Below are 69,781 nucleotides of genomic sequence, written 5' to 3' on the forward strand. Positions count from 1 at the left end.
GCATAGTGAAGTTTGCTGACGACACGAGTCTGGTGGGTCTCATCACGAAGGGCGACGAGACTCGGTACAGGTCGGAAGTTGACCTTCTGACCACGTTGTGCAGGGACAACAACCTCCTGCTGAACGTCAACAAGACCAAGGAAATCGTTGTTGACTTCCGGAAGGGTCACACAAATCACCTGCCGCTGATCATCGATGGTGCTGTGGTGGAGAGGGTGAGCTGCACCAAGTTCCTGGGGGTGCACATCAGTGAGGACTTCTCCTGGTCCGCAAACACCTCGTCACTGGCAAAGAAAGCTCAGCGCCGCCTGTACTTCCTGCGGAAGCTCAGGCGTGCATGTGCTCCTCAGGCAGTCCTGTCTACATTCTACCGTGGCACCGTTGAGAGCGTCCTCACCAGTTGCATCGCTGTCTGGGGTGGTAACTGCACTGAACAGAACTTGAAGGCCCTACAGCGCATAGTGAATACGGCTGGTAAGATTATTGGTGCTTCGCTCCCCTCCCTGAAGGACATTTACACTTCCCATCTCGCCCGCAAGGCAACCTCGATTGCGAGAGATGTGAGTCACCCGGCTCACTCTTTGTTTGACCTTCTGCCCTCTGGGAAGAGGTACAGTAGCCTGCGCTCCCACATCACCAGACTCGCCAACAGCTTCTTTCTCCAGGCTGTTAGGACCCTGAACTCGCTACCCCCTTCTGCGTAGCGTGCGGCACTGTTGCGCTATTTTCTGGAATGTCTGCTGTACGCGCACTTGCTCCTTTTTTGCTCCTCTTATTTATTTATTTATTTATTTATTTATTTATTTATTTATTGTGTTATTTATTCATTATTTATTCAGCACGCTGTTGTTATACTTGTTTACTTGTTTGTCTGTTGTGGGCCATGTCTTGTCACCGTGAGATAGGGGGGAACGAAATTTCGGTTTCTTTGTGTGTCTTTGGCATGTGGAGAAATTGACAATAAAGCTGACTTTGACTTTTTGACTTTGACTTTGAGACACGACTCAGGTTGTACCAAAAATTGAGCAATTGCGCTCATGCATAGGCTCCTGCGTCATGGCCACAATGGACGTTTACTGGATGTTCAATATTGGTAAAATCAATCAATTTGTGGATGTCACATGCCACAATTTTCCAAAAATAATCTGTGATGTCCCTTTGTCGGATAGATCAATCTTTGCAAAAGAATTTGGTTTGCAAATTCCCATGATTAGATTTTTCTAGCTATTTCAGCTGGTCTTCAACGCCTGGCTTGTATAACAATGGAATTTGTCATTTATATTTGATGTGTAAATAAGCTTTGTTCTGATTGGGTTACTATTTCTCTCCTTCATTTGATATGCCAAGCAGCTTTCCTCTGACTGGTAGTTACTGATATGTGGATATCTTGCGGCCGCCATGTCTCTTCATTGTGTTCGGCTCCATTGAAAATCAGTGAGTGGGCACCACATTTGTGGCCGGCCATACAGAGGACTGAGTTGGCCACAGGAATTGGTTCCCCCTGGAAAGTTGTTCTGCTTTTTTTTTTCCCCCTAAAGTCCACCTGGTTTGGTGATGCCTGGCAACATACAGCACTCTGAGGCCAACTAACATTTTCAAGAAATCAAGGAATTGTATGATAAAAGCACACACATATTGCATAAATTAAGATACCTGAGGTCCCAGATACACAAGTAAGCCACAAGGCTTACAATACAATAAAATAAACAATATTTAAACAAAAAACAATGCTTGAGAAAGGGAAATGCTTATTCACTGTTTAAGGTACAAACATGCAATGCAGCAGAAATAAAAATGCAAAATTTGAGTCGCACATTATATTGCTTGGTCTATGTACTTAGATAAAATGGTCAACATGCGTGTTTTTGCGGCCACTTGAGTTTAACAGTCTAACAACTGCCAGAAAGAAGCTTGTCATGTCCGGATGCCCCGTAACCTGTCCGCCTGTGAGGAGAGGATGGAAATGTGTGTGTGTGTGTGTGGGGGGGGGTCCTTGATGATGTAGCTTCAGAAAACTGGTGAGCTGTGATTGGTTGTGACCTGAGACCTGGCAACTGTGATGTCATTTTCAGTCGACAGCAAGTGGAAAAAAACAAAACAACTCATGTTTTACTGCTGTCCATGACACACCAGTGTTAAGAGATATATATTGAACTCCCAGTGTGAGTGGAGGGAGAGGCCCCATTTTCATTTTTTAGCTGGAGAAAATCTTTGAACAGATTTCAATTGCACATCTGGCACAAATTCAAATGCCAAATCTGAAATGCAATTTATTTATTTTTATTTTTTTTAAGTATGACTAAAAGGGACATTCGGGTAGATTGTGGAACACAAATGGAAAAGAACACAAAGTGCATAGAGAACAGGTCACTTTAATGTCAAAAGGACAGGGCAATGTTACATAATCATGCATCATCAAGACAACTCCCAAACAATGACTCAGTTATTTAAAAAAGAGATAAAAAGGATTTGGATTTTTAAAATTAAGATAAAGTGCAAGGGAAAGTAAAAAAAAAAAAAAAAAAAGTTTGAAGTTCAAGGGGCATTGAGAGCAGCTGCCATGTTGCTGATTAGTGACGACTTCAGCTGCGGAATGAGGCTGATCTTCATCAACTTGCTGCTTGAATACTTGTTCCTGACAGCCTGTAAAGAGAGAAGCACTTTGTAAACTGTGCTTCTTCTGTTGATGTCATTGTGCTCACCAGCCACTCACTCACCTGGAACTTAGTTTTGCCGCCATTTACCTTCACAACATTTTTGGCCATGTGCTGCATGATGGGCTTCAGGTGGGCCTCGTCATACGTTGAGTAGTGTTCTTGTGTGGGTGACTGGCAAGAAGACAAAAATACTTTTGACAAACAATTCCATTCAAATCAAATGAGCCTATATACCTACACGACTCAGGCCCTCTACACTTATGAGCAATATTGCAGAGTATCATGAGGCTCACCCAAGGCAGTTCATTCAGCAGCAGCTGAGAGAGGCACAGAGCCGCAGCAGCAACCTCAGATGGGCGATAATGCACCATTTCGTAATCAATGAGGGTCAGCTCCATCAGATACTTGGCCAGCATGTGCCTTTCCGTGTCACACTGGGTGGTAACGAGTGCCCAAGGACGCATCAAAGCATGTGGACACTTAGTTAGCTGTTCTTACTGCAGTTTGGACAAGACTATTAAACAAAGCAGTAAATTCAAATCTCACATTAGCCACTTTTGAAGCTCTCCTGAGGAAGTGTAACGGAAGAGGACGACCGAGCTGAAAGTTGAGGGTCTTCAGAACCAGCTGCTCCATCTCCAAAATCTGAGCATTGGTGAACGCGCTGTCCGTGATGTAGGCAAAGTCTCCCACGAGCGGAGGATACGACTCCTCATACTTTGAGGCAACCAGCATTGCAGTCACACCCACAAGTTGCAGCTTTCGACGAGAAACTGGCTGGATCTGTAGGTGAACCATTTTTTTTTTTTTCATAAACATAAAACTAATAAATTGATGGTTCTTACCTGGAGAAACCGGTCGAGGATGGCAACAGAGAGATACAAGGTCTCCTGCAGCAACTGGAACCTGGAATGAACCTTGACCATCCAGTCGATGAGAAGCGCTCGCATGCAGTCAGTGATTTCGTAACCTAGCATGTAGTTAGAATGTATAGGCTGCTCTGCCTATGCAACGAAGAAACAAGAGAGTATATCATGAGTTTCATCTAGCAACAAGCTAGGTAGGCTGAGTGAGAAAAAGAGTACCTCCAGGTGGTGCAGATATTTGTAGATGTCCTTCACGTATTCAGAGCACAGCTGGGGCATGTCAGCATCGTTCTCGTCTACATCATCCACAGGGAGCAGCACGTTGGAGAAAGCCTGGCACAGTTGCACCTCCTCTTCATCTTTCATGGACACATCTTCTGATGCTTCTGAAAGCGGAAGAAGGGCATCTGTTGCTGTTGCTTTAACTTGAACCAACTCCACCGCTTTAGCTTGGTGAGCTCCACGTGCTTTGTGTTGTCCCCTTTTCTGTAGACAAAGGTTTGAAATAAACCAGTAGTGAGATGCGAGTTAGTAATTACAAGAATAACTCACATAAAAGGGAAAAAATACCCTGCATCGGACAGTCAATTGACTCAATTTCATAGGGACATCTGTAGTACTACTATTACTGTATTAAATGCTGTTGATAAGTACGACCTATGGGCCATTTGTTGAGACAAATCAAGGCTGTCTTATCTTTATATTTCTTCATGACACTGTACGTGGTATATTTGTGTTTCTAATCTAAATGTGCATTTTATCTTTGTCGGTTTTCAACTATAAAACTAGAGTTCAACTACCGTAGACAAATTCATTGTGCTTTACATCGTACTTGGCTAAAATGATTGATCTGATATCTTACCCTCTAGTGGTCTGTGGCGGTATAGCAAATGGTCCGCGAAATTGTGACTTGTGACGTTTCTAAAAAATTAATTTCTTTTTTGCACTTGATTTATTTCCCAGCTAATTTTGTCATTCATTTAACCATCCAAATTCTGTCAAATGTAGTTAAGATTCCCAAATTAGACATACAGATGCAAATAAACAGCCTGTATATCGGCACTTCCCCGATGGCTCACCCATCTCCTCTTTCTGGACTACCAACCCCTCGTCACCCCCACCTCCCGTACTGCTAACCTCAACAACCTCCGCTCCCGCCCCTCCTGCTTCTCCATCCATCTCCTTCGCACTGCTGACCGATGTCCTGTTATTACCTACCTATTGTTTTTCCCCCACCCCCCGTACGTCCCCACTCTTTTTATTCCCTGTAAAGCGTCTATGGGTTATTGAAAAGCGCTATATAAATTAAATGAATTATTATAAATCTATCCTTGTTCGGTGCAAAATAAAATAATATTCTGCCAAAGCAGTGGTCCCCCACTAGCTTCTCGGTTATAATGGTGGGCCCTTGGACAAAACCAGTAGAAAGCCCCTGGACTGGACTTAAAAGTGCAGTGGCCATTTATTTTGTTTTTTATGTGCGATCTTACCTTTGTGTTGACTCCTGACTCGGACGCGTTGGTCACCTCGGTAAGAGCAACTCGTCTCGTAACAACTGCTGATGGTTTACTCATCTTTAAGGGGTTATTAGTCTCTGGAAGCTGCTGAAATAAATTTAAGGACTGTTCAATTTAAACTACTACTAAAGTGCGTGCACGACAATCAAAGCATTCGCTCATCTTTTTAAATATTTTTGCTTTTCTTACCAGACTTTGTGCTTCCATTGACGACATGGCTACAGACAACATTGCAACGCAAACTCCCAATTTAACCCGGCAAGTTTAAAAAATAAAATAATATAACCCAAACAGGCTACTCTCGTCGAAAGCTAATGTTACCAGAGGTGCAGCAGGTTTTAAATGTAGCTCCATCACATTTGATTGGATAGACGACATGAGTGCAACTCTTCTTATTGGTCAATGATATGGAGTCAAAAGTTAACTGACTACGAAAAGAAATAAGGGACTTTTGACACGAAACGCGCTGTAGCAATACTTGTAATTCCATTTTGTACCTGGTTCTAAAAACATTAAAGCTGAAAGTATGTTACCATTTCAATGTTTTCAACGTTTCTTAATTTTTATTTCGGATCCCTGGCAGTTTTTAAAAAATATTATTTATTATTATTTATTTATTTTATTCATTTATGTTTATCTTGTTTTTATTCTTTTCCGTTTCTGTAAATGTATTGTTGTAAATGTTATTCGTTTAAAAAAGTTTTTTTTAAATTAAAAAACCGCTGTAAGAAAAAAAAAACAAGTCTTGCGTTGACAAATATATTATTGGTAAAAGATCTGTTTACCTCAAATGGGCAACTCATCACCTATGATACTTTTCTTAGCGAGAAGAAATTCTCTGGTAAAGCACAGGAATTTAATTTTGTTCGAGTAAACACTGTGGTAAAAGTTCAAATGTGTTTCTAAATACACCTAAAGATATTATATAACGTAACATCATTTTTTCTAAGTCCACTGCATGTTTGAAACTCTTTTTGATTTGATATTGTTATATACTGTTATATATTTTTTACTTAATCTATCAGCAATATGTCTATACTATATTTACCTGAATGTTGTGTTAATTTGTATTTTTTTTGTTTATGATGCAATTAAACTGGAATGCATGATGTTTTGTTTAGATGATTTTGTTTTGATGGCCTGAAAATACAGGCCATCCATCCATATATCCATCTACCTACCTATCTAACTACCTGTCTCCATCCATCCATCCATCCATCCATCCATCCATCCATCCATCCATCCATCCATCCATCCATCCATCCATCCATCCATCCATGTATCCATCCATGTATCCATCCATCCATGTATCCTTGTATCGATGTATCCATCCATGTATCCTTGTATCTATGTATCCATCCATGTATCGTCCATGCATCCATCCATGTATCATCCATGCATCCATCCATGTATCATCCATGCATCCATCCATGTATCATCTATGCATACATTCATGTATCATCCATGTATCCATGTATCATCCATGTGTCCATGTATCATCCATGTGTCCATGTATCATCCATGCGTCCGTCCATCCATCCATCCAATAGAGTTAGTGCTTTTCGAAAAACAAACTGTGACTATTGTTTTGCAATACTTATGCTCAAGCGAGGATCAAGAAATGAGTCACAAAGCAATTTTATATAGTTTTCAAGTATTCAAAACTGTTAAATAAGTACAAGGCGTGTTCACGTGATTTACATAATAGATGCACTGCCCAGTTTTAATTCTCTTTACAGGTTTCCCACTAACCACGCAACACGCTAAATGTTCGCAAACTATTTACATTTTTTGTTTCCTCTTTGAATCAATAGGAAAAGTTGACAGCTGTCTATTGGACAAAGAGCACACAAATGGTACATCTGGAACAGTGTAGTAGGATGCAGACAATCTGACAAAGGGGACGGACAAACCCCATTGGAAAACGATGATTAGCTGCTGGTGATATGAACAGTACATAACACAAAAAGTAGGTAAACATTTTTTTTTATAGTTGATCCCTCAAGCTATTGGGCTATTTAACTTCCAGTGAGGAGAAAAATAATAGACAGAAAGACTGACTAGTAAATGCAACAATTTCAAGAGGGAAGCAGAGCATTTTGAATGATTTCGTCTTTAAATTTGGTCAAATTGCTTAAGGCACCTGTTGATACTGGACTGAATATACTTTCAGAAATTGTGAGAATGACACAAATATTTGAAGTGAATTGAAGTCTGACCTTATGCTGCCATGTGCAACACTATGAGACAGGTAAGAAATCACAAGCAAGGAAAGCATAGCACTCCAGGTAAAATGACAAGTTTGTTTGAGATAATGTGCTTTCTCAAACTGTGCTGATGAACAGCATTTCAAAATGACTCCAAGAAAAATAAAATTAAGGGTCTGCTCTTAAAAATATTAACTGTGATTATCCAACATAAGCCAGTCTTTCTGTAAATTACTTTTTTTTAATGAGAGGTTTTAAAGTCAAGGTCACCTTTATGCATATACAAAACAACTTCCTTTGATTTGCCATGTTTTTATTACAGAGTGTCTCTAAAACGAAAGAAACATTGGCTCATTTAAATAGTCATGAAGAACAAAACCATGTGCTTAGATTTGTTTTGACAAACTCGTTTACATTTTACAAAATAAATGCTGATAGTAATGAAAGAAAAGTCCCAGGTTTAGAGACTGCAGTAATTAAAACATGGCACATTAATCCAAATGAAGTGACTTAGCAATATTATAATGCTTCTGGACCAACAGCACCACACTGAACAGTCAGCATGGTTTCTTACATACAAAAAAAAAATACAAACTATGACGGGGGAAAAAAAAAAGCTTAATAAAAACCTGCCTATAAGACAGAGTGGATAGTCACTGTACACTTTCTACAATATTGATGTCCATTATGAATATAACAAGTGCACTCACTGAAAGGAATAGTTGAACATAAAACAATTCTCTCAAATTTCAATTCTGCAACTAAGACTATTCAAGAACAAGATGATCTTTCTGCATTCTAAATTGCACAGGGCGACTGCAACTTTTGCCGTGAAAGTAACCAAGTCCAACATTTGCTGCCGGTAAAACAACGACTCCTAAATACAGAAATAATTTGAGGGGGAGCGTAGGGAGATTTTTTTCCCCCCCTTCCAAACAAAAGACATAAGGAATGAGGAATTTCTAAGATAACCATCCCACTGCGCAAAAGAAATGTACGTAACAAACATTGATCTCAACCTTTCGCATGAGTAGCCGTCAGCCTTGTTCTAAGAATAGCTAAACAGTGACGGGGCATTGTGATTTCCTTGGAATGTTGTCAGTTATTTGAAAATAGGAATAAAATGTTGCATAGTTTCCTACATTACTAAAATGTAGTTTGTAATTGTGAAAAATCATCAACATGTCTTCACACACATCCATTTTCTGTATCGCGCTCAGGTTGCAACCATAAAGGTCATTTTAGCAAGTTTGTCATTTCAGAAGTTTATTTGTTGCTGACGACCCGTGATCTAAACAAAAATATGTATGGATGTAGCTCCCAATCAAAAGGGTAGGATGGAAGTAGGACAGAAAGCCATCTGATATAAAATGATAACAGTTAAAGTAACTACAGTGTCTTGAGAAAGCATTAACACTCCCCCTTGAACTTCTGCAACATTTAAGGCTTAATAATAATAAATAAATGTAGGATGTGCAAAATTATTCACCCCCTATTTCTTTTGCAGCCCAGTGGCTGATTTCTGACTGATCCAATGTTGACCAAATTGACTGATAAGTCCATCTGTGTGTTATCTGGTTTTAATATAAATGTGGATCACAAGTAGCTACAAAGTAGAGCCTTGGCCTTCCCTGGCAAACAATACAAAGCAGCTGTCCCGCATCGGGGACGCTGGAACGTTAAAGATTTGGTGTCATGGTCTAGGGCTGCTTTTCTTCAGTAGGGACTGGAAGATGGATGAAGCAAAATAAAGGGCCATTTAAGAAGAAAATCTGTTGGGGTCTGCAAAAAAACTTTTGTAGATGCAGGGTTTATTTTCTGACAAAGCAAAATCGCCAATGGAATGGTTCAAAACGAAACATATCCAGATGTTTAAATGACCAAGTCAAAGTCCAGACCTGAATCCAATTGTAAACAACTTTTTACAAACGCTATCCAGCTACTCGACCTGACCTGGACATGTTTAGCACGTTAGAATGGGCAGAAATTTCCACCACTCAATGTGCAAAAGTGACACACATACTTGTGTATGGCTTGTGGGGGAGATAATTTCAAATCCTTTTCACACATAAAAACACAAAAAAATCTAATTTTATGTTTTGAGACCTGAAATGTTGCAAAAAGTAAAATAAATCATAGGGGGCTAATACTATCACAAGGTACCATACCTGGTATTTTAGGTGGTTTGGCTGACTTGACTTTGATGCAGTTTTAATTGTCCAGTTGATAGGATGTGGTTTGGAAGGCTCAACCAACACGGCCATTTCATTACAACAGGCAATCAACAAAATGCAACACATAAATGATGTTCCCGTTGGACTCATTCTCAAAATCCCAAGTGAGAACCATGACGATTGATTATAAAATTGTTTGTGAATGGTAAAACGGATACAACGTGTTGATGTAAACCAGTGGTGGAAGAAAAAAAAAAAAATCACATTAGGTAATGCAATTGAAATTAAGTAGAGATTTGTTTTACGTTACCAGCCCCTTCTAGTAATGTTCTAGGCCAGTATTCATAATGAATCCTGTCCTCAGAGTAGGTGAAATTTGTCTTCTAACTGGACACAACAGGTCCAAATTACTGCATCTTCACAAGCTCAATGATATTGAACAAGTCTGCTTTAAAGCATGCCGTGATATTGGATGGTGTTTTCTTTGATTGTAATAAGTGGCCTAAGAAATTTGTTAAGCACTGTGAGGGATTTTATCGAAACATTCAAAGATGACTTTGGGGCGAGAGGGTGTATTTTGAGGAGCACACCCAATTAGAAGTCAAAATAAAATTATGTTTCATTTCAACTTAGTTTTTATTAAAAAATTGGGGGTTCTCTGGTGACACTTCTGAATCTTCATGAATACTGGCCCAGATGTAAATTTTTGGGAAATTTTTATTTTTAAATTACTGTACTTATTTTACATCAACACAAGAGTTGATTAGCTTGTTTTCTTTATTTACAAGGAGAGGAGTGATGAGCTCCACAAGCTATGCATTGAGTCTCAGAGACTGATCCTCTCTCCTCCTGGAGGAGATATCAATGTCGATGGAGTCTTTACCCACAATGAGTCGCAGACGTTTTGCGGGGGGAAGTGGAATGAAATCGTCTTCAAAATCATTGTCAAAGTAGTCATCGTCATCATCAGCATCATTGTCATCAGACGACGGCTCTGCCAGAATCTTTTGGGTCCGATGACCAGCACTTCTAGCCTCAAAACCCGGACACACGTCACCGTGAAATGACACCTGATCCGCCTTCATCGGGGTGATTCTCCGTGCGTCGTCCTCTCTCTTCAGCTGTATCTTTAGCTTTGTCGAGTTAGTGTGGACTGGAGCAAAGCCGTTATTAAGTTTGGCTATGTAAGAACTGCCTTTGTCCTTGTCGTGGTCCTTGCTGAACTTGATGCTAATCTTGCTGGAAGAAGCAGAGTTCACCGATGAGGCAGAAAGACTGGAAGAACCAATGAGATCGTTGGGATCGCTGGTCTTGCTGCTACTACTGTCCCTTCGTCGACGGAGCGTCAGTTTGGGGAGACCTGTTGTGTTCTCCAGGATCAACTGGGCATCGTAACGCGTGATCCTGCGCTTCTTCTTGCCCTTGTCCTGTGAGCGACAGCTACTCTTACCTTTGTCCCTGCGGAGGGATTTTCGGCCATTGGCAACCCCGTTGTAGTCCCTGTGCCGGTCAGAGAAACTCAACAGAACCTTCCCACAGTCAGAGTAGTTGGCGGGATGACCAGATGCCATTGGCATGAACGGCTCACCGTACGAGTCCTCACATTTAATTGTTCGCTCTGTCCCGAGCCGCGTCGGCCGTTTTAGTCTTGCACATGAGCCCCTTTGGGCATAGCTGGGATCTAATTGTGGCTGCTCCAAACCGATCCCGTGGTGGAGATACTCCTCCATGTCTGATGGCTCTGATTTAATGACCACGGCACCAGGGGCTGGGCTCAAGTTGTGCATAGCACCGGGATTCAGCTTGACACCACCTGCTGTTTCTTGGGCTTTGACTAGTGTCCTGGTGGACCTGCGAGTTCTGTATGTTGAAGAGAGGCAACCCTTACCGTGCTGCACAACCGTTAAATTCACGTTTTCCTTTGCGGCGTGACGTGTCAAACAGCCCCGCTGGCTAAGCGCCTGCTGGACGAGCTCCTGTCCATCCTTCTCCTTCTTTACGGAGACACCTTGACACAGTGACACCTTTGAGTCCCTGAGACCCAGCTGGCAAGTCTCACCTTTGGCCAATGCCTTGGGCTCTGCACCCCTTCTGCGACTCCGCAACTGGACTTTACTTAGTGAAGGCTTTGATTGGGATTTTAGTCTCTTTGGTACCCTATTATTGTTAACACGTCCTTGTTTTGAACATGAGGTAGTGAGGGCTCTTGACAAAGTCTGTCTTGTTTGAGTCCTGTTTTTATACTTGAGGCCAGAAGATCTTTTTCTGGCAGCTACACAAAGACAAAAGGACACATATAAGCAGATTGTCGAAAAAATTAAAAGGACTATTCTCCACCTTGTATACATAATTACCCAATTCCAGTTTGAATGCATACTATGTATTCCACACATTACATTTCATTTATAATATTGCTTTGCAGTCTCAGTGGGGCAAATAAATGGCACAAACGCTTACATTGATGTGTTTTGGGCGATTCCTGAGAGTCTAGATCGGTGTGGGAGCCTACGGAGTGAGAGTCCAAACTTGGGTTTCCTTCTCCTAACTTCTTCAGACGGTTCAGACGTTTGTCGGTCTCCCGCAACCCGTATTTGCTGTTGATCACTGGAACTTCAACAGGCAGTCCGGCTTTGGATTTGAAAGCTCCCAAGCCACGTCTGCACGACAACAAATGAAAAAATTTGAATTTAAAACAATAGGACTAACTTCAAGTAACAATTGAAAAGTTCATCAAGTGTTTTAATTCTATTTCTGTGATATAAATTGAATCTATGATCACAATCATAATGCTTTATATCTAAATGTATTGTTTGTTGTATCATTCAAAAGGAGTGATGTTTCTGTTAAATATTACATGACACTAAATTATTGACACCAACAATAGATAAACCAAGTTCAGACGTACTATGTGATGATACTGTGTATGAAAAGACATTTTTCAATTTACCGTTCACAGGTGTAGCATTCACAAAATTCATTATTTTCCCCAAAGAATCCATCTCCATAATAACAAGAGATTTCCTCGCCTGGTTCAATATCCCTCAGCACCTTTACACAGGCAGTGTCCCGCCCTGTCGATACAAACTTTAAAAAAAATAAAAAGATATGAATGGAGAGCGTTCTAACCTTATTCACAAATGATCCAAAAGTACGATTAAACCCTACAAGTAACTATTGGAGATTTACTCACCTTGCAGTTTGGACGACAATCTGAAAAAGCAGGAAAAATACAAAAATTTATCCTCTGAATAGGCATAAACAAATGGGAATAACATTCACCAGATAACTTCACAATTGCCTCACATAGCAAAAAAGGCAGCAGACAGTGGCAGGCATCTAGCAAGTGTAAGAGGTTTTTTGTGGCATTTATTTACTTAAAAAAAAAATATTGATGAAGTCAAATTGGAACATTCAATGATTTTGACTGTTCTCAATTCTCATATTTGATTTTTAGTTTAATAGTACAGTATTTATGACTTGTTTTGTTATTGAACGTGAACTTTTAATGCAAAATATAATTGCACAGGAAGGTCATGGCAGAGTGGGCTGAAGTCTTCCAAAGGCAGAATAGTGACCGCCAGAAAACCTGTCATCTGGGAATAATATCGATTATCAAGCCAATACTGTTATTTTCTCGATGGGGGAAAAAAAGAAGCTGCTTAGTGGTCAAATAAAATTAAATGGCAGCCTTTAGACAAACGACAGCAATGTTGCTAGACTACTCATAAAACTCAATAGGGAGTGATCAAGACTAATACCATGATTAATAAAAGCAGCTGGCCCCAGCCAGAGCTGTGCACAGTTCTTGCGTGTTGAATACATGACACTGAAGTCATTCTCTCCATGCCGCAGTAGCATGTTTTCTTCACTCTCTGACAGCTCAGCAATACATCCCACCAAGTACTCGATCTTATCGTTCCTCTTCCTGCAACCCATCAGGTGCAAAGGTGTGTTATGAACATCACAATAAAAGTTTAAATGTGCACTGAGGGAATTTATTACCAAAGTGGCATGAACTTACCATTCTTTAGTTGCCACAATTTTGGCTCCATTTTGCTCTGAAGAATAGCGATTACATGGAAGAATCTCAAACCCGCTGTCAGTAGCAAACACCCGCAAATAGACAAATACCTGTGGGGAAAGCTTACAGTTAATCATCTAGTGACAGGAGCAATTGAGAAAGAAAAAGTGGACTGTGATCACAAAGAAACACTACATGTTGTTTAAAGAGCTTTTCTTGAGATTTTGTCTTGTGAAGAAAAAGGTTTCGGGACCAGTCTCCTGATGTCAACGCTCGGAAAGCTTTCTCCAAGTTATCATGCTTTTTGAAGCGTTCAATGATTTCCTTCAGCTCCTCCTGCCTTCCCTTTACTGGTCGAAATCTGTAGAGCCAAATGAACAACAAATACAAATCGTGTGGATAAGTGGTTAGGGAGATGAATCAATGAATGAATGAATGAATCAATGAAGGAATCAATGACTGACTGACTGACTGACTGACTGACTGACTGACTGACTGACTGACTGACTGAATTAAGAATACAGACAGATGCATATTGTATTCCTACAGTAAAAACTAAATAACATTCAACCTTCAGTTCCACCTTAGTAAATAGCTGACCTGGTGTTCATTTTGTGCGTCTGAAAGCCCAGGTAAGGATCTAATATGAGACTTGTGGTCAAGTCATCATTTTCACAGAGCTCCTTAGCAGTCATTCCTGAGGAGGGCACATATCGCCTCTCAGCCTCCAGACTGGTTGCATGAAACCCTGCAAAAACAAACAAGAATCAGAATGTGGAGCTGCTACTAAACTACACTCTTGGAACTAAAAGCGCATTCAACTCACTACGGCTACATCTTCGGTTTCTGGGGTGGGTTTTGTTGTGTCGCAGGGAGACTCGCTGTGAATGCTGAGACCGAGACTGGCTCTGGCTCACGGGCTGCTCGCTGGTCAACTTGTTTCCATGTCGTCTGCCATTTAATACCATGTTCTTGGATTCGCCCAGCCACTTCATGCCCACAAGCCACCTGATCCAGTTGCATTTAGTCTCTGAGATGAAGAAACACACTCAAGTAGGGAAGACTGGGGTGTTGAATAAGAAATCTGGAAACACAGCAGAAAATAATGCAACTACAAATAAAGAAAGTGTGAAAGAGGTTTTTGACAAAAATGAACCGGAGACCTCTTAAAATGATGACATATTCATCTTATTATATCCTAATATGTTGAGAGCATTTCGCAGTTCACAAGAAATTCTCAAGAAAACTGTGATCGTCAATGAGCATACAGGTGCATACGTTTAGAACGCATTCATGTATGTAGGTTGTGCTGCAAATAAATAACATTTGGTCAAATGTTAATGATGTTATTAATGACATCCGAGTAAAAAAAAAAAAAATTCTGGACCCTCTAAACTTAACGGGCGTTTGCAGCATGAATTGAGTCCATTTAACTAAAATAAGCTTTTGCCAGTTTCCGTATTAAGCCAGGCTTGACCAAACAGACCGGTAGAAAAGCATTTCAAAACGGAACTGTAGCGCTGTTTAGTGGTAACCTAAAATAATGCACGGCTTTGCTGTCAGTGCAACAGTAACGTACTTGATCATATCAATGTTGAACAGCAACGCATGGACAATATAATCGCAACAGAATGGAATTCATAACGACAGTGGCATGAGAAGCAGTTTCCAAATCATGGCTCCAAACTGAACACCGTTGGACACATTACGCTCGATATTCCTGATGACGAGTAAACGTTAATTTGCAATGCAACACAACGGGCGCGGGCACGCAAGCACAAAGTTGACTGAGGTGAAAACCCAGAAGGCCACCTCGACATTTGGAGGCTAAAGATTGTCTGTCGGCTATTAGCTTGCATTGTTTGCTAACAGGTGCCGCTCCACACATTGCCTTGGTTAGCATGGAGCTAGCCACCAAGACGACGCCTGATAGACTCGGCCGAGGTGCTTAGCTTTGTAGCAACGGCAGACGCCGGCAGAATGTCATGACAAAACGAAATAAACAAGGCTGACTTGATGCCTCACAATTATTGGATGTTTGCCGGTAACGCGAACGTTACACCTTAACAAACCAAAAGACTCTGACACTGCGACGCTTGATTAGGGTTGAATTTTCACGGTGATTTGACAGAAATTTTGTGCAGCATCGCAAAATAATAAGTCCACATTTGCATGAAAATCAGTAAACACAAGAAACGACATGTACATTTCAGAGAACAATGGCCCTTTGGTGACTCAACTTAAAGATTCCTATCGTTTTAGGCCAGCTATTTGTTAGCGAACACTTGAGACAGCTAGCATTAAACTTCATCAGGGTGCGCACATAGCATGGTAAGCTAACATAGGCAATAGCGATCAGTCGGTAAAACACACTACCTTTACCGTTATCGTATGACAGCGATGAAAGTTAATTGAATCCACGGAGGAACCCGACGACACTTAGCGACATACATCACAAGAAACGAGAAAAATACCCACTTACAAGCCCCACTAATCAGCAATAGCAGAGTGAACGGACGCTAATCCACTACCATTAGCCTTGCTTGTTTGATTTGGGAGCAAACAATCAGCTCGTTTTCGGTTTTACATCATGAAACATATAATCTAAGGCAGAGACGTAATTGTTTAATTGTTAGTTATTTATTATGTTAACGACCACTTTATATTACACTAAGAAAAATATTTTTCACGCGATAGTATCGTTAAATGCCCCGAGTGAAGAAATCGGAAACAGAATAAACTACGTTTTACTCACCGGGTGGCGCCCTCGAATAAGCGTGCAATAAAACAACCCTTCATAAAAGTCTTCGAAATCTAAAACGGCACCGTAAATTTTACAGGAAACACAGTTTTAAAAAAAGAAAAATTTACATTAAAATTCAAGATGGCGGACTAGCACAGGCGAGTGTGAGAGAAAGGCGCAGCACGGCGAACCGACACAAAGTAGTTCCCAAGGTATACTCAGTCCTCATCTGTCCGGACCCAAAACGATTAACGGGGCAAGAACGGACTGCAAAGACCGAACTATTCGTTACGATAGGCATTCCTTCGATCCTTATCACGTATGGGCGACCATATTTATCTTGTCTTTGAGGCCGCGATGGTCGGATGCACACACAAGTGCTGCTGCACAAACAAACCTATTTACGCGTCCCAAAAACTCACACGGCAGTGAGTTCTGTTATACCTGCTTTCGGCGTAGACAGAACCACGCCACGATGGGCAAACTTGCCAGTTTGTAGCTGTCAACTGTTAACTACACTTTACTCGTCTACTATCCAACGTCCCCCGAATGACGAGTTGTACCAAAATAGTTTGTAGGATGTCTGTCATTTGTTTGTTCGTGCTTGCAAATTAACTTTTAATTAAGACACATTAAGATAGCTTGGAATAGAGCAAACACAAAATTAAATGTTTTCAAAGGTAGACAAAATTGATTTGTGGGCGAAACGTCTATAAAATGTATTTTACAGATTACAATCTAAAGGGAGAATTCATTTTGTCTGCTACTATGCACTACTCAAAAAGTTAGGTAAAGTAAAATTTCCAGACACCTAATAAGATGCACTGTAACCATAACAGGTAAACTTTATTTCACCTTCTCTAAACTTTATAATGCAAATGTCACAATGTTTCAGTACATTTTACGCTTGTTTTCTAACATGAAACTGAACAGAAAAATTACACGATGGATGATAATCTGGTGGCATGGTCTTTGAGGGGTTAGCATATTCACAGGTCATGGTTTCAAATCTGCCATGGTTTGACATTATTGGTGGTCCGTGGCCAGTGTGCCAGTGTCAGACCACATTCCGACACTATGGCCCGACTGAACACCTTTGGGTGTTGAAAATGTCCAACAAGTACATTTTCAGATTTGGACCAAAATACTTATCACAGAACCAACCTGGCTGCAGTAGGATGATGCATGAAATAAATACGACTGGTACATGCTTAATTACGAGCTTTGGCTAGTCCAATCTCAAGCAACCTGCCAATGACAGTAGTTGACACCCTAAGATCAGTGGCCATTTATCTTTGAAGGTTTGCAATAATGAAAATTACATCACAGTGCCTAAGGTTGCAAGTGGTGACCAATCATAGCGCACAAGTAGCAACCAATCATGGCTCACCTGTCTATTTGGTCATGTGACATTTGTACTTGAGGAAGGTCGGAAATCAGAATTATCTCACTTGGATTTTCCAAGTTCCGAGACTTCCGACCTCAATGCATTCGAGCCAAATGTCAACAACAAAGATGGCTGATTCCGATAGTTTATCGTTTATCACGAAACATTTTGACCCCCAGCAAACCGTCTTTATAATTTCCTTAATTTATATAAATAAATATTGTATCTATCGCATTTGATTCACGTTACCAAATAACTTCATGCAGGAACGTCTTCAAGCAGTCGATACAAATCACGCTCTTTTATGTGAAGTTATAACTAAATCAATGTAATAATAGATAACGCTTAATATGTTTATAATCTTGTAAATTACGTTTTGCCATTCACTGACTCCATGCGGTCACCGTGGTTGACTGACGTCACATTGTAGTCAGTCGGTGAATTCGGGGTCCGTTTTTTCCTTCCGACTTCACAACTCGGACTTCCCAGTTCAAAGGGGTGTTCTCGTGCACATTTTTTTGTTGGAAGTTTCCCACTTTCCCCAAATGCAGCACAAGACTTTAGGCACAGTGATGTAATTTTCAGTCAACAGCAAGTGGCAAAATGGCCACCGCCTGAGATGGATATAAGGAGGTGGATTTTTCTGCTTAATTAATATTCCACAAACATATTGTTAATCAGAATACCGTGTTTGGACTAGTGGAGGCACATAGAACTGATTATTGTCAAAAAACATTTTGACTTGACTGCCCGTTTAAGATTACCATTGATATCTTCTGGTGTCAAAGTTAAACTTATGACACTGTTGACTTTTTTATAATAGAAGTGCTGAAATGTTATAGCTTACTACAAGCATATTGGCAGAGCAAGTGTTTTAGAAGACTATAATTACTGTTCTATCAAACACTTTTCTTTTGCCATCTGTCCTTAGGGTAACAGGTATACATTGTTTTATTATTGATGAATAACAGGAGCCATAGTAACCACAATGATTCGGACAAACACTACAATGGCATAATGCGTTAAGAAACTCTAATGTGTGATTTGCAGTTACATTTAAAGTTAAAGTCATAGTTAAAGTCCCAATGATCATCGTCACACACACATCCGGGTGTGGTGAAATTTGTCCTCTGCATTTAACCCATCCCCATGTGATTTTGATCCATCCCCTGGGGGAGAGGGGAGCACTGAGCAGCAGCGGTGCCGCGCTCAGGAATCATTTGGTGATCTAACCCCCCAATTCCAACCCTTAACGCTGAGTGCCAAGCAGGGAGGCAATGGGTCCCATTTTTACAGTCTTTGGTATGACCCGGCCGGGGTTTGAACCCACAAGCTTCCAGTCTCAGGGCGGACACTCTACTACTAGGCCACTGAGCCATTTAAGAGTTTCCTTAAACTATATTTTTGAGATGAAGACAAGAGTCCCCTCACAGTGAAAAATAACTTTTAAATTCAACATCAAACCATGTGGCTTAGATGTGTACACTATTGGTTGGTATGAGTATTTAAACATTGAAATGTTAAAATTGGACGAGCTCTTATGTTTGTATTTTATGTTCTTGTACTTTCAAAAACCCTATTCCCATTATTTTATACATGTTTGAAATAAAATAAAAAAATAAAAACGATAGTGTGCATCCCATAAATCTTACAGCCATTTATTGTACTATGTATGTATGTATGTATGTATGTATGTATGTATGTATGTATGTATGTATGTATGTATGTATGTATGTATGTGTATCTAGTGCTTACAATAAAAGTGACATCTTAAAATACATTTAGTATATATCCTGTGATTGACAGAACATAATTTAATAAAATGTATCCTGTTCATTCTGCGGATATCGTGGATTGATAGGATATCAAATGGCGAGGTGTTGACACGAATGGGAGTTGCATCACCAGTACTGCTGCAGACTGTGAAAAAATTGAAACTGCAATATTTTGGGCATATCAAACGCCATGAGTCACTTGAAAAACACATTCTGGAAACAAAGATGGAGGGTAAAAGAGGAAGAGGAAGACCAACAAGAAGATTGGAGCAAGACATACAGGACTGGTTGGGGACGACAACAACAGAAGCTGGCAGAATAGCAGAAGACAGAGTGCTGTTTCGCAGGAAGGTTCAAGAGGCAACGTCCTACAGCGGGACAAGCTGAAGAAGAGAGAGAGAGATCCTGTTCATATCCAACTACAGAGATTATTTGTGATTCAAGTCTGCGTTAGTGTCCTGGAGCACAGCCCAGAAAAAAAGATACAGCACCTTAAAACAAGTGGGTGTAGATACTCGTCCTATGGTCTCCAAAACTGAGTGGTTTACACTGTGTGGGCTGCATCATGCTGCTCCATTAATAATGAAGCCAGCTGCCATGGAAACTAATGCTTTGAAGGCCAATAGATCTCTGTGAGAGAAAGGTGTAAACTGAACTGAAAGTCTACCATCACTAATACGCGTAGGGAAATATTACTTCACAGCTCACATACTTGTTCCATCCATTTTCTGAACCGCTTAGTCCCCACGGGGGTCGCGGGCGTGCTGGAGCCTATCCCAGCCGTCATCGGGCAGTAGGCGGGGGACACCCTGAACCAGTTGCCAGCCAATCGCAGGGCACACAGAGACAAACAACCATTCGCACTCGCACTCACACCTAGGGACAATTTGGAGTGATCAATCGGCCTACCAAGCATGTTTTTGGGATGTGGGAGGAAACCGGAGTGCCCGGAGAAAACCCACACATACTTGTTATTCAACAAATTGACAGAAACAAACCAGAACAATTTGAAAACACTGAGTGAACTTTCTCACAGTACAATCAGCATCTACTAGTGTGTCCAATTCAATTCCAGTATTTAGTTTGATTTCACATTAAAATGGAAATTAACTTTTGTTTGTATTAATTGCAAGGAATATAAATTTTACGTTACCCTGTACTTCAGTAATTACGACTTTCTTTGGCTCTATAATAAACATTCGTTTCGTCCTCCTTCCCCAACTTCAGTTGGTATTGTATTCTTGAATACATAAAGTTTCATATTATAGCAATGACGACTGTGACTTAGCAGATCGACGCTATTTGTGCTACAAGACAAAAGAGGGAGTAGCAGCCATTGTGGTATTGCGTACGTAATGTAACGAATTGGACGTCACGCATGCGCCAGAGGTCAAAGTTGAAATACACGGGGCGGTTCGCGGGAAACATCTCAAAACAAATCGGTTCGGAAGACCACAAAGTTTTTCAACGTGACTGTCCTAACGAACGGGAATTTCAACACTCTGTCGTCTGTAAGTGTTAAAAAATATATCGCGTTAAATGTTTTCATGCTAATAGCTTTTAAGCTAGTTGAGCAGTTTCTGATCGCGCGTTAGCGAAGCTCACAACGGAGTTTTTGGGACGGTTGTGAATACTGTCCTGGAGTGAGTGAAATGGCAGAAAGGCCAGAAGATCTCAACCTTCCCAACGCGGTCATCACCCGAATCATCAAAGAGGCGGTGAGTGCCAAAGTAGTTCAGTTGTCCACTTACATTTCACGCAAATTCATCACTGTCTCTCATGAGTGGGTCCACTGCTTTGGATTATTTTTCTTTTAGTAAAAGTACTTTCTTTCATTTAAGTCATACAATGCGTTCAGTACGTCAGTGCATTCTCTAGTGATGAAACAAACAATTCACAAAATATTGTTTAATTGAATTCCAAACATACTACACAGAATTTAAAAAAAAAGGTGTCACTTATGTATTAATATACTAGTAATATCCGAATTAGGAAAGTAGTATGATGGTAAAATAATAGTTGTTGAGCGCATAAGCATGCACTAGCATCATAAACTCGGAAGTCCTGCTCCAAATATGATCTGCTGCTCTGGACATAAAGTCAGTGCTATCATTAAGTGTTTTCCGAGAACCGCATAGGGATTTTTTTTTTTTTCCGCAAAATAGTGTATTTTCAAGTTCCGTTAAAATTCCAACCCTTATCAGGCGCGACTTTAATTACGTCATTGTTGTCGCATAATTATGACACAGCATCAACGCCAGTTTGTGCAAATCTCGTACAAAATAATGTCGTTTTTAACTAGCAAATTTAATGTTGAAATTATAATAACACTACGCTGTTGTAGGCTTCATGTATTTTACAAAAATTAATACACAGCATAAAATGTCCATCAAGGTTTTAATTTACCTAGAAATTGGATTGATTTGTTGCTCACTGCATTTTAAAATGCATTATGGGCTGCATTTAAAGCTCTGTGTAGTGGACTGAGAGTGATTCCAAGCACATACAATTTGAGAATGTGAGGTACATAAATTACAAAGTTGAAGAATTCTATCCTCCATTGGGTTTAACTCAAGAACACAAATAAACATTCTGACAAGTACCACTGTTCATTTTGCAGGAATATGTTGTGGTCCTTGTGTAAATAAATATTAAGTGTCAGCTTGTGGAGTCCTGAACATGTTTGTAGCTTTGAGATAACTCCCCCGCACCGTTTGTTTTCAACAGCTCCCAGATGGGGTAAATGTGTCAAAAGAAGCACGGAGAGCAATATCCCAAGCTGCCAGTGTGTTTGTGTTGTATGCAACATCTTGGTAAGAAGAGAGACAACTCTTTCACAAAGTTCTGTTAGATTCCAGTTAATGTCAAGTGTGCAAACAGTAATTTCCCCTTTTGCTTGAATGCATATTTGAAAGTATTTCCAATTCATTATGCAGTAATTTGACATTGTAAACAGCAGCTTCAAATCCATTTTGCTGCTTTATGAAAAGGAGAATATCATTTCTGTCATTGCCATAACAACCCTGGATCACATCCATTGTCTTCAACATGACAGCTAATTTAAAACATGCTGTTAGATCAGGCTTGTTTGAGTAACACATTATAATTTCATGTTCATCACCAAAAGAGGCCTACGACCCCAATTTTCCCACAGCCACCTAATGAAAATAAAGAACATTTTTGTTTACAAAAATTTATCTTACAGTGCAAACAACTTTGCCATGAAAGCCAAGCGAAAAACTCTGAATGGAGGCGACGTCTTAGCTGCAATGGAGGAAATGGAGTTTGAACGGTTTATGAAGCCTCTTCGAGAAGCTTTGGAAGGTTTGCCTCAATCAATTAATATAGAACATAACTAAACCATGTCTGAAAGTTTGCATCTTATGTCACAGCAGACTTTGACATGTTGCACTTAACCATGAATTTTCTTTTCCCCATTTGGTGCTGTTTGTTTTCTTTAACAGTTTATAAGAAGGGCCAAAAGGGAAAGAAGGAGGTGTCAGAGCAGAAGCGCAAAGATAAAGAAAAGAAGACAGACTCTGAAAATGATAAGAGTCGGGAGGAGGAAGAGGAGGAGGAACACATGGATGAAGAACCTGAAGGAGAGAATGAGGTGGAGGAAGAGGAGGTGGAAAACTGAGGACGATTCCCATTCTCTGGAGCGCTGTTAAACGGATGAAATGCACTCAAGTCAGCTGCTGTGAGGTCACCACAGATCTCAGTTGTAGGGGTTTTTACTTTTTGTCTCCGTAATTCCTAAAATCCAAAATTGAAAACAAAGCACAGCATATTTTCAAGTGTCTGGCCTTCTGCCATGACAAATTAGAAAACACCCTGACTAACTGGTGTTGACCTGGTTCCTTGCTGAAGTCCATCTTGGATGGTTTAGGTTTAGGTTTGAAAAATAGCCAAAGTAAAATTGTTCTTTCCCAACATAGTGATGTGCTATTACTTTTTAATGCTATGATTGCTTCTAAACTTGAGTCACAAATTATTCTTGTGGGATTGATAAAATTGACTATATGGGTCTAATATTCTCCATCCTCCAGTTGAATTTCAAAAGCACATGGTGGTATAGTTTTATACATCTACTGCACGATTGATGTGAGCTACACAGGAACAGTAAGAAAAAAAAGATTAAATTGAGACTGATAATCATGAATGGGCTCACAGTATTGTGCGTATATTGCCACGTTGGGCGAAGATGACACTTCAGAGATTGATCGCAAGGTGTTGAATTTTCTGCTGAACCTTTAACATGTCAATGTCAGATACTGTGCACCATGGGGTGTATTAGTAAAAGAAAAAAAAATCATACACTTGTTTACAAATGGAGATGTTTTGGACTGCATTTTGCTGCACTACTGGTCTATTCCTTTAATAGTAAAATCAATTTATACTTTTGTATGATTTTCATGAGTCGAATTTTTCAATATGTTTTTACTGAATTCTAAATAAAAACGCTCCAAATATGTAGTTGTATAAAACAGTTTTCTGCTTCGACCCAAGCAAGCCCCGTTCAGGGTTTTTAATTTTTTATTAGCCAAAGCGAGAATTGCATGGTGTGCGGAAATAGGTCAAAGACTGTCACCAATAGGTGGCAGTAGTGTATGCAGTCATCAAAATGTAATCTCTCGTTTCATGGCCCTCTTTTGTGGAAGCCAGTAAACATTCAGTGGTAAATAATGAAAAAATAATATCGCCAGAAGAAGGCCTTTTGCAATTTTTAAAGGCCACACTATTTTATTCACCTTAGAAAACGTAAAAGCAAAAGCGGGGTAGCTTAGAGCCACTACTGCTTTAGATTTAAGCCTATTACAGTACGAGCTAGCAAAGTTTACATCTGCTGCCACAAGTTATTTGAGCAACAACCCTACTGGGTGAGCTTTATTCTAATTTGATTAAATGACATCACAGATCCCCCTGTGTGGAGTTTGCATGTTCTCCCCGTGCCTGCGTGGGTTTTCTCCGGGCACTCCGGTTTCCTCCGCATCCCAAAACACATGCGTGGTAGGCCGATTGAGCAGTCCAAACTGCCCGGAGGTGTAGGTGAGTGCAGATGGTTGTTAGTCTGTGTGCACTGCGATTGGCTGCCCGATGACGACGACTGGGATAGGCTCCAGCATGCCCACGACCCCCGTGGGTGCAAGCGGTAAGGAATGGATGGACGTCAAAGAAAATGGATGGACGTCACAGATTGGTACAAGTGATCAGAAAGTCACTTCTGTTGCAGACTCAAAAGCAAATTGCTCTGTTATACAATTTCTCCCCACTAAAAATATAATTTTGATAATTTTTTACTGAGCTTCTCACACCAGGCTATTTCATGATTTGTGTGCCAAATAAGTTAAACAAATATTCACCTTTGTGAATGTGTGACAAAGAAAAAGGAGGCAAACTAATTCAATTTCGAACATTTTTTTATTCAGATGGGCACTCAATTTTGCCACTGTTGATGTCATCAATGACATCATGAGGAGGACGACCATCGATGGTGCAGCCAACAGACTGAGCTGTACCCAAAATCTCCTTGATGGTTCCTGGCAAAACAAACAGCCATTTCAATTAAATAAATCAAATTTCTTTCAACCTTAGATATTCGGACACCGATTGAGGCATTTATTTGTACGAATCCTATAATAGTGTCCCAAACTTTACGGCACAGAGTTGTCCATTACATTGGGCAAATCTGTTTCCTAAAAGCTGAGTCAATCTGAGCCTCCACTGGATCATACTCAGTCACTGTTACAGACAGGCATAGTGGCAGGAGGCTAAGTCGCACAATAAACAATTGCAGTAATACAGGGTCTTGGATACACGAGTCCAGTCCAGCAAAATTCAACTTACCTGACAGCTCCCTAGCAATGGAACGAGGCCGCATGACACGAGCAACGCCCAAAATGTCATCGAAGGTCACACTTCCACTGTGCTTGACTGGGGGAAACCAATAAAGATTAAGAAGACATGTTGAGGGGGTGGAAATTGCATACAAGTTCATGAATTCTGACACTTCCCAACCAAGTACAGCTCTAGTGTGCAACTTATTTCCAAATGTTGCCATTCCCGTGCGCCCCCCCCAACAAATTTAGACAGAGTTTAGTACACATCAAGTGTGCTGTAGGTCATTAACCTGTGAATTTTGCCAAGTGCTAGAGCTCTGCAAGACACCATAGAGGTTATAGATATTTGATTATATAATAGCAACGATAATTGTTTCAATAGCAGTAACTTACTGTTCTTGACCTTCTTCCGGTCACGAGGGGGCTCCTTCAGCGCTTTGATGATAAGCGCAGAGGCAGACGGAACCACCTCAATCTAAAGACGAGCAAGACTTAGTCATCAATTATGCTTGAATACTCACAAGTCAAAAAAAGGAATGGGAGTGAAGCATGTCCTCAATTCAATGAAACCAAAAGCGTCAATACCGCTGCCTGTCTGTTCTGGATAGTCAGCTTCACGGTGATCCTCAGGCCTTTCCAGTCACTGGTGGCCTTGGCAATGTCATCACCAACTTTCTTGGGAGACTGCAAGAGAACAAAAGGCAAATTCACACAAACTAGTGTATGAAATATTTGTGACAACTGGCCTCTTTTAAACAGGGTGGAAAAATGAAAATGTCAACTCCTTCCTCTTTGACAAATGTTACAAAGGCACAGAAATATTTGACAGTACAAGGAGTGTTCCAGACTTTTGGCACAGGGTTGACCACTTGTTTGGGGCAGCACTGTTTCCTAAAAGCTGGGTCACTCTAAGCCTCCACTGGATTACACCAGAGTCACTGACAGACAGGCATAGTGGCGGGAGGCTGTTTGGCTTGTGTAGAGCACTAGCAGAATACTTACCAGACCCAGGGGTCCAATTTTGGGGGCCAAGGCTGATGTGGCACCAACCTCTCCTCCTGTGCATCTCATGTACACTGCAAGACATCAGTTTCCAAAATGTGATTTAAAAATTCATGTAGAATCAAGCAGATTAGTGCAAACAAACTGTATAGGGCAAGGTTGCGTTAAGTGACTTGGGTCTAACAATATTTAGTACAACAGAATATCTTTGTTTGCATTTACATAATATATCTATTGAATTAGAAAAAAAGAATCGCATGGCTCGACTGCCTTTGCGCATGGCACCCATTTAAACAAAAATGTGGGCACCCTTGAATTGCATAATAGCTTGCATATGTATTTCTGCTGCGACAGTAACGTGTCAAACACCATGCGGGGATAATCTTACCTTAAACCAATGGCTCAACCTTTTTCACCCACATTGTTGCACCCGCTATAATATTTTATCCAGTACTATCAGTGTCAGATTTGTTAAATGTTGGAACATGGTTAGAACACCATCGCGCCGCCATTAGCGAAAGCAGCTACCAGTTAGCCGCTAGCAGTTAGCCCACGTGCAGCGCACGAATGGGTCGGTCGTGTCGTACGTCGTTCCCGTTGCTAAATTTAACACATCAACGGGATTAAGTTACAAAACAAGTTGCGATCAATCACATGGACGTCAGTCACAGGTCGAATCCAAATATTACCATGGTGAATGTGCAGCGGTGAGGTCGACAGAGCGCGAGTCCATCTTGATTGTCAAACAAGCGTCTGCTTTAAATACCATTTGACCGGATAAACGTACCAACTTTTATCTCGCCGGGGTCGAATTTGGGAGGCATATTGGTATCGAGGTTGAGCTCAGTTCGGCTTGATTGGTGATGGTGTCGGATGAACCCTGTTCGGGACGACCGATTACTGTTGCACCTTCACAGATAAGGGAAGAAAGAAAGGAAATGAAGCGGGGCGATCGCGCTATTTAACTGCACCAAATATCGCGAGATGTCCGTCAGTAGCGTGTGGGTGGAGCCATAATACTACTTGAATCGTTTCCTCATTTCGTTTTTTATTATTAATATTACATTATTATTAATTTATTATAAATTCTTTCAAAATTGCATTTTTGCTTCCCATAAAGTGGATGGAGAAGTACGATTGGAGTTTTTTCCACAGTAAAAAAAGACCTTACATTTCATATACTTACTGTACATTTGTGGATAAATAATTGACCAAGAATAATAATGACATTTAATAATAAATCATTTTTGTTGTTCCAGGAATTTAAGTAATCTAATTCTTGATTGTTCTTTGTTGTAGACACAGTATTTTCAATAGGAATATTAAATGTCGATGTTAAAGAGCATTGTTTTCAAAATTAGAAAATAAATAAATATTTTAATGTTAAGAAACTAGATGCTTTCAACAATGCCAAGAATTTGAGGGATTTTGTTAACAGTGTTAAAGAATAAAATGGTAGTGTCATTGCGAGTTGGCAGATTTATAGCTGCAGACCCACTACCCATAGCTTACCAAACTCACTGTTTTGATTTTGAAATAGAAAGAATTGCCATTATGAACAAGAGAGTGTTTGTGGGACATCCTTGTATAATACCCTTATTTCTATTAAATCTTTGGGAGGTACAATAAGGCAGTGACATCGAGCTGTTAGTGTGTTTTAAACTTACATCAAACATTTTCCAAGAATTAGAAAATTAAAAAATTTCCAAGATTAGAAATACTAAAACCATGCTTGATCATATCAATTGCCTTGTCAAAATCAAGGAACAGCAGGAATGCTTCACCTTCAATTAAACGGTTCTAATCAATAAGATCAGCTCAGTGACCTAGTGGTAGAGTGTCCGCCCTGATACTGGAAGGTTGTGGGTTCAAACCCCGGCCGGGTCATACCAAAGACTATAAAAATGGGACCCATTGCCTCCCTGCTTGGCACTCAGCATTAAGGGTTGGAATTGTGGGGTTAGATCACCAAATGATTCCCGAGCGCGGCACCGCTGCTGCTCACTGCTCCCCTTTCCCCCAGGGGGTGGATCAAAATCACACGGGGATGGGTTAAATGCAGAGACAAATTTTGCCACACCCAGATGTGTGTGTGACAATCATTGAGACTTTAACTTTTATCTCAAATTAAATTAATCTTGTTCCGTAAGGATCGGTATTTTACACCTTGGGGCTTTATCAAGAGATTCTTCTAAAGTGATTTTGCCCAGGACGCTGCTCACACGTTTGCCTGTTTTGTGATGTTTTCACCGATTCACGACCACGGTCCATTGGGCGCCGTTGAACTTGACTGCCCTTACACCTGTTTATGGACCCCGTGGAAGCTATTTTGTGTGTTTTGGGGTGTTCTTTGATATTGAGGGGGGCTGGTTGGCCTTTTTTTTAAACTTTTTTTTTCCTTTGTCTTGTTGCATTGCTTTGCTTCTGCCCTCTGGGAAGAGGTACAGGAGCCTGCGCTCCCGCACCACCAGACTCGCCAACAGCTTCTTTCTCCAGGCTGTTAGGGCCCTGAACTCGCTACCCCCTTCTTCTGCGTAGCGTGCGGCACTGTTGCGCTATTTTCGGGAATGTCTGCTGTACGCGCACTTGCTCCTTTTTTTTGTGCTCCTCTTATTTATTTATTTATTTATTTATTTATTGTTGTGTTATTTATTCATTATTTATTCAGCACGCTTTTGTTATACTTGTTTACTTGTTTGTCTGTCTTGTCACCGTGGGATAGGGGGGAACGAAATTTCGGTTTCTTTGTGTGTCTTTGGCATGTGGAGAAATTGACAATAAAGCTGACTTTGACTTTGACTTTTGATGGCTTTTAACTTTCACACTTACTGGCTTTCTTTGTGGCGCCGTTGTGTGACAAGCCTTATAAGAGCCTATTGAGTTGCGCTCATGCCATCTGTGTGTCTTTTATACACCCGCTCTGTGGTATGAATACTGCTGGGGCCTGAATTTCCCCACCCCCGGGGATCAATAAATGTTCAATCAATTCAATCAATCAAATTTTTTTTATTTGAGGGATCATGAAGGGAAGCATGGTGGGCACTGGTTAGCACGTCCGCTTCACAATACAGAGGTTGTGCGTTCGATTCCAGCTCCGGTCTTGCTTTGCCTCCGTAGGTTTCCTCCAGGTTCTCCGGTTTCCTCCCACATACCCAAAACATGCATGGTAGGCCGATTGACTGCTCCAAATTGCCCATAGGTGTAAGTGTGAGTGAGAATGGTTGTTCGTCTATGTGTGCCCCGTGGTTGGCTGGCAACCAGTTCAGGATGTCCCTCACCTACTGCATGAAGTCAGCTGGGATAAGCTCCAGCACGCCCGTGACCTTCGTGAGAGTAAGTGGTTCAGAAAATGGATGGATGAGAGATGAAATTCAGATAGGATTTAGCATCAATTTTAGAGGCACAGCAGAAATACTAGTATCCCCATTCCACTGAGCAGAAGCATTTGTAAGAACCATTTGGTTTATTCCAAGAGAATATTTGCTTGTCTGGGTTTGCTTGCCTACAAGGATACAAAATGTTGAATTCCTGGCAGAAATGATTCAAGATAGGCTTTGGAAGATGAGTGTTAAATTTGGACAGGTGTTTACAGTATTAAGCCATTCATCTGAAACCATGTCAAAGTCACCTCCTAACCTTAAGATTATATTCTAGCTGCAGTACTGTTTGCTTAATATATATATTTTTTTTATTCAATGTTTTACCAGGTAAGCCAATTGAGAACACTTTCTCATTTAAAATGGCAACCGGGAGGCAAGGTGTGTGAAGTGTCTTGCACAAGGACACAACAACATGTGACTGTGACAGAGCTGGGATCGAACCGCCAACCCTGCGGTTACTAAACGACCCGCTCTACTGCCTGAGCCACAGCCGCCACACAATGAGTTATATTTCAAGTAAGACATTTCTGTTTTGAGCTGTTATAAATACCAATTATAAACATAAACATTCCCTATCATTAAGAAGAAGCTACTAATTTCTAAAACATCCAGCGTCCATTCCTATTCTTATATAAATTATTTACTTTTCTATCAACATTGCGAAATCAAATGGCTACCCCAACAGACTGTTAGAGTCGTGACATAAAATAACTTTATCTCCCCACCAATTGGAGCAGAAATTTTCATCTTCATCAATAGTAGAGTATGTTTCTTGGAGAAGAATACAGTTTGCTTGAGTGCTTTCATGAAATAAAAAACAATTTTCTTTTAATATTGTTCCTGAGACCACCAGCATTAAGTGAGATAAGAGAATGATTACCGTATTTGCCGGTGTACAGGTCGACTCGGTGTATAAGTCGACCCCCTAAAATTCGACGGAAATTTACGATTTTATGATATATCCTTTGTATAAGTCGAGCTCAATTGTTGCATTATATTAAACTTCAAAATTCAATATGCGAAATTTATTGACGAAATGTGTTCAAATTCCGGGAGGCCGTGCGCATGCGGCTGGCACCGCGGAGGAGATCGCGGCCGGCGAGCTCGCGCACGCCGCCCGGCACCAATGGGAGGCCGGAAACAGCTCCAAGCCGAGCGGATCGGCACTTTATAAGCACCGCGGAGGAGATCGCGGCGCCTCATTCGACTTCCAGCGGCCGGCGAGCTCGCGCACCCGCCCGGCACATCCGGGAGGCCGTGCGCACGCGCCAAGTGGCCGAAAATAGCCCCCGCCGAGCGGATGGGCTGTTTATAAGCACCGCGGAGGAGATCGCTGAGCCTCATTCAACTTCCAGCGGGCCGCGCACTCGCGCACGCCGCCCGGCACATCCGGGAGGCCGTGCGCACGCGCCGAGTGGCCGAAAATAGCCCCCGCCGAGCGGATCGGCTGTTTATAAGCACCGCGGAGGAGATCGCTGAGCCTCATTCGACTTCCAGCGGGCCGCGCACTCGCGCACGCCGCCCGGCACATCCGGGAGGCCGTGCGCACACGCCGGGAGGCCGTGCGCACGCGCCGAGTGGCCGAAAATAGCCCCCGCCGAGCGGATAGGCTGTTTATAAGCACCGCGGAGGAGATCGCTGAGCCTCATTCGACTTCCAGCGGGCCGCGCACTCGCGCACGCCGCCCGGCACATCCAGGAGCCCGTGCGCACGCGCCGAGTGGCCGAAAATAGCCCCCGCCGAGCGGATCGGCTGTTTATAAGCACCGCGGAGGAGATCGCTGAGCCTCATTCGACTTCCAGCGGGCCGTGCACTCGCGCACGCCGCCCGGTTCAAATTTTCTAAGTGCAACGCACAATGAGATGCATGAGAAACGGCCTTGGTTACCATCACATTTGAAGCGATGAATACGAAGTTAAATTTTATGACCCGGTGTATAAGTCGAGGTCGATTTTTTTCGGTCGATTTTGGATCGAAAAAGGTCGACCAATACACCGGCAAAAACGGTATTAAGAAACTGTTGGAATAATTTTAAGTGAAGCTTTGGCCTGCCAGACCTGGAGGCCTCGCCTTTACGAGTTTATCTTTCCTTTTATCTAGGTTCTTCCTTTTTAGTGATAGGGATGTCTTTTGATCCCTGTCAGCCATTTGTATCCTTCCTGTCCTTATGTTGTCTGTGTGTTTTGGTTCCCGTAAGAGACCTTCACTAACAATGAGCAGGGCTTATTTGCATAGGTGACATGTTCTTTGTTTGATTCACAGGAACTTCATTCCTTTTATATAGATGTAGGTTTGGTTCATAGATGTAGTTTATCAGACCTGTTTTTCTTTGTTAAGGGTTACATACAGTTAGAAGTAGTTGCATAAAAGTTATCCCATATTTACTCAATATTTGTTTAAGGAACTGCATACCGGTTACCTCACGTTTGCTTAATGTGTGTTGAAATGTTTAGGACAAGTTACTTATTATTATTATGTGTTAATTACCAAGTAGATAAAGTTAGCAAAGGTCTAGTTGCATTTGTTCCACAGCAAAGCCGCAATCAACGTGCTTCAGGGTATTTGACCCCGGTCGAGGAAGAGTCAGCCAACTGAGGGAGGACAGCTGGCGACGGCCTCTGCGGGGGGTCACGAGCCAACAACGAAGTGCTAATTCACACCACACTACATTCTTTAACTTATCAGCGTTGCTACAGACACAATCCCCCCTCCCTTTAGTGTAGCAACGCCTCTGTAACCAGGGCAACCATAACATTAAAAAGAGGGGCACGTGGAGTAAGGACTCAGAACTGATGGAGGTTGTAACTGAGATTGCTTTCTCTATCGTTCTCCTCGCGAGTAAACCTGTTCTGGTTGTCTTCTCCTCTTCATTCCAGCGAGTGATTTAATGTCTAATCGTATTTAGACCCAACAGAAACAATAAAAGATAATGAGTAATATGTGCTTAAAATAAATTGTCTCCATTATGAAGACCCGTTTCTTAATTTTTCTTAATAACTTGATTATGATACATACTCAACCACACGAATGAAGTCAAATATTTGTGATCGCAAAACCTTTCCCTCTCTGACAGTTGTTTAGATGTTTTACTGCTGTATCAGCCCAACCTACATAGTATATGATAAACATTTGTTTTGCAATAACAACAACCAAATAAGACTAATAAGTAATTGTTTGGAGTCTAATTTCATCACAGGAATTTACTATATCATGCACATTTGCGTGTGTGTGTGTGTGTGTGTGTGTGTGTGTGTGTGTGTGTGTGTGCGTGTGTGTGTGAGGTGGCCTGAGTGGTGCACTTGGGGGTGCTGAGTGGGTGAACATCTTCTGTAGCAGGATAATGGGCCGCTTGCTGGTCAAGTATCCCTGTAGAAGCGTAACATGGCATCGGATTACAGTGCTCAAAACTGCATGGAACTGCTTTCGGTTGAGATACTTTTGTAGAATGACATGCAGAACATAGATGTTAACATGTTTTCATTCTTTGACTCAGTGCCGCGCAAATAGCAACAGAGCACAAGAGGAAGTAAGTGGGTGAGAAGCAGAGATCATCACTGTAGAGCTGTTTAATATGCATCATGAAAATCAGTGATGGTCAGAAATTCACATCCAATATTATGAAACAACATTATCTGTCTATTTCCAAAGACAATGATTGAAAATGTCCAATTTGCATAAGCCTGGTGTCACATTATTCTATGCTCTGATTAATAATTGCGCTCTTTTTTCTATTTATTGCCATATGAATAATAATAACAGGCGCACGCACGAATCAGAACTGAATAGAAGACACACACGCACACACACACACACACACGCACACGCACACGCACACACACACACACACACGCACACACACACACACACACACACACACACACACACACACACACACGCACACACACACACACACACACACACACGCACGCACACACACACACACACACACACACACACACACACACACACACACACACAAATCAGGACTGATTGTTGTTATTCAGGACAACCTTAAATGGATGTCCTTGAATGTGAACATTTTAACTAGATGTTACTCAGTTGTGTACCATCTTACACAGATATACTGTACCTCTCTCTCTCCCACTTTAATCTGGGATGTTTGTAGGCTTCATGCTCCTGCACGTTTGTTATATAATTTTGATTTACTAATGCTACTATGGCGAAGTAGTAGTCGTTGTCTATGTCACATTGTAATCAGCAAATGAGACATCATGCATACATCATATCCAATATTTCAGTCTTGCAGAGGAAAAGACAGCATGTGACGCAATTATATTTGCATTCCCTGCTTTTAATGTGTGCTCAGGCGGAAAACAACATGGATGGGAGGTGTGAGCCTCTCTCTTTGCATAAATTGGAAGTGTGAAGCAGAGTCAGTGAGTCAATGTTGATATTGCGCACTTTGGTGGCTTAGCTATCTTCTTTCCCTTTGCAAGCATGGATGGTATATGCTTGGGAACCTTACGTTAAAAAGAATGGGAAAAATGGTCTATAGTGGTGAAAAAAAAAACCCTAGCAATGAATTCTTACAAATTGATCAAGTACGTCTGACTCGTTTGGCTGTGATTGAGCTCACAGGACATAAATCAATGTTCCAAACTTGATCTTCTCTTCATTTAGTTCAATCCATCTCTGACCAGCAAATCTCAAAGGATTTCATGCACCATTTTCTTGGATATTTAATGTAATGCCAGTGAATTTAAATGTTTATTGATGTCAGTGACAGTCAGGACAGTCAGAATAGTTCTCATTTTCCCATGCGTTACAATCGCCACAAACATCACAAAGTGTTGTTAGACTAGTTTTCATATATGTAATGCACAGTATTATTATGTTGCATGATATCACAAATATTATTAGTATACATTATTATTATCATTACCTGTGCTGTGTATATAGACTTTTAATGGTCCACGACTGCCAAATTAAGAGTGTTGCTGTTAACTGTAACAGAAAGTATGGAGTGTTGATGGACTAATTTTTGTTAAAAAAAAAAAAACATATACACCTGCTGAGGTAAACAAAGATGACATGTCCCTTCACAAAGTATTTTTTTTTTTTCATAGCAACATGGGCCTTCAGGGTCGGAAGGGAAAATACCCTCTTTCAATTCCAAATATTTGACACACAAATAGAACTCCTGTCAGCCTTCCGTTACACCCCAAGCAAACATGCACCACCAATGCTATGTGGTATTTTGAGCCGCCTGTTTGTTTGCCATGCTGAGGGATGTTGACATTCGCTGTTGAGTTGTTCTCGCTGGCGCTGCCAAATAGCCAGAAAGGCAATCTGTTTTGAATCAGACTAAAATGGCTTCAATGATTTTTACTTGCTGCAAAACCCTTCTATGTATTTTTGTCCTTTATTGCTGATGCTTGAGATGTTTTAATGTCCCTTCTGTCATGTCCTCAAAATGTAATTCTGGTAATTTCACTTTATTATTGCTTGATATGAATATGAAGACCACCCAGGGACTGAAATCTTTTTGTAGTAAAATTGTCTCATAGTCTTGGTGACAAGACTGTCATGCGGTCGCGTTTATTTTTTCAGTTTTTTGTCTCGTCAATTGTCGTAACTTTACTTCCGGTTTTATTTTGTCATTCCTTCCGTTTCAGTTCGTGTTTCCTTCCTCGGTGTTGGTTGTCTTGTCTTCCCTGATCCCGATTGTGTGCACCCGCGTAATCGATACTAATTGTCATCACCTGTGTCCCCGCCCGTTTGTGTGTATTTAGTCCGTGTCTTCCCCTTGTCTTGTGCCAGTGTGTCTAGCCTCGTCCCGACCACCAGCGATTCCTTGATGTCCGAACTCTCTGAAAGAACTCTCCTTTTTGTCTCGCCGCCGAGCGACGCTTTTGGTTGTGCCTGGGTCTCCAGCGCCTTTTTGTCTCGTTCCAGTGCGACTCCTTTTGTTGGTACTTTTTGCTACACGTTTTCCCTCGAAAGAGGCGTTTTGATTTGTACTTTTAGCCTTTTGACTCGCCACAGTGCGACGCCTTTTGTTTGTACTTTTTGCCCCGTGTTTTCCCTCGCAAGAGGCGCTTTGTTTTGTACTTTTGCTCTGAGTGCTTGCTGGAATAAATCCCAGATAGATTCGACTCTGCATCCGAGTCCTTCGCCTTGTCCCCTGCCTGACAGTACACACTGGCCAGACATGGACTCGGCAGAGTCGGAGCACCTGTGCGCCACAGTGCGCTCCCATGCCTCACTGCTCGCCCAGCACCAGAGGGAGGTGGGCGACTTGGGAGAAGAGATCCGAGGACTCGCTAGGAATCAAGAAAATTTCAGAGGAGCGGTCGCCACCCAAGTAGCAAAGCTGGGTCAGCAAATGCAGGAAGTGCTCTCGCTCTTGAACGCGGGACCAGCAGCGACCTCCAGTACACCCGTCGCTCCCCCCGTTCCTTCCCTTGCAAGAGGTCCCATGACTGGCAGTGCCAGACTGGCTCCTCCAGAGCGCTACTCCGGAGAACCCGGCCTTAGCCGGGCTTTTATTACAGAATGCGAGATGAACTTTGAGAGTTCCCCAGCAGAATTCCCCACCGAGCGCTCCAAGGTGGCCTACATGGTATCCTACCTGACGGGAAGGGCCCGCACATGGGCCACCGCGGAATGGGCCAGGGATTCCATCTCCTGTCACTCTCTCCCCGCTTTCATCCAGGCCCTGCGAACGGTGTTCGATCCCATTTCCGCTGACCGAGACAAGGCTCGCCAACTCTGTCAGATAGACCAGGGACAAGACACCGTCGGAGACTACGCCATCCGGTTCCGCACGCTGGCCGCGGCGAGCGGGTGGAATGCGGCGGCACTATATGACATCTTCCTCCGGGGCCTGTCAGGACCCATCCAAGATCAGCTAATCCCCTTAGATCTTCCCACCGACCTCGACGCCCTCATCGCTCTGGCTATCCGCACTGACAACCGGCTGCAAGAGTGGAGAAAGCACCGACGCAGCAACGCTCCCGCCTTCGTTCCAGTAGCCGGCCCTGACGCTCACCACTCCAGGCCGTACGGGGATCGGCAGCGCCAGGAGCCAGAACCGATGCAGTTGGGCAGAGCCAAGTTAACAGAGGAGGAGAAGTTACGGCGGCGCCGAGAGGGAAGATGCTACTACTGCGGCGAGCTCGGACACCTCCTTCTCTCCTGTCCAGTGAGGAGGACCCTGAAGGTAAGCGCCTTCTCGGCGGCTCTGTCCCCGGGGCGAGTGCTTCCCAAGGGCAGGATCACCCAGTCGGGAAGAGAGATAGAACTCGAAGTATTAATAGACTCAGGAGCAGACGAAAGCCTGATAGACTGGGCATTTGCTCGCCGGTGCGGGGTAAAGACTGAGCTACTGAACACTCCCGTGAAAGCTAAGGCACTCAATGGACAGGCACTCTTTGAGATAACTCACATAACCGAACCAGTCTCGTTGTCAATTGGCCTCCACCAGGAGAACATACGTCTACATGTCGTGACCTCACCAATGAACCCTCTCGTTCTCGGGTATCCATGGCTTCAACGCCACAACCCCGCTATAGACTGGGGATCAGGGGAAATAACGGGATGGGGGTCCGACTGTCATGATTCCTGTATCAAGTCTAACCCGCGCCCTGTGCCTTCCGCTCCAGACGCGCCAACCCCAGACTTAACCGGGGTCCCTGCGTGTTACCACCAATGGGCCGAGGTATTCAGCAAGGCCAAGGCTACCTCTCTGCCTCCCCACCGTCCGTATGATTGCGCCATTGACCTGCTGCCGGGATCAACGATACCCAAGGGGAGGCTGTATTCTCTCTCGGGACCTGAGAAGCAAGCCTTGAATGAATATATAGACTCCTCCTTGCAAGCAGGGCTGATTCGACCGTCGTCGTCGCCTGCGGGGGCGGGGTTCTTTTTCGTGGGCAAGAAGGACGGCACCCTACGTCCCTGCATTGATTATAGTCCCCTCAATCAGATCACCATCAAGAATCGGTATCCGCTCCCACTGATGTCGACCGTGTTCGACCAATTACAGCAAGCCCGGGTGTTCACCAAGTTAGATCTGCGCAACGCCTACCATCTGGTGCGCATCCGGGAAGGGGACGAATGGAAGACAGGGTTCAACACGCATCGAGGACATTTTGAATACCGCGTCATGCCATTTGGCCTCACCAATGCTCCCGCTGTGTTTCAGGCCATGATAAACGATGTTTTGAGAGACTGTTTGGACCGGTTTGTGTACGTATATTTGGACGATATTTTGATTTACTCCCCAGATCTGAAGACCCATAGGGTTCACGTCGAGACGGTGTTGCAACGACTCCTGGAACACCAACTATACGTAAAGGCCGAGAAAAGTGAATTTCACAAGAGCACCGTTTCTTTTCTCGGCTTCATCGTAGCCCCGGGCAAAGTAGAGATGGACCCGGCGAAAGTAAGCGCGGTAACGGAATGGCCTACCCCTGACTCACGCAAGAAGGTGCAACAATTCCTGGGCTTTGCCAATTTTTATCGGCGATTCATTAAGGGCTTCAGTGCCACAGCGGCTCCCTTGCACGCGCTCACGTCTCCTAAAGTCCCCTTCCGCTGGTCAGCAGAGGCGGAGGCGGCCTTCCAGGAGCTAAAGAACCGTTTCAGCACCGCTCCCATCCTCACGCTCCCTGATCCGTCGCGGCAGTTTGTGGTGGAGGTGGACGCCTCCAATCAAGGAGTAGGTGCCATCCTTTCGCAGAGGGCCAAGAGCGACAACAAGCTCCATCCGTGCGCGTTCCTGTCTCGACGGCTGACGCCCGCCGAACAGAATTATGACGTGGGGGATCGCGAACTGTTGGCAGTCAAGCTGGCATTAGAAGAATGGAGACATTGGTTAGAGGGAGCACAGCAGCCTTTTTTGGTCTGGACAGACCATAAAAATTTAGAATACATTAAGTCAGCTAAGAGACTGAATTCACGCCAAGCCCGCTGGTCACTTTTTTTCAATCGTTTTAACTTCACTTTGTCCTACAGACCGGGAACCAAGAACACCAAGCCTGACGCCCTCTCCCGTGTTTTCAACTCGGACCCAGAAATTAAGAAGCCTGAGACTATCCTGCCTTCTCATTGCCTGGTTAGAGCCGTGACCTGGCCTATCGAAGGCCGGGTACAGCAGGCCAATGGTAACGAACCACCCCCTAGGGGTTGCCCTGAGAACCGACTATTTGTCCCTGCTCAATTACGATCCCAAGTCATCCATTGGGCTCACACCTCCAGACTCTCCTGCCATCCGGGCATGCGCCGAACGCTGTTCGTAATCCAGCAGCGATTCTGGTGGCCCTCCATGAGGGCAGACGTCAAGGAATACGTTGCCGCCTGTCCCGTCTGCGCCCGGAATAAGAACGCCCACGGCGCCCGCATGGGGTTGCTGCATCCCCTACCCATTCCTTCGCGCCCGTGGGCGGAGATATCTATGGACTTCGTCACCGGGCTTCCGACCTCGCATGGGCGAACCACCATACTCACAGTGGTGGATAGATTTTCAAAGATGGCTCATTTTATCGCCTTGCCCAAGCTCCCGTCCGCTAAAAGAACGGCCACCGTGATGATGGACCACATATTCCGGGTTCATGGGTTCCCGAAAGACATAGTTTCCGATAGAGGGCCCCAATTCGTATCCAGGTTTTGGCGGGAGTTTTGCAAGCTCATAGGGGCAACCGTGAGTCTCACGTCAGGCTATCACCCGGAGGCAAACGGACAGACAGAACGTATTAATCAACAGTTGGAGACAAGTCTCCGCTGCCTGGTCTCCCAGAACCCCTCCTCGTGGAGCAAGAACCTCTCCTGGGTGGAGTATGCCCACAACTCCCTGCCCACCACGGCTACAGGTATGTCCCCCTTCAAGTGTGTGTTTGGCTACCAGCCCCCTGTCTTCCCTGACAGTGAGCCGGAGGTGACGGTGTCTTCGGCCCACGCCTTGGTGCGCCGCTGTCATCGCGTCTGGTCGGCGGCTCGGGCCACGCTGGTCCGACAGGGGGACCGGGTAAAGCGGATGGCTGACCGGAGGAGACGTCCGGCGCCCGTGTACCAGAGAGGTCAACGTGTCTGGCTATCCACCAAGGATCTTCCCCACCGGGGGGACTCCAGAAAACTGGCGCCTCGCTTCGTGGGTCCGTTCCCCATCGCCAAGGTCGTGCACCCGGCCGCGGTGCGTCTACGCTTGCCCAGGTCCCTTGCAGTCCACCCCACCTTTCACGTTGGGAAGGTCAAGCTGGTGGTGGACAGCCCGTTGGTGCCGGATCCGGCGCCCCCTCCGCCTCCGCGGACTGTGGACGGTGGGACGGCCTACACCGTCAAAGAACTATTGGATGTGCGCAGAAGAGGCCGGGGCTGGCAGTACCTGGTGGACTGGGAGGGTTATGGACCGGAGGAGCGGCAATGGGTGCCGCCTAGTTATATTTTGGACCCGGGACTTTTTGAGGACTTCTATGCGGCTCACCCTGGGGCTCCTGGGCCGTCTGGGATCCGGCCCTAGGGGGGGGGTTCTGTCATGCGGTCGCGTTTATTTTTTCAGTTTTTTGTCTCGTCAATTGTCGTAACTTTACTTCCGGTTTTATTTTGTCATTCCTTCCGTTTCAGTTCGTGTTTCCTTCCTCGGTGTTGGTTGTCTTGTCTTCCCTGATCCCGATTGTGTGCACCCGCGTAATCGATACTAATTGTCATCACCTGTGTCCCCGCCCGTTTGTGTGTATTTAGTCCGTGTCTTCCCCTTGTCTTGTGCCAGTGTGTCTAGCCTCGTCCCGACCACCAGCGATTCCTTGATGTCCGAACTCTCTGAAAGAACTCTCCTTTTTGTCTCGCCGCCGAGCGACGCTTTTGGTTGTGCCTGGGTCTCCAGCGCCTTTTTGTCTCGTTCCAGTGGGACTCCTTTTGTTGGTACTTTTTGCTACACGTTTTCCCTCGAAAGAGGCGTTTTGATTTGTACTTTTAGCCTTTTGACTCGCCACAGTGCGACGCCTTTTGTTTGTACTTTTTGCCCCGTGTTTTCCCTCGCAAGAGGCGCTTTGTTTTGTACTTTTGCTCTGAGTGCTTGCTGGAATAAATCCCAGATAGATTCGACTCTGCATCCGAGTCCTTCGCCTTGTCCCCTGCCTGACAAAGACTGCCTAATTTTGTTCAGCACTTGAAGAGTTTGTAAAATGAGTCGGTGGCTCCAAGAGCAGCTTGTCAATAATTGTAATATGACCTCTGGCCTAAATAATCTGATTCTTTCTGAGGGTTTCTTCCTCCAGCAACCAGCATCTCCTAATTACATTATGAGAAAGACGAGACAGAAAAACAACACAAACAAAGCCTGAATGCTTAAGTAAAGCTCTGCTACATATTAATGAAGTGTACTGTAGTTGCACATGTTAAAGTGTGGAACTGGATTTTCAGCCGCCTTGATGCGGCTGGAATGTGAAGCATGCAGTAGTTAATTAACCAATGTTTGAGAAGACTGATTGTGCTGAATCAAGGGTGAATTATCAGTTGCCTCGCTGCACAGCTCCCAGGTGATTCGGCACAAATTGAGAGACTGAAGCAATTCCCCAGGAGTTTAGTTTAATTTCTTCTGACAGACTGATTCCACTGAACCATGTTAACCTCCAGCTCCATCAGGAAATTAAGTTGCAAAAGAGGCTTAAGGTTTCCAAACAGAATCAAATGAAACAAGCTACACTGGGAGTAGTCGTCACCAGACTGCTTCACAGAGCAAATAAATTGCTCCACTTTTAAAGGGCAAAACAAAAATAAGGAAGTGAAAAGTAAAACACCCATAGATAAATAAATAAATAAATAAATAAATAAATAAATAAATAAATAAATACTATATAACACTCCATATTGTCCATAGGTGTGAGTGTGAATGGTTGTTTGTCTATGTGTGCGATGCAACCTTTGTGAGAATAAGCAGTTCAGGATGGATGGATGAATACTACTTTTATCACTTGCCGCTTCAATGTTATACTGGTGATTGAGCTCACAAAGTGTTTCAAATTCATTGATTGAACGTTTCCTTCAAAACCTGATTTTAGAGTTTACAGGTTTTTGTGCTTCGCACTGTTCACAGATTGGTTTACATATTTTCTTTCGCATTTATACCTTTTCTTTACCTTCAGCCAGAAGTTGATTTGACACCGGATATTGATGACTGGAAGTTTGAATTATTCATGAATGTAATCGCTGAGGGAGGAGTGTCTTTATACTAATAAGGTTCTCTTTTTGTAGACAGCGGTCGTGCGCTCAGCCCAAAAACTAAATTCAAATTCCAGCACTGAAAGTAAACTAGACTTTAGGCTAGCTCGGAGCAACACTTAACTTTATGTCTGAAAAATCAATACTATCAAACACAAAAGTGTGCTCTGGAGGATACATTGCAGCACAAACGAGAAAAATATGTAAAGTAACGTAAACATCTAAAGTAGAAATGGATAGAGCGATGTTCTGTGTACATGGATGTCACCACGGCTTCTTCTTCTTCTTCTACTATTTCTGTTATGTTTGGTCAATCTGCGCATGTCAAAGTATTTGTTCTATTCGAAAGTGTGAAGCATTATCACGCAAGACCTAATTGGATCAATATTTTTAGTGTTCATGAAAACAGTGCAAACAATCATAATTTTAAAAGTCTTGTACCGTAATTTCCGGACTATAAGTCGCAGTTGTTTTTCATAGTTTGGGTGGGGGGGCGACTTATACGCAGGAGCGACTTATATATGTTTTTTTCACAAATTTTTACTTGATCATTAAGACATCACTTACTTACAAGTATAGTTGACCACTTCCCTATGTTATTTTTAGTATAGTTGATCACTTCACATGCTTTCATATCTTTATCTTGAACATATTCAAAACATAAAAAAATAGAGAAAACATCTAATAAAGCAATTACCGTATTTGCCGGTGTACAGGTCGACTCGGTGTATAAGTCGACCCCCTAAAATTCGACGGAAATTTACGATTTTATGATATATCCTTTGTATAAGTCGAGCTCAATTGTTGCATTATATTAAACTTCAAAATTCAATATGCGAAATTTATTGACGAAATGTGTTCAAATTCCGGGAGGCCGTGCGCATGCGGCTGTTTATAAGCACCGCGGAGGAGATCGCGGCCGGCGAGCTCGCGCACGCGCCCGGCACCAACGGGAGGCCGGAAATAGCTCCAAGCCGAGCGGATCGGCACTTTATAAGCACCGCGGAGGAGATCGCGGCGCCTCATTCGACTTCCAGCGGCCGGCGAGCTCACGCACCCGCCCGGCACATCCGGGAGGCCGTGCGCATGCGCCAAGTGGCCGAAAATAGCCCCCGCCGAGCGGATCGGCTGTTTATAAGCACCGCGGAGGAGATCGCGGCGCCTCATTCGACTTCCAGCGCACTCGCGCACGCCGCCCGGTTCAAATTTTCTAAGTGCAACGCACAATGAGATGCATGAGAAACGGCCTTGGTTACCATCACATTTGAAGCGATGGATACGAAGTTAAATTTTATGACTCGGTGTATAAGTCGAGGTCGATTTTTTTCGGTCGATTTTGGATCGAAAAAGGTCGACCAATACACCGGCAAATACGGTAACACTTTAAAGCACCATATCCAAGTCCACTGTCTGCTGTATGTACACTTGCTCCATTTTTGCTCCTCTTATATTTCTTATTATTATTTATTATTATTTGTTTATTTATTATTTATTCAACACTCTTATTTATTCATTGTTTGTGCCTTCTTGGGTTTTTTTGTGTTGCTTGTATGCAGATGTGTACTATCTCACCGAGGGATAGTAGGAACGTAATTTCAATCTCTTTGTGTGTCTTGATATATGAAAAAAAATCGACAATAAAGCGGACTTTGACTTTGATAAAACAACCAAATAACAAAAAACTACATCTGAAAAAAAAAAAATTTTCAGACGAAACTAGATGAGGGCGCTCTAAATTTCACCGTTGGCCATGACTCATCAACTGGGTGGGGTTTAAGAAAAATGGCACCAAAAAGAAACTCATATTTTGCAACAAACTTCAAGTTGTAAAATATGCAGCTGAAAACAGTAATCGAGCAGCAGAAAGAAAGTTTGGAGAACTGTGATGTACCAAAGGATTACTATTTCAAGTGACGTCAGTGGCACGGCGCGGCGCGGCGGTTGTTTACATAAAGGACAAACGCACCCATGTAAGGACTACCGGCATCATTAGCGGTGATTATTTCTAAGTGACACGGAGGACAAAGAGTTTGAAGGACTGAAGGATTTGGAGTTACATAGAAGGTTTGAAAAACTATTATGGCTTTTACGCACGCCCGGTCCTACTCTACTGAGTCGGGGGCCGGCGCTCGGCCGAGTGGCTGTCCGCGAACGGTGCATGGGGCTTGGACATGGCCATTACGCACGCCCGGTCCTATGCCATGGAGCTCTCGTGTCTGGAAGTCCACGCCACCACACGCTTGGAAGTTTGTTTTGTTTAATAAAGAGCCGCTTACCAAACCCACGTCGATCCTTGTACTTTGTTAACGCTACAATATAGTTATATACTAGATCTGTGGAATAAAGACGAGGCTGACGTCAGGGCACACGCGCCGCGATGTTGACAAAGGACGAGGAATTTGATCGATGGATTTAATGCATTTAAAGTGCACGGATGGTTTGATAATATTGTTGCTTATGTTATAGTTATTTGAAATATAGTTTATCTATCGTTATATGAGCCTGTGGAATATTTTGAAGTGCAAGCGCCCTCAGCCGCGCGTACCCATTGTTGACAAAGAACGATCGATGGATTTAATGAATTGGAGTGACACCGATGATTTCATAAACGTGTTATTCATGTAATCGTTTTCTTTAATAACTCTATATGTTACGTCAAGCCCATTCTCAGCTCTTCGTTTGTGTTTGTCACGTTAGCATACCTATCAATTCATTTAATGAATTGCAGTGACACCGATGGTTTTATAAACATGTTATTTATGTAATAGTTGTCCTAAATCACTCTATATGTTACGTCAGGCCCGTTCTCAGCTCCTCGTTTGTGTTTGTCACGTTAGCATACCTATTGTTTAGCCTCTTGCTATCGTATCGAACGATCGATGGATTTAATGAATTGGAGTGACACCGATGGTTTTATAAACATGTTATTCATGTAATAGTTGTCCTTAATCACTCTATATGTTACGTCAGGCCCGTCCTCAGCTCTTTGTTTGTGTTTGTCACGTAAGCATACCTTTCGTTTAGCCTGTTGTTGCTATCGTTTAGCCTGTTGTTGCTCGTTCATGACTATGAATAAATTGCCCCCCCAAAATGCGACTTATACTCCGGAGCGACTTATATATGTTTTTTTTCACTTTTTGGGGCATTTTATGGCTGGTGCGACTTATACTCCGGAGCGACTTATAGTCCGGAAAATACGGGTAGTTGGGCAGCTTCTTAGAAAAGTTCACATAATAACTGTCGTTGGGTTTCCTCTGAAAGCAACGCCTTTAATGGATCTCACTTAGCTCCTACAAAGTTCACTAGTGTGCTGGAAATGGACTGCTGAATGGATTAAGCACAAAAACTATTTTTGGTTTTCTTTGCGCTCAACGATGCAATCCCTGATGTATCTAACCACATCCTCTGTGTGTCAGTGTCAAGTGTGATTATCTTTTTTCTAGCCACATTTAATGTATCTCCTTCACCGACACACCTTCCTATCTGCAATTACTAGCTGTTTGATAAACAGGTTTAACTCATCTTAGTGGAATGGTTATTTGATAAACACGTTTTAGTGGTAAAATTGTCACCCTCCTAAAATAATTGCCCGTCTTTTTTTTTTCTTTTTTCACTGATTGGAGTATTAATAATTTCATTTCAAGAGTATAAATTAATAATCTGTTTAACTAAAGCTGTAACAAATTCAAGCAGAGGTGGCCAGCATCCTGAGGAGATGTTTTAGGCAAAAAACAACATTTTCTTGGTCATAATTAGAGCTGTGCTATACCTCAGATAACCTCAAGATATTCTCACTCAGACAGTATATTTTATGCTGTACCACAACAATAAACAGTTAGCTGGTAGATCAGGAGTGTGAAACTTATTTTTGTCGCAAGCCGCATCGTAGTCATAGTTTCCTTCGGAGGGCCATTATGACTGTTAACCCAAATACTAAACGTAAGAACCTCTCATATATGGAATATAGGCTACACAACAAACTGATGAATAACTAGTTTTGAAATCAGAGACGAGTAAGAACTGTTCAAATTATTAAAAAGATGAATGATAATAAAAACTGCTAGAAACATCTCTATTTTTTAAAAGTGAAGACAATTTGCAATTTTAGTATTGACATAAAGTCGATTCACAATTAGTCTTTGTGGGCGAAATGTAATTACACTGCGGGCCAAATTTGACACACGGGCCAGAGCTTGACACCCCGTTGGTAGATAGAAAAGCTCAAACAAAGCATAATATAATTCTTGACATAAAATGTCTGTCGCTGCATGCAATAATCATTTGAAAATAACTGAAATCCTAGAAGTAAACATAAATGATCGATACTAGCCTGTTGGTATCGATGTAAAACCGATACCTACATTAGTATCGATTTTATCAATACTTGTATCGATCTGCACAACCCCAGTCAAGAAATGAGTTGGACTATTATTTTAACACAAATGTGCATGTTCATGTTGCAATTTACAATAAATTAACATTTCACAGTGGTTGCAGACATGTTTAGACAAGAAAATCACATATCCAAGCCCAATACGTTGAAAAAAAATAAAAACATACAATGAACTTGACTACAAAAATAATTTAATAAAAATCTCCATATTCCTTGTAGCTTTCACGATAATACAAATACGACAATAATTACGACCTTTGTACAAGTTTCATGATACTGATGCCTTGGCTGTGTGCCAGCATGATCTAATTTGCCTCCCCTTTATATCCCTCCTGCGAGTGGATTATCATGTAATCCCCACTATTCATCAACCAAAAGGTCAGAGGTTGTTTTATTACAATGTAACACTTCTTCGGTGCGGATAATAATCTGTACTTCATTGTACGGCAAAAGGGTTGCATCGGGATAATCGCATTTTTTCCAACTAAACCTGGATGTCACATTTTAATATTAACATTCTGAGCACTACCACTAAAAGTATACGGTGTAAAAATATGGCACACTTATCTCGACAGTGTTTGTGCCCAACGCTTCCTCGGTTTGTCTTTTTAATTTAATATGGAACACCAACACGGCAAGTTTTATTCTTATTTTTTTTTCTTTCAGTAAATGTTGTTCTATTTAAACTCACAAAAAATATATGAACCTGCAAATGTCGTAAAGTAATTGCTGTTTGCTATATTACGTAATCCAAACTATTCTGTAATTCGAATCTCTCTGGTCAAAAATATACTGTAATTTTAATCTTCCTGGTCAAATAAAACATGCCACCAAATTGTGTGTAATAAGCATGTATTTTACATACCGTATTTTCCGGACTATAAGTCGCTCCGGAGTATAAGTCGCACCAGCCATAAAATGCCCCAAAAAGTGAAAAAAAACATATATAAGTCGCTCCGGAGTATAAGTCGCATTTTGGGGGCAATTTATTCGACAAAATCCCACACCAAAAACAGTCATGAACGAGCAACAACGGGCTAAACGATAGCAACAACAGGCTAAACGATAGGTATGCTAACGTGACAAACACAAACAAAGAGCTGAGAACGGGCCTGACGTAACATATAGAGTGATTAAGGACAACTATTACATGAATAACATGTTTATAAAACCATCAGTGTCACTCCAATTCATTAAATAGCAACAACAGGCTAAACGATAGGTATGCTAACGTGACAAACTCAAACAAAGAGCTGAGAACAGGCCTGACGTAACATATAGAGTGATTAAGGACAACTATTACATGAATAACATGTTTATAAAACCATCGGTGTCACTCCAATTCATTAAATAGCAACAACAGGCTAAACGATAGGTATGCTAACGTGACAAACTCAAACAAAGAGCTGAGAACGGGCCTGACGTAACATATAGAGTGATTAAGGACAACTATTACATGAATAACATGTTTATAAAACCATCGGTGTCACTCCAATTCATTAAATAGCAACAACAGGCTAAACGATAGGTATGCTAACGTGACAAACACAAACAAAGAGCTGAGAACGGGCCTGACGTAACATATAGAGTGATTAAGGACAACTATTACATGAATAACATGTTTATAAAACCATCGATGTCACTCCAATTCATTAAATCCATCGATCGTTCTTTGTCAACAATGGGTGCGCACGGCTGAGGGCGCTTGCGCTTCAAAATATTCCACAGGCTCATATAACGATAGATAAACTATATTTTAAATAACTACAATACAAGCCAATAATATTATCAAACCATCCGTGCACTTTAATTCCATTAAATCCATCGATCAAATTCCTCGTCCTTTGTCAACATCGCCGCGCGTGTGCCCTGACGTCAGCCTCGTCTTTATTCCACAGATCTACTATATAACTATATTGTAGCGTTAACAAAGTACAAGGATAGACGTAGGTTTGGTAAACGGCTCTTTATTAAACAAAACAAACTTCCAAGCGTGTGGCGGTATGGACTTCCAGACAGACCGGGCGTGCGTAATGGCCATGTCCGAGCCCCGCGCACCGTTCGCGGACAGCCACTCGGCCGACTCAGTAGAGACCGGGCGTGCGTAAAAGCCATAATAGTTTTTCAAACCTTCTATGTCACTCCAAATCCTTAATTCCTTCAAACCCTTTGTCCTCCGTGTCACTTAGAAATGATCACCGCTAATGATGCCGGTAGTCCTTGTGTGGGCACGTTTGTATGTAAACAACCGGCGCGCCGCGCTACTGACGTCACTTGAAATAGTAATCCATTGGTACATCACGGTTCTCCAAACTTTCTTTCTGCTGCTCGATTACTGTTTTCAGCTGCATATTTTACAACTTGAAGTTTGTAACCTGCAAAATATGAGTTTCTTTTTGGTGCCATTTTTCTTAAGCCCACCCAGTTGATGAGTCATGGCCAACGGTAAAATTTAGAGCGCCCTCATCCAGTTTCGTCTGAAAATATATATTTTTTTGGTTGTTTTATCAAAGTCAAAGTCTGCTTTATCGTCGATATATTTTTTTATATACTAAGACACACAAAGAGATTGAAATTACATTTCCACTATCCCTCGGTGAGATAGTACACATATGCATACAAGCAACACAAAAAAAACCAAGAAGGCACTAACAATGAATAAATAAGAGTGTTGAATAAATGATAAATAAACAAATAATAATAAATAATAATAATAAATATAAGAGGAGCAAAAATGGAGCAAGTGTACATACAGCAGACAGTGGACTTGGATATGGTGCTTTAAAGTGTTAATTGCTTTATTTACTTATAGTCCGGAAATTACGGTACTAATGTAATGGACAGGATTATGGAGGAATGTCATCTTCACAGAGGCTGATGGCCTGCTTAGATATGGACCAAAACAACCTATGTTTTGTAATTCGGGTATGCGAATCATGCCAGTGTGTGTGCGTGTGTGCGTGCGTGTGAGCGAGCGAGAGAGAGAGAGAGAGAGCGAGAGAGAGAGAGAGAGAGAGAGAGAGACATATACAGATACAGATACAGATACAGGAAGAGCTCTGCTTTATCTTGAGATTAATCCTGTCGGTTTGGACATTCACTGCACAAACTTTGTCAGTCTGGCTTTGGCTACATCAAAACAAAACACAGTTGATACCTAAAGTATATAGGGCAGTGATGAGTATGGATATTGTGCCTACTTGTAGATTAATAGAAAGAAAGTCAAGTGCTTAAATTGATAATTTTACAGGTTTGAAAATGGTTCCACTTGGATAGCACTTTTCTACTTTCAAGGTAGTGTTAGGTTACGGATTTTAGTTATTGATCTGACTCCAAATTGCGATCAACACTTAACACATGAGTTGCTATGTCCCAATCCACACACTGGCGCACCTAACAATTTTGCGAGTTCGTTCTGTCAAAGAGAAGACCAGTAGATCAATCAGACCAAATTTACCAATTGTTTATTCCTGACAAAGCGCACTAATACAGGCCTGGGTCCCGGGTCCCTCACACTAAAACTCGTGCGTTTTTGTGACCACCAAAAGACGACACATTCTTACGGGTTGCCCAGTTTTGAAGAAACACAATATGAATATTAAAGCATGCAAAACATTGTGAGATGATTGGTCGATGGCCATCTCCTCCTCGTCTAGGTGTTGTTGCTGAGGTCAGGCGGTTGGGTTTTCCCCGCGAAGCCTGACCACCTGGACGTGATGTTGTTCTCGTTTCTCACCGACCTTGAGGTATTCTCGTCCGGTACTCCCTGTCTGGGCCTATTCCACTACACTTCGAAGAAAACAAGTTCATGCAGTTTGCCTGCACATTCTTCGCCACCCACCAATCCACACGAGCACTCCAATACTAGATATTATATTAATATGATTATAAGTTTAACACAACCTTAAAAATATGTTTGCAAGCTGCCGAAAGCACATTTCCCTTTAATAGTTAAAGCACTTTCACAATATTTCTCTTGCCCCTACTGATAAACAGCAGCTGCTCAAGGACACTCGGATGTGCTTGCATAGGACTCAGGATCTTTCTCTTCCTTTAGACCACAGGTGTCAAACTCAAGGCCCGGGGGCCAGATACGGCCCGCCACATCATTTTATGTGGCCCGCAAAGACAAATTGTGCATCAAATTCATGTCAAAGCTAAAATTACAAATTGTTTTCGCTTTTAAATAATAGCGATATTGCTAGCAATTTTTATTACCATTCATATTTTTTGAAATACTTAAACAGTCTTTATTAGTCTGTTTTGAAAACTAGTTATTCATCTAGTTACTCACTAGTTTGTTGTGCAGTCAACACTATATATAATATGAGACATCCACACATATTTGGATTTCAATGGCCCTCCGAAGGAAACTGGCAATGATGCGGCCCGCGAAAAAAATAAGTTTGACAACCCTGCTTCAGACAGTTTGAGTGAGTATGATGAGACTGAAACATAACTTCAGCCTAATTACTATTTCAAGTATGTCTATGACAAAACCAAAAGTATAAAACAATTTCAAGGAAGACAAATCAACATATATGTTTAAAACGTATTTAATTTGTGACGCATTGGTCCTCAAAAGGGAGGACAAGAGAGAAAAGCTACTTTAGGGGTGCTCTATTTGATCAAGAATCCATGAAACTAATGTCTCAAGACAACTTAATTTACATATCAAGTGACTGCATTTTGTTATATTTTGAATAATTGAATTTGTTGTGGAAGCGGGGGGTGGGGCAAAAACTGTCTTCCAATGATGCAACATGTACTTACCATTGCAACATCTGCAAAAAAACAAAGACGAGTAATTTTCGAGAAACAAACTTCCATCTCCAGTCTTTTTTATCCCCTTGTACTCACTGTGCATGAAAAGTGAGCTGGTGCTGGCGAAGGTTGAGATAGAAGAGGGGAGGAGGAAAAAAGGAGGGAGGATGGTCCTGCTGTCAAGCACAGATGAAAATACAGCAGCAGGTTTGAGGAGGGCACATAATCGTATTTCGTCCCTCCTTGGAAGCACAGACGAACAGTGGATACGCGAGCACGAGCCGGGCACAACAGCTTGATGTTGGCTTTACACATAAGCTGGCGTAGTGCAGTTTTTGGAGCGTCTACCATGGAAACTTCAGAGACCATTTAGAAACATTCGGTGATTATCAATACAGCGGTAGGATTTCTAACAAACTGTAAGCTAAATGGACACAAATACGCCCCCCAAAAAATCGGTCTTCGTGGGCGAGATGCGTGTTTGTTTGCGCAACAGCTTGGGAAATGTGCTGGACACTAAACAGAAATGTAACTGAGCTCCAACAGACCACATACGCCCTCTAAGGTGAGTAAATATAATTTACTCCTTTATCTACCGACACACACATCATTTTTATTTTGTATTTATATTACATGGATGTGTTTTGTCCTCGCATGGCAATGAAAATTTGCATTTCAGTGGATATTTACAGTGTACATTTACTGTGACTAGTGGAGACACATTGCTCCCATAGCTCAAATTATGAGCAGCAAGTATTGAAAATATGACAATGGTCATGAGCAGTAGGTGTCACCATGCATGCTTCAGTATTAGTTTTTGCAGGCTAGAGTGTGTCTGTTAAACTTGAAATATGTACATTAAAAAGTAAGCAAAGAAAAAACAGTTTTGAAACGTGCCTAGACTAATCACAAGTCAATAAAAGGCACGAAGGGAAAAACGACCAAGAACTTGCACTATAAATTGTGTTTTTTATTTTATCATTTCAGCTTTTGGTTTCTTTGTGGTTGCTCACCAAAGTATCCACTCAGCCACTCCTACAGTCCTTCCTCATACAGTGAAGACAGAATGCCTATTATCAGCAATGCCAACCACGACTTTAGCACCTACTCAATTAGCAGTGACGACAGTAGCCTTGACCGATTCTTTACAGAGATCCCTGAAACAGAGACAATCAAGGGGGTGTACTTCCAGCGGGCCCAGCTTCTACGTGAGCCGAAGGCCTCGCATGTGGTCGATCACACCCTTCAAGTCCTTGTCAATGTTGGAGGCAATCGCTATACCTTCCCCTGGAGCACACTGGAGCAATTCCCCCAGAGTCGCCTGGGACGCCTGCGCTTCTGCACCACCCCTGAGGAGATTGCGCACCTCTGCGATGATTATGACGAGACATGCAAGGAATACTTCTTTGACCGTAACCCCACAGCTTTCAGGGTCATCCTAAACTTCCTCGCAGCAGGCAAATTGCGTCTGCTCAGGGAATTGTGTGCCGTATCGCTGCATGACGAGCTTGACTACTGGGGCGTTGACCCAGGTCACATGGAGCGGTGCTGCCGTCGTCGCATGATAACCCGTGTGGAGGAGGTGGCCGAGCGAGAGCGCAAAGAAGAGGAATGGAGACAGAAGAGGATGATGCTGAAGAAAAACATAGCAGAGGTGGAGAGAGGTCACTGCAAGCTGATCTGGATGCTGCGGGAAGTGGTGGAAAACCCTCACTCAGGATTGGCAGGAAAGATTTTTGCTTGCCTCTCTGTCATGATGGTGCTGGTCACCGTGGTCAGCCTGTGTATCAGCACCATGCCAGACCTCAGAGATGAAGAGACCAGGGTGCGTATGTAACATAGCAACTGCAGTGACATTTTTACACTTTTATGTTCATGCATTTGGTGGAACCCCCGTTTTGAGTGTGATTTCCAAACTGTGTCTTGCAGGGCGAGTGTTCCCAGAAGTGTCACAGCATGTTTGTGGTGGAGTCCATCTGTGTTGCCTGGTTCACGTTTGAATTTGTGCTGCGATTTATCAACGCCCAGAGTAAGCTGGCCTTTGCTCGTGGGCCCCTCAACATCATCGACGCCATCGCCATCCTGCCGTACTACGTGTCGCTGGTGGTGGATGTCAGAGATGAGTCAGAGGAGGAAGTGGTCATGGGTGCTGGTAGGGGCTACCTGGACAAACTGAGTCTCATTCTGCGCTTGCTGCGCGCACTGCGCATCCTGTACGTTATGCGGCTAGCTCGTCACTCCCTGGGCTTGCAAACGCTGGGGCTGACCATGCAGCGCAGCATGAGGGAGTTTGGCCTACTCCTGCTATTTGTCTGCGTGGCCGTTACTCTCTTCTCACCTTTGGTCCACCTCGCAGAGAGCGAACTGGCGCCGTACGCCACCACCCATCCGCAGCACAGCTTCAGCAGCATCCCGGCCACTTACTGGTGGGCAATCATCTCTATGACAACTGTTGGTTATGGAGACATGGTCCCCCGCAGCATCCCTGGTCAGATGGTGGCATTGACTAGTATCCTGAGTGGAATCCTCATCATGGCCTTCCCTGCCACTTCCATCTTCCACACCTTCTCCCGCTCCTATCAGGAGCTAAAGCAGGAGTACGAGAGGCTCTGGAAGGAGGAGAGAGGCGAGGAAATAGCAGCAGAGTCAGAAGAGAGATGCACCAAGGTCGACTTGACATTATTTCACAATTTGGAGCTGATAACAGACAGAGATGATCATTCGTCTCTTCCAAGTACAGCTTTCTAACGAAACAGTAATCTCGGAAATGCATTGAGAAAAAACATTCTCTTAGCAAGACAGATGTTTGGACAATTGTTTCTTCTTTCTGCCACATTTTGAACCAATCAGAACAAGTACAACTGGAGAACATCACAGTTGTAGATCAGCAAGTACCCAGTGTCACGTATCAAGATATGACTGAAATAAACTGTACGCCTTTTGCTGTTCAGTTCTGTTATAATTTATCCTTTTGTCAGCTTACCGTGTGTCTCTTGTGACAGCTTGTAACTGCCTATTGCTTCCGGGAACATTTATTATGTGCCTACCTGGATCTAGTCATGTCACTTTGATATTTGGCACTATGTATTTGCAAGGTTATAGACACTAACCAAAGTTTGGACATCATACATCTCTTTATCTATTAGTGACCCATTTAGGACTTAGCGTTTGTAATATTTGTAACCATTCAGTAGACATTTTAATCCAATGTATGTGGATGTGTTTTGATGTGGAAGAACCTGAGAGTCACAAACACAATTGTGATTATCTAAAGCAAAAAAATGACAATAAATAAATAAGACTATTATTTTATATTGCCCCATACCTGGATAAAGTTAAATGCAGCCAATGACTGTATTAAGTCTAGAGCACAAAGAAAACAAAAATTCTGAGTGTCACCCCTTGAGCCGCTTTGCCAGACCTTCACTGCAGCCGTGTTTACTTTTTCTGTGTGGGTCGTTAAAGCTTCCACTTTTTTGGGAAACTTGCATCTAAATATATATATATATATATATATATATATACATATTTTTGAAATGCTCAAATTGGTGTCCATTACCTTCCAGACATGTATGTGTATAGCAAACTACTGCTCTGTAACATTGGCCTGTATGTAATGGGATTGCTGCACATGCATTTTCATGTGTTCAACTCTCCCAAGGTACCCTTAAGGATCGATGCTGTGAATCACAGGAAACCTACTACATTGGTGGCACTTGGATAAGAAATAGAAAATGTGTAGGAATCCCATCCAACCAGCCATCCATCCATCCATCCATCCATCCATCCATCCATCCATCCATCCATCCATTGAAGGAATGGGGTCAAAATACAAAAAGTCCTGCCTAACTACAAACACAGATGTGCTCAAACCTCATTGAATAAAGTACATAAGCAGGCAAGTACATTCACATATTAAATCAGTAAAAGAAACATTTTAAGCATATAATTATACCTACACACTAAATCAATAAATAAGACATAACTAGACATTTTTGATAAGTGGTAATGAGGAAGGTTTTCATAAACTTTATGATCTGATAGATATTTCTGAGCACTTTGAAATAACAAATGTCTTTTGATATATGGCCTAAATAGCTTAATGACCCTTAAGGAACTGTGTAGTGCATGCCTGATGTTTTTCTCTAAATCATGGACACGGCCAGAGTCGTCTTGACCGTTCAGTACTTGATTGTATCTTATGTTTTGACTAATGCTAGACGCCAGTTTTTGATTACTACTGAAGGCTCTGCACAGAGGGAAATATTTTGCCTAACAAAGAAAGAATGAGGTACGACAGTGTATGTCCAAGATTGGAGAAGAATGTTCACAGGAAGGTTACGTGGAGATAAAACCAGCAGGTGCCAGAGGGAGCCAGACAAGGACTCGGCCAAAGATGATCGCCAAGGCTGAAAGACGGGATGGAAGACAACAGCCCCCACACACACCGAATCGCCCATAACCAGCACCCACTCCCATGGCGAACTTGCCCCACCCCAAAGACTCATCACCCATCAAACTCGGCCCACACTGGCATGTGCAGCTGATATAAGCTAACCAAAGAACCTTGAACGTTGCCTTTTCTGAATGGAGACTTTCCGCTCTTGAAGGGCCCAGCGCTGTATTGTACTTTCCTGAAAACAGAGCTGTCTGAACAAGAATTGTGATTGAATTCAACCAACCTGTGTAAGTTGTGCTTCAGTGTCTTAGCATTTTCCTAAATCTGAAGAAATCAAACGAGCACGCAGTGAGTAAATTGGATAACAGGTGATTGGCAATGGCTTTTGCCGTGAGGCGCAGATAACGCGCTCCCTAAATTGTGGACAAAATCCAACACCATCCATCCATCCATCCATCCATCCATCCATCCATCCATCCATCCATCCATCCATCCATCCATCCATCCATCCATCCATCCATCCGTTTTCTGTACCGCTTGTTCCCACATGGGTCGCGGGCGAGCAGTGGGCGGGGGACACCCTGAACTGGTTGCCAGCCAATCGCAGGGCATACAGAGACAAACAACTATCCGCACTCGCACTCACACCTACAGGCAATTTGGAGGGCCCTATTAGCCTACCATGTACGTATGTTTTTGAGATGTGGAAGGAAACCCACGCAGGCAGGGGAGATCATGCAAACTCCAAACAGGAAGGGCCGGAGGTGGAATCAAACCCGCATCCTCCGAACTGTGAGTCAGGCGGGCTAACCGACCTGTGTAGAAATCCCAATTGGTAAATTGCAAAAGTGCAGTAAAAAAAAAAAAAAATCCATCCAGAAAGAGTGCAAGTGAATTTTGATGACTTGACTGGAGGTCACCATGTCAACATGCATGTGGCTTCACCCAGCCCGGGGTTCTGGATTTTAATGCCCTGCCTTGCTCGGCATTTTACTGTGTGATCATGATGAATTGACTGTATATTTGTCAACCTTGAGTTAATGATTCCCCCCTATTCAAAAACATTTGCATGTATTTCATTTGCACCTGATGACCTGAAGAAAAACATTATATAATGTTTTTTCTCATGAACATTAAAAAATACTTTCACCCTTTATGTATTTTTCTTCCCTCAGTAATTGTCATCAAAACAACATTTGTTGAGTGTTTCGAGGCAGATGGACTGTTTCAAAGATTTCATTCAAAGTCTGGCAGCCTTTCTTACTCAAACAACAATGAAAAAAACTCCAGCAATCATTTTGTTCCTTTCCTCTCCCACCTCTTCGGCACCGACCTGCTGCTCTGTTAAAAACAAGTATTATTATTAATACCCTACGGACAGACAGGTCCTTATTTTGTTCCAGATATTTTTCAATGTACAGTAATCCCTCGTTTATCGCGGATAATTGGTTCCAAAACCCACCCGCGATAAGTGAAATCCGTGAAGTACGGTCACCAACAAGAAGTACTGGACAGGCTAACGAGTTAGCGGAAATATGCTAATTTGCGATCGTGCTAACACACGAAAACGGACTTCTAAAGGAATGTAAACGAACATTTGGAGCAATACTACATTGTCCTAAAGGTTAGGTACGTGTTTCCTCAATTTAGAAGTTTTATTTTGACTTTTAAATTGTTTTTTCATTTGGAAAAAAAATCCGCGATGTAGTGAAGCCGCAATAAACGAAACGCGAAGTAGCGAGGGATCACTGTATTCCATTGGCGCAGCACTGCCGCTCCCAGCCTTGAATGGCGTACTTTGTCACAACCATTGATAAGTATTACTCTAGACAACACAAATTGATGGTGATTCGTAAAGGTGCCTGTACTGTAACTGAGCCAGGTCTCATCTTAACGTGTAATGTATGAAAACTATACCTAATATCCAAAAACTGCAATCAATCAATCAATCAATCAATCAATCAATCAATCAATCAATCAATCAATCAATCAATCAATCAATCAAACTCTTTTCTTTTTTTTTTTTTTACAGTCTTAAACACTGTTAAATGCATCCATCCATCAATTTTCTGAACCGCTTAGTCCCCACGGGGTTCGCGGGCGTGCTGGAGTCTATCCCAGCCGTCATCGGGCAGTAGGCGGGGGACATTCTGAACTGGTTGCCAGCCAATCGCAGGGCACACAGAGACAGACAACCAACCAAACACTCACACCTGGGGACAATTTGGAGTCTTCAATCGGCCTACCAAGCATGTTTTTGGAATGTGGGAGGAAACCGGAGTGCCCGGAGAAAACCCACGCGGGCCCGGGGAGAACATGCAAACTCTACACAGGGAGGGTCGGAGGTGGAATCGAACCCGCACCCTCCTAACTGTGAGGCGGACGTGCTACCCAGTGCTCCACCGAGCCGCTGTTAAATACAAGTAAGTGCAATTTCCCCGGCAAGTTGACCTGCATGCGAGACATTTCAAGAGATTGCGGGCATTTGCGCCACCTTGTGGCTACTTGCACAGTCGTGTGAGCTACTGTTTAAAAAACGAGTTCCTGGAGATTTGAATAATGCCCAAGATTTTAAGATACAACTCCAGCTGCTGCCTCAGCGAGCACTTAAACTAGACGGGTGCAAGCACAAAAAAAAAAAAAAACAGGAATGATAAGGATCTAGAGAAGGATTGCCCCATTATTACCGATTTTATGGATTTGGCGTTTTCTTCTCCAATCTCCATACAGGCATTCACTACTCCAGAAGCTTATGTCGTTTAGTGAGGAAAACGCGTTGCCAATAAAATAATATTTGTATAGGTAGATGTGAAGCTTTCCCTACACTTTATTGAGTTTTACTGTAGACTGTCTCATGTGTCAATCCACCCCGAGTGTCATCGATTTTCGTTATAGTTTCACATTTTACAGACGTGTCATGCCAAAATCTACAATGCCACACATAAAAACTTACAGGTTCACTTTGAAAACTGTGCGGCTCTCCTGCACATCAACACGTATTGCTGAACAATATTTTCACTAAGGCTGTGCATTGTGTGTTTTACGGAGGATAAGACAATATTAACCATTAACCAGACAATATTACACGATTTTGGAATGTGGAAGTCAAGTTGATTTATTGACTTATCGTAATTAAAATTGTAACTACAAAAGAAAGCTATTAACATACAATATATTGTATAAACATGTCATTTGCAACATAGGGACTTCAAAATTGAAATGAATAAAAATACATTCAAGAAGCGAACGGTTCAGAAAATGGATGGATGGATGGATGGATGGATGGATGGATGGATGGATGGATGGATGGATGGATGGATGGATGGATGGATGGATGGATGGATGGATAAATCTTTTTTCAATATCACATACATTTGTGGTATCACTATCAAACAAAAAAGCTATCTAAACAAAAGAAGACAAATGTAAAAGGTACAAATCTATAGTAAAATAGATAAAGGAACTTTCTCCTCATGTCAGTTGAATATAATTTTCACAGATGGTCTGATTGAAAGGGGCAGGTACAGATGTCTTGTTGGCAGAAACTATCTCAAAGTGTCTCAGCAGTTCTTTTGCCCAATCCCATTCGCCTTCGATGCAAAATCTTTTGTCACACACCGTTGTGACTCTGGAACACCAAATAGGCTCATTATTTCATGCAAGCATCTTTATATACTCCACATGCAATTGTGAAATGTAATCTTGTAATCTTGCTAGTTATGTATATCATCAAACACAATGTTTTGAATATTTTGCCAATCGTGAATCATGAATTATTGTACTTGTAAAAGATTTTTGTTTATTCTCTCGATACCAACAATTTTTAGGATCCATTCCTAGAACACACATTGAAATTTGAATTGATCAAAAAATTCAGTCAGGTGGTTGAACAAGTAAGCAAAAGGACCCAATAAACCCATTGTGTGTTCTAAAAAATTTTTTTTTCTTGTTTCCTCAAAATATCGAAATGAGGCCAATGTCGATATGGTGTAACTATACTTTCCATTTTTTCAATATGTTCATATAGACAACGTGGAATTGAACAACCCACTTTCCAAAAATGTCTGATACTTACACAATCGCTTTACGGTGGCAACCATCTGGCGTCGTCGCCACGTGTTTCACTCTTTGTTTTGGGATTAGCATGCGTAAACTCTTTGAACAACACCCATCCTTAAACATGAACGGCTGGCTGACCATGCCTGCAAACAAATGAACACTTGAAATAATTTCAATCACAACTAAATTAGTTTTGTTGAGAACAGAAGTGCAACTAACCTGTGGCAATACAGAACAGCGTGAGGAGTATGAAAGGGCCAAGCGTCTTCATAGTGATATCTGTGCCTCTGATCTTCAGGATGTTCTGGTGTGGGTGACCTGTGCTGGCTTTTCTTTTTATGCAGCTGGTATTGCTGCTCTTTTTTACAGTGTCCTTTTAAGAAAGCAGCTGCGGTTTCTATCGCCCCACACTACTCTTTTCCTTCTGCTTTGAGCTACTGAGAAAAGAACACAATTCTACTCAGAGCATTTCAGAGAATTAAAAAAAAGTCCGTATTTGGCAAACAAAAACGTAACCAGAATTATTGTCAGTTGTGAGAAGTATGGCCAATGACCATTGTGTGTGATCTAACACCCTTTTTCTCCATGTTTTGTATTTTACAATGTTCTTAACTATCTTCCACTTTAATGCTTAAACAAGACAGCGTATAAAAAAGTTTGATTTTTCAATGTTCAATCGTTTTGAAAATCGATTTCAAATCAATTTCAATTTATTTGCAAAAAATAAATGTTCTACCACATCAATGTACTTTTTTAAATATAATAGGTTTAGTAATCACTACTTGTATGGATCGCATAAGTTGCAAGTCATAAAATCAGGAGGAATTTCAAATAATTTTGACAAAAATGTCTCACAATTAAGGGGATCTCATTCATTAGGAAGAAGTCTCTACAAAAAACAGCATTATAAATTTTGATTTCACATCAACCTTGTATTTGAAGTTATTATTCAAATGATAAAAACTTATTTTTGCTACCACATTGCTCTTTTTATCATCTCCTCTGAATAGTGCATAACAGTAAATACTATAATTACAGATTTATGAGCGGCATTTCCTTACATTTCCTTAATGAACTCATTCTGGGGTATGAGAAACCCTTTATTATGATGATTATCATTGATTGATTGATTGATTGATTGATTGATTGATTGATTGATTGATTGATTGATTGATTCATTCATTCATTCATTCGGAGGTTTTCTGAATGAACACATTCTGGGGTATGAGAAACCCTCTATGATGATGATGACGACGAGCATTCATTCATTCATTCAGAGGTTGCGGTGTTACATTTTCATAATGAACACATTCTTAATGAACACGTTCTAAGTAAAAATTATGATGATCATTCATTCATTCATTACTTCATTCATTGCTTCATTCATTGCTTAATTGCTTAATTGCTTCATTGCTTAATTGCTTCATTGCTTAATTGCTTCATTCATTCATTCATTCATTCATTCATTCATTCATTCATTCATTCATTCATTCATTCATTCATCTGATTCATTCATTCATCTGATTCATTCATTCATCTAATTAATTAATTAAATAATTAATTAATCCATTCATTCATTCATTCATTCATAGGTTTTCTGAATGAACACATTCTGGGGTATGAAAAACCCTCTATTCATTGCTTCATTCATTCTTTGGTTCATCCATTCATTCATTCTTTGCTTCATTCATTTGCTTCATTCGTTTATTCACTCATTCAGTTGTGGTGTTACATTTTCTTAATGAACAAATTTTGGGGTATGGGAACCCTCTATTATGATGATGATAATCATTCATTCATTCATTCATTGCTTCATTCATTGCGTCATTCGTTGCTTCATTCATTGCTTCATTGCTTCATTGCTTCATTCATTGCTTCATTCATTCATTCATTCATGCATTCATTCATTCATTCATTCATTCATTCATTCATTCATTCATTCATTCAGAGGTTGCAGTGTTACCCTTTCATAATGAACACATTCTGGGGTATGAGTAAACCTCTATTATGATGATGGTCATTCATTCTTCATTGCTTCCTTCATTGCTTCCTTCATTGCTTCATTCATTCATTGCTTCATTCATTGCATCATTCATTCATTGCTTCATAACTTCATTGCTTCATTCATTCATTGCTTCATTCATTCGTTCGTTCGTTCGTTCGTTCATTCATTCATCTTTTGTACTACTTCTAATCACGAGGCTCCTGCCGGAGCTTACCCCAGCAGTCTATGGGCAGTTGGTTTGGTACACACTGGTCACCAGCTAATCGTTGGGCACACATACACAAATAAACATTCACACTCCCAATCGCACCTTTGGACAATTTGGAATGGTCTATTTTTTCGTTAAACAACATGATTGATGTATGAGACTGTAATGTTACCCTTTGGAATGAAAAATTAAGAAACTGAAAATATTCAAATGTTGAATGTCCCTCAGCTCTTTCCCAGAATTTGAAATTCAAGAAGTTGTATCAATTACCAAGTAGAGAATGTTTATGAGAAGTCTGCAGACCAGAGAAGGGAAATGAAATGGGGAAGCGAAAACGACTGTGACAGATTCATAAGTCGATTCTATTCAATTAGTCTAGTCATTCCCTTTGGCCTGCCGTTTGTCCTCATAAAGGTTGTGGGAAACTGGAGCATACGTCAGCTGACATTTGGGCGAGAGGCGGAATACACCCTGGATTGGTCGCCAATGAGATGGCAAAGGCAAATAAAATGGCAACTCTGTTAGTAGTGGTTGTCATCTATCTTCCTCTGGAGACATAAGTATCATCTCACTTTTCAGTTCAGGAAAACGGCATTCCCCCCTTTAATAATTGCACTTTCATATCCGTCATGCTGCGATGATGCAATTTGAAAGATTGGTTTCATGACACACAAACAAATGATCTTCCGGACCTTGCATCAAGACATTTTCTCCCTGTCAACCGTCTTTATAGAATGTGGAAGTTGGGTCGGGGGGGGTGTCAACGGCCGTGCACAGCACCGCAGCCTAAATTGCACACTTCACTCTCATTGAAAATGCAGTGTGAAAGCCCATTCATTTACAACGGCGCGTCCGCCAGAGGACGACATTTCCGGGCGGCAGTTGGCAGCAAGTGGCAAAATGGCTGTCCCACCGTGAGATGGATAAAAACGGGTGCATTTTGCTGCTTAATTCATATCCTACATGCACAATATTTAGTGAGCTAGCATAGGACATAAACAGAACTTTTGAATTGATTTCCCTTTTGTACCAACGAGCCATCGATTGCAGTATGCAAAATGGTGTCAGCTGTCTGTGACAATTGATCTGTCTGAATGAATGTTAGCTAGCAAATCAGTGCACGGTCGAAGTAAATTATGAGATAATCCACAAAATGGCAAAGCAACGGCAAATAAAATGGCATGATCTAAAAAGTAAAAACCATTAAAAGGATTCTCCCACATATTACTCATTTGTTATTTAAAGACTTTAAACTTCTTTTGTTGTGCCGAGTCATGCATTTGGTTTCAAAATGATGACGTGACAGTGTTTATTTAGCGTTTTTATTGGTTAGGTCATCCAGCTACCTTACCGCCACATAATTAAATTAAAATATTCCAATTTCATAAATATTGTCTTCAAAGACAAAAGCAAAACTAAAGTCATTCACACACAAGGAGTTTGGAAAAACTTCAAATCACAAGAGATAAGAAAACAAACAGACAAACGCTACCACACAATAGACAACTAAATATTTGAATCATTATGGACAGGTGTAACATGGGCCCAAAAAAATAAAATAAAATAAAAAGACACTGGCACACTTGTTTTGTTATCCAAGCTGGTGAGCAGGTAGTCCATCTTTCTGTGGTGTTTTCAAAGGGTTTTCCCGAGGCTTTCTCCAGGGGCCAAATGAGGGCTATGATTAGATGTCAGCAGGTAAGGTCATCTTACTATCATGGCTTATTCTTTTACAAGCCAAATGTGTTTTCGCCGCTGTAAGCCACGTATAAAAAGCCATCTTCGTCTTTCTCCTTTTCATACAGCTGTCCCATTGTGATGCTGAAATATGAAATAGACACCCATTCAATACTGTCAGCTCCTCTGCTACGAACGATGCCCATTTGTTAGGTTTAGCAATAGCAACTAAATGTCAGGGTTAGTGGATTTAACCAAAAAGAACGAAATATCTCAAACTAACAGAATGATACATATTGATGATTTTAATGATATGTAAAGGACATGAACCAGTGAGTATTAACGTCAATGCCCTAACAGATTCTGAGAGCAAATGTAATTTTGTCTGTTATCATTACCTAGTTTAGCATTTTATTTAATGTTAGTTCACATTCATAACATTAGAAAAGCTGTGGCATTCTTTTGATGGCGAGCTAAATGATAATACTAAAATAGACCTTCCTGAAACAGTGTGAAGTTAGTGACATCTAACGGTAAGCAAGGACATTGCAACAGCTAGAATTGGATAGCATTCAGTGATCTCTATACCAAGGATGGACTCTATGGCACATGATAGATAACAAGGTGATGTTAATTTTAAAAATCTACACAAAAAGGCTAATTTGCTGTTTTTTTCAATTAAAAACTAGTAGCTTTCAATAGGCCTTAACAGGTGACTTTGTTTTTCAAACCAGATCTATATAGCATATCAAGCCCAGTTATATTTTGCTATCTGGGTAGCAGTAAATCCCATTCACACAACAATTTATATCTCGATAAGTGATCAGTTTTGGTCAAGTATCATGCACTACTTGTTGAGGACAAGCTAGTATATCAGTCAAATATTGTCACTCTGACCTGGACTGGGGGACTGTCTTGTCCACAAACAGGAAGATGGCCTTCTCTGAGGGCAGCTGGATGCGTTTCCTGATGATCCACATGAACTGAGCCACTGTGATGTCAGAAGGGACCAGGTACTTCCTCTTGTCAATGTCCACTATCTGGGACCCAGACACTTTCTCCACAATTACCTACCACACAAAGTGCACAGTTGGCCAACAGTCAGGCTTACAAAAAAAGGCCCATTAAGAAAAGTAATTGAGAAAATGTTTTACTTACTGGGACCCTGTCAGGGTACTTGTTGCGGATTTTGGCAGATTCTATGCACCGATGTTCTGCAGGATATCAAGTAAAATATGTGTTATTCATTTGTAGAATTAAAGCTGACTCACAAAGTACTTATTTTTGTGTGTAGCGTAGTTGGAGAGATGCACTGATTCAACAGACTTGTAGATTTATTAACACATCTTGCTTTGTATTGAAATATTTGTAATAAAATGGGGGAAAACTCATAATTAAATATCTTTTGGAAACTTACAGCAGCAGATGTATACAAAAAAGTAGTGTACTGTTTTTACGACAGCATTTTATCACGCAAGATAAGGGTAATGTAGTCTTGTTACAGCATACTTTAAAATAGCAACTTTTTAATTTATGAATTATTAACAACCAGACTATACTCTGAATAAATCATTCTTGTTCTGATTGACGTAAGGCTGTAAATGGAAGTCTTCCCGTTATTATACAGTTGAGCTTCCTGATGAAATAATCGAGTGTCTTCCCCGTTTTTTGGCCAGCGATTAGAGGCAATAATCATTTCATTTAACAGTGTCAGCGAAACTATTAACATTATTTTGATCAGAGAAGTTGTTATGCAAATGTCTAACCCCCCCCCCCCCCGGCCTCTTGAGGATCTGCCGAAACAACGGTCTCCTCCCTGCTAACAACGCTGCGCTCCAATTTCTTGCGGATGCACAAGGCTGTTTTAACGAACTCAAAGGCAAATCAAGCATTTGTTAACCGTGCAAAATCGAAGACTTGACAGTCTCGCGTCTCTTCGTTTCACCACCATTTTGCCAACAAGTCCAGTTGACTAAAATCGTCGTGTGCGTATTAACAAAGGCACGACGCTTTCCTCGGAAATACTAGATCACAACATTATTATCCATTGGAGAAATGTATACACATATATTTTTGTGACAGCAGTATTTAGAGTATGTCCTGTTGAAGGGGTTAGCTTAAGCCTCCCAAGATTTTCGAGCCATTTGAGGGCAGGCCAAGCTCCCCGTCCTTTATAAAACAAGGTTATGAAATAAGTGATCGGAAATAACATTTACTTGAACACATCATGGAATTTCTTCTTCAATGGTTCAGCTGAATCGAAATTTTAAAACATTTCCCGTGCCTTTGTCATATTAACGACACCTCCCTCCTCCCTTACCCAGAGAATGATCCTCTTTGAACATCCATTTCATGGTTGCCGTTTTGGGGCGCTCTCTGTTCTTTAGAGATGATTGTAAAGAAAACTCGAGGTTAGATGTGGGAGGAAAGTGTCGTTCCTGGTTTGTATTGTTTAAAATGGAAATAGAGGTAAAGCAGGTCCTCGGCCGTCTATTTAAAGTCAACACTTCAGCAAAACAACAAACAAGCACCACCCCCTCACTGTCAGCCAACCGGAAGCCACCTTTACGATGACGTAACTGCTGATGGTTGTCATTCGGCTGTACTTTTTGGAGGAGGGTTGGGAATGGGCGACTATACTTTAAATGCACTTTTTTCAGTTGTAGTCAAATTTTATATTTATCTTCATATTTGTCGTAAAAATAAAGTTACGTTTGACTTGAAATACATCGTAAATTCCTACTGCTTTGTCCCAAGCAAACCTCTTACGTCATCATTCTGTCATCGTCATATGCCCGTCTGATTATTTGTTGGTATACTGTATATAGAGGGGTGAAAAAATGAACCATTATCATCACCACACTTACATATAATGTATTTTCACTGCCAGAGTATATATTTAACCTCAAATAAACTGCCAAAAGGCCCCTATAGTGCAAAATGTGCCTGAGGGTGCCTCCGATGCACTTCGTGACTGCTTTGACACCACTGACTGGGACTTGTTTAAGCAGGCAGCCACCTACAACGATCGGACGGACATAGAGGAGTATACTGACTCTGTTACCTCTTACATCACGAAGTGCATCGATGATGTGACTTGCTCGAAATCCGTCGTCACTCGAGCGAACTGGAAGCCGTGGCTGACAGGGGCTGTCCTCAGACTGTTGAGGGCCAGGGACAAGGCTTTCAGAGCGGAGGATGAGGCTGGCTTGAGGACAGCGAGGGCCGACCTGTCCCGAGGCATCAAAGAAGCGAAGAAGGCGTTCTCGTGCAAGGTCTCCACCCACTTCAAGGACAGCAAGGACGCACGTAGCCTTTGGCGGGGCATTCAGACCATCACGGACTACAAGCCCGCGCCGAGGAGCTGTGAGGGCGACGTCCGTCTGCTGAACGATCTGAACCGCTTCTTTGCTCGCTTCGACGCCCAGAACAGCACTTGCCCGCTGAAGAACACTCCCCCCCCCCCCACACACGAGCAGCCCCTGCGCCTCTCTGCCGACGGTGTGAGGAGGGTGCTTGCCGCTATTGACACCCGTAAGGCGGCGGGCCCTGACAACATCCCGGGTCGAGCGCTGAAGGACTGCGCTGGGGAGCTGTCGGGTGTCTTCACGGACATCTTTAACGTTTCCCTGCAGCAGGCCATCGTCCCCTCGTGTTTCAAGGCTGCCACCATCGTTCCTGTGCCGAAGAAACCTGCACCATCCTGCTTCAATGACTACCGCCCCGTGGCACTGACGCCCATCATCATGAAGTGCTTTGAGCGGCTTGTCATGGAGCACATCAAATCCGTTCTCCCCCCGCCATTGACCCTTTCCAGTTCGCGTACCGTGCCAAGCGGTCCTCTGAGAATGCCATCTGCTCTGCCCTCCACTCGGCCCTCACACACCTGGAGAGAAAGGACTCTTATGTGAGGTTGCCGTTTGTGGACTTCAGCTCTGCCTTCAACACCATTGTGCTGCAGCGACTCATCTGCAAACTCGACGAGCTGGGCCTCAGTACCTCCCTCTGCAACTGGCTACTGGACTTACTCTGTCAGAGGCCTCAGGTGGTGCGTGTTGGCGACAAAATCTCCGCCAGCATCACGCTGAGCACGGGGGCCCCCCAGGGCTGCGTGCTCAGTCCATTGCTCTTCACCCTGCTGACGCATGATTGCACTGCGACCTACAGCGACAACCGCATAGTGAAGTTTGCTGACGACACGAGTCTGGTGGGTCTCATCGCGAAGGGCGACGAGACTCGGTACAGGTCGGAAGTTGACCTTCTGATCATGTGGTGCAGGGACAACAACCTCCTGCTGAACGTCAACAAGACCAAGGAAATCGTTGTTGACTTCCGGAAGGGTCACACAAAACACCTGCCGCTGATCATCGATGGTGCTGTGGTGGAGAGGGTGAGCTGCACCAAGTTCCTGGGGGTGCACATCAGTGAGGACTTCTCCTGGTCCGCAAACACCTCGTCACTGGCAAAGAAAGCTCAGCGCCGCCTGTACTTCCTGCGGAAGCTCAGGCGTGCATGTGCTCCTCAGGCAGTCCTGTCTACATTCTACCGTGGCACCGTTGAGAGCGTCCTCACCAGTTGCATCGCTGTCTGGGGTGGTAACTGCACTGAACAGAACTTGAAGGCCCTGCAGCGCATAGTGATTACGGCTGGTAAGATTATTGGTGCTTCGCTCCCCTCCCTGAAGGACATTTACACTTCCCATCTCGCCCGCAAGGCAACCTCGATTGCGAGAGATGTGAGTCACCCGGCTCACTCTTTGTTTGACCTTCTGCCCTCTGGGAAGAGGTACAGGAGCCTGCGCTCCCGCACCACCAGACTCACCAACAGCTTCTTTCACCAGGCTGTTAGGACCCTGAACTCGCTACCCCCTTCTGCGTAGCGTGCGGCACTGTTGCGCTATTTTCTGGAATGTCTGCTGTACGCGCACTTGCTCCTTTTTTGCTCCTCTTATTTATTTATTTATTTATTTATTTATTTATTTATTTATTTATTTATTGTGTTATTTATTCATTATTTATTCAGCACGCTGTTGTTATACTTGTTTACTTGTTTGTCTGTTGTGGGCCATGTCTTGTCACCGTGGGATAGGGGGGAACGAAATTTCGGTTTCTTTGTGTGTCTTTGGCATGTGGAGAAATTGACAATAATGCTGACTGACTTTTGACTTTGAAATTCTCAAAATAAGTTTAACTTATCTTTTACTTCTAATTACAAATAAAAAATATCGGTGAAACCAGTCGAAGAAAGCAGAAAGCAGAACTAGGTTAGAGGTACATGTGTTTGGAAGTTTTATTAGGTGGAAGATTGGTTTAAAAGGACATCTCAAAATATGGTGCTACAAAAAAGTTTAAGGTAATGTGAATATGCATGTTTATGAGAATCTGCTATATAAGTGATGCAATTATAAGTACACAAGTACTTGCAATATTACAATATACTGTGCAATATTTTTTATTTCCTGTGCAATAATCACGTTTCCCATATCACTACATGTACATATATGCTGAAGGAATGGGGTCGAAATGCAAAAAGTCCTGCCTAGCTACAAACACAGATATGCTCAAACGTCATTGAATAAAGTACATAAGCAGACAAGTATATTCACATATTAAATCAATAAAAGAAACATTTTTAGCATATAATTATACCTACACACCAAATCAATAAAGAAGACATAACTAGACATTCATTGATGGGGTAATGACAAAGGTTTTTATAACTTTATGATCTGATATGTTATCTGAGCACTTTGAAATAACAAATGTTGTTTGATATATTGCCTGAATAGCTTAATGACCCTTAAGGAACTGTTTAATGCATGCCTGATGATTTTCTAAATCACGGACACTGCCAAAGTCGTCTAAAAATGTTCAGTACTTGATTGTATCTTATGTTTTGACTAATGCTAGACACCAGTTTTTGATTACTACTGAACGTTCTGGACAGAGGGAAATATTTTGCCTAACAAAGAAAAGATATGGTTGAAAGCATGATTAAACTAAGAATATGATGACGTAAGCAAGTATATGGAGTATCAAAAGAAAAAACAAACAAAAACATGGTAAGTGGTGAGTACAAACTTTGCATAGTCAGGGAACATTAATAAATTGATGATGTCACAGCCAAAAGCTCACATAATTCCGTACAAAATGACAAAATTGAAAGAATGATGAATGGATGAGGTGCGACAGTGTATGTGCAAGAATGGAGGAGAATGTTTACAGGAAGGTCACTTGGAGACAGCCAAGAACTCGGCCAAAGATGATCGTCAAGACTGAAAGACGGAAAGGAAAACAACAGCCCCCACACACATCGAATCAAGTCAAGTCAAGTTTGAATCAAGAATCGCCCATAATCAGCACCCAACCCCACGGAACCAGCTCTCACCGAACCAGCACCTACTCCCATGGAATCAAACTCTACTGCGAACTTGCCCCACCCCAAAGACTCATCACCCATCAAACTCGGCCCACAATGTGCAACTGAATATAAGCTGACCAAAAAACCTTGAACGTTAGCTTTCTGAA

The 69,781-nt window shown here is 42.2% G+C and overlaps 7 protein-coding genes and 2 non-coding genes across 20 annotated transcripts in view; 3 read left to right on the top strand and 6 right to left on the bottom strand.

Annotated features, from left to right (window-relative positions):
• Positions 1–2,356: 2,356 nt before the first annotated feature.
• Positions 2,357–5,388, bottom strand: ccnb2 (cyclin B2). 2 transcript variants are annotated; one of them, XM_049717196.1, is made up of 8 exons: positions 5,230–5,388; positions 5,014–5,124; positions 3,743–4,009; positions 3,503–3,661; positions 3,204–3,440; positions 2,951–3,091; positions 2,718–2,828; positions 2,357–2,643 (listed from the first exon to the last, which is right to left on the bottom strand). In XM_049717196.1, the coding sequence occupies exons 1-8, from the start codon at positions 5,269–5,271 to the stop codon at positions 2,536–2,538; spliced, it is 1,176 nt and encodes a 391-aa protein (XP_049573153.1). In that variant the 5' UTR covers positions 5,272–5,388; the 3' UTR covers positions 2,357–2,535. The 2 variants fall into 2 exon arrangements, with proteins under 2 accessions (XP_049573153.1, XP_049573152.1); XM_049717195.1 differs by having other exon boundaries at positions 5,014–5,127; positions 5,230–5,386.
• A 1,274-nt stretch (positions 5,389–6,662) lies between these two features.
• kmt5b (lysine methyltransferase 5B) lies at positions 6,663–20,690 on the bottom strand. Of its 10 annotated transcripts, XM_049717189.1 has the most exons (12): positions 20,060–20,484; positions 19,839–19,977; positions 16,630–19,730; positions 14,269–14,526; positions 14,043–14,190; positions 13,638–13,803; positions 13,443–13,552; positions 13,180–13,346; positions 12,612–12,631; positions 12,369–12,505; positions 11,879–12,078; positions 6,663–11,693 (listed from the first exon to the last, which is right to left on the bottom strand). In XM_049717189.1, the coding sequence occupies exons 4-12, from the start codon at positions 14,435–14,437 to the stop codon at positions 10,234–10,236; spliced, it is 2,577 nt and encodes an 858-aa protein (XP_049573146.1). In that variant the 5' UTR covers positions 14,438–14,526; positions 16,630–19,730; positions 19,839–19,977; positions 20,060–20,484; the 3' UTR covers positions 6,663–10,233. The 10 variants fall into 10 exon arrangements, with proteins under 10 accessions (XP_049573146.1, XP_049573144.1, XP_068506501.1 ...); XM_049717187.1 differs by having other exon boundaries at positions 19,839–20,484; XM_068650400.1 differs by lacking the exons at positions 16,630–19,730; positions 19,839–19,977; positions 20,060–20,484 and adding an exon at positions 20,501–20,690.
• Positions 20,691–20,750: 60 nt separating this feature from the next.
• Positions 20,751–23,819, top strand: pole3 (polymerase (DNA directed), epsilon 3 (p17 subunit)). Its single transcript, XM_049717203.2, has 4 exons — positions 20,751–21,065; positions 22,075–22,160; positions 22,553–22,671; positions 22,812–23,819. Exons 1-4 carry the CDS (start codon positions 21,000–21,002, stop codon positions 22,985–22,987), a joined length of 447 nt encoding a protein of 148 aa, XP_049573160.1. The 5' UTR covers positions 20,751–20,999; the 3' UTR covers positions 22,988–23,819.
• A 930-nt stretch (positions 23,820–24,749) lies between these two features.
• rpl12 (ribosomal protein L12) lies at positions 24,750–27,144 on the bottom strand. 2 transcript variants are annotated; one of them, XM_049717201.1, is made up of 6 exons: positions 26,977–27,144; positions 26,190–26,263; positions 25,773–25,871; positions 25,581–25,662; positions 25,195–25,281; positions 24,750–24,887 (listed from the first exon to the last, which is right to left on the bottom strand). In XM_049717201.1, exons 1-6 carry the CDS (start codon positions 27,011–27,013, stop codon positions 24,769–24,771), a joined length of 498 nt encoding a protein of 165 aa, XP_049573158.1. In that variant the 5' UTR covers positions 27,014–27,144; the 3' UTR covers positions 24,750–24,768. The 2 variants fall into 2 exon arrangements, with proteins under 2 accessions (XP_049573158.1, XP_049573159.1); XM_049717202.2 differs by having other exon boundaries at positions 26,879–27,110.
• LOC125967850 (small nucleolar RNA SNORA65) lies at positions 24,988–25,115 on the bottom strand. The gene has a single exon (XR_007480919.1). It is a non-coding gene; the product is annotated as a small nucleolar RNA SNORA65 (small nucleolar RNA).
• On the bottom strand, positions 26,023–26,149 carry LOC125967849 (small nucleolar RNA SNORA65). The gene has a single exon (XR_007480918.1). It is a non-coding gene; the product is annotated as a small nucleolar RNA SNORA65 (small nucleolar RNA).
• Positions 27,145–50,920: 23,776 nt separating the features above from the next.
• Positions 50,921–56,461, top strand: kcng4b (potassium voltage-gated channel, subfamily G, member 4b). Its single transcript, XM_049717802.2, has 3 exons — positions 50,921–51,471; positions 51,894–52,731; positions 52,836–56,461. Exons 2-3 carry the CDS (start codon positions 51,973–51,975, stop codon positions 53,652–53,654), a joined length of 1,578 nt encoding a protein of 525 aa, XP_049573759.1. The 5' UTR covers positions 50,921–51,471; positions 51,894–51,972; the 3' UTR covers positions 53,655–56,461.
• A 6,424-nt stretch (positions 56,462–62,885) lies between these two features.
• Positions 62,886–65,769, bottom strand: gabarapl2 (GABA(A) receptor-associated protein like 2). Its single transcript, XM_049717844.2, has 4 exons — positions 65,575–65,769; positions 64,413–64,468; positions 64,152–64,324; positions 62,886–63,398 (listed from the first exon to the last, which is right to left on the bottom strand). Exons 1-4 carry the CDS (start codon positions 65,606–65,608, stop codon positions 63,308–63,310), a joined length of 354 nt encoding a protein of 117 aa, XP_049573801.1. The 5' UTR covers positions 65,609–65,769; the 3' UTR covers positions 62,886–63,307.
• A 1,252-nt stretch (positions 65,770–67,021) lies between these two features.
• Positions 67,022–69,781, top strand: part of LOC125967100 (uncharacterized) — a 187,328-nt gene continuing 184,568 nt past the window's right edge. The window contains exon 1 of the mRNA XM_049717838.1: positions 67,022–69,276. Coding sequence (XP_049573795.1) covers positions 67,522–68,133 — 612 coding nt within the window. The 5' untranslated portion in view covers positions 67,022–67,521 and the 3' untranslated portion in view covers positions 68,134–69,276. The remainder of the gene's footprint in view (positions 69,277–69,781) is intronic.

The sequence above is a fragment of the Syngnathus scovelli genome, chromosome 4 (genome assembly GCF_024217435.2).
Source record: "Syngnathus scovelli strain Florida chromosome 4, RoL_Ssco_1.2, whole genome shotgun sequence".
NCBI classification, from domain to species: domain Eukaryota; kingdom Metazoa; phylum Chordata; class Actinopteri; order Syngnathiformes; family Syngnathidae; genus Syngnathus; species Syngnathus scovelli.

What these genes read in the sequence shown, in the direction of transcription:
- kcng4b (XM_049717802.2), top strand. Translation starts at nt 51,973, where the DNA reads ATGCCTATTATCAGCAATGCCAACCACGACTTTAGCACCTACTCAATT. An exon ending in TCAGAGATGAAGAGACCAGG is followed by an intron (nt 52,732 to 52,835) that starts GTGCGTATGTAA and finishes TGTGTCTTGCAG; the next exon opens with GGCGAGTGTTCCCAGAAGTG.
- pole3 (XM_049717203.2), top strand. Translation starts at nt 21,000, where the DNA reads ATGGCAGAAAGGCCAGAAGATCTCAACCTTCCCAACGCGGTCATCACC. An exon ending in CCCGAATCATCAAAGAGGCG is followed by an intron (nt 21,066 to 22,074) that starts GTGAGTGCCAAA and finishes TGTTTTCAACAG; the next exon opens with CTCCCAGATGGGGTAAATGT. An exon ending in GTGTTGTATGCAACATCTTG is followed by an intron (nt 22,161 to 22,552) that starts GTAAGAAGAGAG and finishes TTTATCTTACAG; the next exon opens with TGCAAACAACTTTGCCATGA.
- rpl12 (XM_049717201.1), bottom strand. Translation starts at nt 27,013, where the DNA reads ATGCCTCCCAAATTCGACCCCGGCGAGATAAAAGTTG. An exon ending in CCGGAAGAAGGTCAAGAACA is followed by an intron (nt 25,282 to 25,580) that starts GTAAGTTACTGC and finishes GGTTTCCCCCAG; the next exon opens with TCAAGCACAGTGGAAGTGTG. An exon ending in CATTGCTAGGGAGCTGTCAG is followed by an intron (nt 24,888 to 25,194) that starts GTAAGTTGAATT and finishes TTGTTTTGCCAG; the next exon opens with GAACCATCAAGGAGATTTTG.
- gabarapl2 (XM_049717844.2), bottom strand. Translation starts at nt 65,608, where the DNA reads ATGAAATGGATGTTCAAAGAGGATCATTCTCTGG. An exon ending in CAAAGAGGATCATTCTCTGG is followed by an intron (nt 64,469 to 65,574) that starts GTAAGGGAGGAG and finishes GATATCCTGCAG; the next exon opens with AACATCGGTGCATAGAATCT. An exon ending in AAGACAGTCCCCCAGTCCAG is followed by an intron (nt 63,399 to 64,151) that starts GTCAGAGTGACA and finishes TTCATATTTCAG; the next exon opens with CATCACAATGGGACAGCTGT.
- kmt5b (XM_068650400.1), bottom strand. Translation starts at nt 14,437, where the DNA reads ATGAAGTGGCTGGGCGAATCCAAGAACATGGTATTAAATGGCAGACGA. An exon ending in ATTGTGGCAACTAAAGAATG is followed by an intron (nt 13,347 to 13,442) that starts GTAAGTTCATGC and finishes GATGGGTTGCAG; the next exon opens with GAAGAGGAACGATAAGATCG. An exon ending in ATTGTCGTCCAAACTGCAAG is followed by an intron (nt 12,506 to 12,611) that starts GTGAGTAAATCT and finishes TTTTTTTTAAAG; the next exon opens with TTTGTATCGACAGGGCGGGA.
- ccnb2 (XM_049717195.1), bottom strand. Translation starts at nt 5,271, where the DNA reads ATGTTGTCTGTAGCCATGTCGTCAATGGAAGCACAAAGTCTG. An exon ending in TGCTGAATGAACTGCCTTGG is followed by an intron (nt 2,829 to 2,950) that starts GTGAGCCTCATG and finishes TCTTCTTGCCAG; the next exon opens with TCACCCACACAAGAACACTA. An exon ending in GCGGCAAAACTAAGTTCCAG is followed by an intron (nt 2,644 to 2,717) that starts GTGAGTGAGTGG and finishes CTCTCTTTACAG; the next exon opens with GCTGTCAGGAACAAGTATTC.